The sequence below is a fragment of the Choloepus didactylus genome, chromosome 3, assembly GCF_015220235.1.
Source record: "Choloepus didactylus isolate mChoDid1 chromosome 3, mChoDid1.pri, whole genome shotgun sequence".
NCBI classification, from domain to species: Eukaryota; Metazoa; Chordata; class Mammalia; order Pilosa; family Megalonychidae; genus Choloepus; species Choloepus didactylus.
This window is the reverse complement of record NC_051309.1, coordinates 143,615,156-143,687,244: the sequence shown is the minus strand read 5'-3', so window position 1 is coordinate 143,687,244 and position 72,089 is coordinate 143,615,156. Positions and strand designations below refer to the sequence as shown.

Genomic DNA, 72,089 nt, shown 5'->3' with positions numbered 1-72,089 from the left:
CCTTTCTCCAAAATCTTCAGTTCCACATCAATGTAATAATCTCTACTGAACCCTCATAACTTCGCCATCATATCTTGTCTGAATTTCTCCACTTTGTATTATGGAGTTCAGACATACACTTGTACATATAAAACATATATAAACTCCTTTTTAAAGCTATAACCTGTTTGAGAAAAAAACCCATGTTTTAATTTTTTGTGTGTGTTGTTCCAAGCACCAACCACAGAGGATCTAACATAATATTAAATATGACAAACCTTTACTGAGTGTATATATTGAGTCAGGCACTACTCTAAGCACTTTGTATATATTGATTCATATAATCATTCTAAGGGTATGTGTTATTACTGTTTTATTATTATTATTAGAGAACACATTAAATTTAACAGGCAGGGAGTATGTTTTTGAATTAATTTATTGAAAATGGTAACACTCATAGGGACAAAATATTTGCTTGCACCTCCTTCTTCTAAGACATGTCCTAGTATTTCCCTGCACCATGACCATCTTTAATAATGGTTTGCTACCATGTGATAGTTCCCAAATGACTTAGGCCTCAGGTTAAGCAAGATCTCTAGGGCCCCTGGACTCTATCCCTTTCACTATCTTTGATTCATAAACATGTTATCTCATCTTGAACTATTTATTTGAACACCTACATTTCAACCAAATGTAATAATCTGAGAATTAAACTGTTTTTGTTTTACTTCAGAAACATTTACTTAGTTTCTTAATTCCCTACCCATATTTTTAGTACTACTAGGCTCCATTTTCCTCAGAGTTCAACATTGTTTTTCTTATATTCCGCCCCCCCCCCTCTTTTTTTTTATAAATCCAGGCTTTAACTACATTGTCTTGATTGCTTTCCTGCAGTACCCACCTTTTGTTCCTATTTCAGGCCTTATTACTAAAACCTCAGGTCAAGTTATCGGTGGCCACTCTCTATGTTCTAAGCATTAGATGATTGAGGCTGTGATTGCTTATTACAGTAAATGGTTGGAAACAGGTCTTCTGGGACAAGAAGAGCTATTAGTCACATAATGAAGCAAGACTTGGGAATGTTTTTTCCTTTTCTGGCTTTTGCAGTTTGTTGAAAATTGTTGCCAAACTCTGGCTTGCAGGCTCTCCTGGGCATACCTACTTCCTTTCTCTCACTAATCCACTGTATTTGTTGTATTATTATTGCCTAACATAATCATTTTCCTATTTATCATGGAAAAATTATTTTGACACATAATTCTTTGGCCTTCTCCTGTTTTTGTTCTGAAACTGCAACCACAGCTGTTCCTTGAGAGCTTTAAAAACATCAATCAGTTTCACAGCTAGCGGTAGATTGTTGAAGACCCAGCGTTTACTTTTTTTCTCATTTTAACCATGTTCTTCTATGAGACCTATTTCTTTTGCATAAAGTGGAACATGCCAGAGGATATAAAAAGGGAAATTTTAAGAGCAGCTGGATCTTTGTCTCTGCCTGTAATTGGAGACAGGGAAGGTAAGGGAATAATTCCTTTCTCTCAGCCCTGACCACCGCAGTTTCTCATCCTTGCAGCCTCTGTTTTTCTACCACTTTCCTTGAGCCATCACTGAAACTTATTTAAAACTCCAATACCTCTCCGCCTTTTCAGGAAACACAACATTTTTCAAGTGCCACTACTTTAGTTTCCTGGTCCTTCTGAATTTGGTCAAACCCTGATATTTCTAAGTAAAGCACTTACTTAGTTGCTTGTATCATTCTTTTTGTTTGTTTGTTTTTTTGTTTGTTTTTTTGTTTTTGTTTTTGTTTTTCTTTTCCTGTACTTAGTGATTGTAAGAAAGAAGTTGCATCTTTTGTTTTGTTTTGTTTAGGGAACCAGCTCTTTCTTATTTTACATATCCTAAATATAAAAGCAAAATAATTCTGAAGAAACAGAGGCTAGTGTCATACCATAGAGCTTCCTGGAAGCTGTGCTGAGGCGTTCTTACCACATTCAATTGGTAACGGAGAGACAAGGTTTTTTGGTCACTAAGTTCCCCTCATAACTAAGATATCAAGTCTTTGAACCTATGAGAGAGTATCTTTTATTATCTATTAAAATACATCTTTTGATCTTCAATTATTCTTCAAAGGAAGTATATTAGGATTTATCATTTTAAGACTAATATGATAAATTCTTAATTGAGGGAGGATGCAGTAAAATTTTAATTTGCTTTTGTTTAGGAAAGAATTTGACAGAATACTTTAAATAGAGCTCACTTTTATAAAAGTGAATCTGCCATATGTGTAACAGGGCTTGGGATTGAGAGTGAGCAAAAATATATAACTAAGGAATCATTTAGAAAGTTTTTTTTTTTTTAATAGACTTTGTACAAGTGAGATTTTTAATAAGGCTAGGGATGACTGAGGTGGGAATAGTGAAAAAAAGGAGGAATTGAGTACATAAGGCCTTGTATTGATAGAATCCATATGACAAGTTATTTCCTTTCTTTGGAGAGAAACAAATAGGATGAAAATATTTTTAGTCTTGGTGGGCAGGGTAAGTACAAAAAAGAAAAAAAAAAGAGTTGTAAGATGTAACAGAGTGGTGGAGAAGGAATGTGTTGGTGGAAGAAAGGAAACTGAATTTTGTATGAAAATCTAGGCATTACTTGAAACTCAGCCACAACGTCCTTAACTAGCAAAATGATTTTGGACAAATCTCTTTCCTTTTAGGATCACTAGTTTTCATCAATATAATTAGAAAGGTTAAAGAGAAGTCTTTTCAAAAATCCCTCTGACTCTAAATATCAAAATACTTTCACACCATTATACCATGTATTTTGATAGGAAAACATGAGCTAAAAGGAAGTGAGAGAAATTGTCTTCAGATTCAGAGGAAGAAAGTGGTTTATTAGTTTGTTTTTTAACAAATAAAGTGAGAGAAAAAAGAATAAATGCACTAGGAAAGAGAGCGTAATTTTAACACATGGCCCTGCAGGAAGTGTGTAAGGAAAGTATTAACAGACTAGGTATGGACTTTAGGTTTGGGCAAGAAAAAGGAATACAATGTTTGTTTGAGTGTGTGTGTGTGTGTGTGTGTCTGTGTGTGTGTGTGTGAAAGAAGGAATAGAGAAGTTATAAGCAAAGGAAACAGGAATTTTATTTCAGTTTTTTCAGAAAGATAGAAAATGAGGTTTATTATTGAGATAAAAGATGAGAAACAAGGTTAAGGACATGAAAATAACAATGTTTAGAAACAGTTTGAGAAAAAGGATTCAACAAGCCAATTAAATGATTAACAAGGAATAGAGATTGCATTTGAACATACAAAACTTTAAATTTACTGTTACAAATAGTACACTTTCTCTAAAAATTGCTCAGAACCCACTCTTAAATATATTTTTTTTTTTTTCAAGACAATAGAGGACGCATTCTTAAACTGACTGACCACAGTATCTGGGCTGGATAGAAAATTGCACAAAGTTTTGATGGGTGATGTTCTATATCCGAGAACTGAGATGAGTCAAGGAAATTGAAGGAAATTTCCATTCACTCTAAAGTGCAGATTCAAAGGGACTGAAGTTGTATTCCTATTTCAGGTTTCAAAATTAAGTAGATGGAATAATTTGGAGTAATGTCAAGGTATAAGGTATAGTCAGTCTTGGGAACATGAGGTAGAGGTCACTTCAGTCAAGCAGATAGAAGATGTCAAGGTCAGGTTTTTTTTTTGTTTTTTTTTTTTATTTTTTTTTTTTTAGGGACATAGTATACAATTCCAATAAAAATATAGGGAAGAAAATGAACAGGATAAAGTATAGAATATAAGCAAACTTCCCCAGCAACTTAGAAATCCCCTTAATTTCCTCTTCCAATCATTCCCCCCAACTTCTTCCATAAAGACCTCAAACCCCATAGTTTTGTCATTTTTTTTTCACCTTATGTTTTCTTTTATGATGAAATGCACATATTATTTTGCATCTGGCTTCTTTTAGAAAATATTGTGTTTAAGGAAATCGTCTATATTCTTACATGTTGCCATTCAGTATTTTTACTGTTCTAAATACCATTGAATAAAAGTGGAAAGGGTAAGTGTTATTTTCTTGTACTAAAATTCGGAGAGAAAATGTTTACTATTTAGTGTAATGTAAGCTTCAGGTTTATTGGAGATATTTTTCAATTAAGTAAGTTTTCTTCTGTTTGTACTTTGTTGAGGGGTTTTATAAATGGACGTTGAGTTTTATGCTTTCTCTTTATCTTTTGCTGACTTTATTCTCATTTATCTTCTAATTTTGGAGTATTTTAATTCTAATTGATTTTTGACTGTTAAATCAACTTTTCAGTCTTCAAATAGTATTGTATAAAAATTACTACTATTTTGTTTAAAATAATTCTGTGCATGTTTATGTGACATACTGGTTTTTCATTTTATTTTCTTGTTATATTCTTGCCCCTAGATTTTATTACCAGAGTTTTGTAGGCCGCATTTAAAAAGCTGAGAAATCTACCCTACTTTCTGAAGGAAGTTGTAAAAGATTGGTATGATTTCTTCCTTAAAAGTTAGGAGAAATCCAACACTGAACCCATTTGAGATAGTATTTTATTTTTGCTATATATAGAATTATACAGATTTATAATTAATTAGATTATTTATATATTATAATTAATTAGATTTATAATTAATATAGAATTATAAAGATTTTCTGTTTCATCTTTGTCAGTTTTGGTAAGTTGTACTTTTCAAGCATTTTGCCCATTTTATTTATAGGTTTTGAAATGTTTTTGCCATAAACTTTTTCATAATATGCTCTTAATATCATACTAATGTCAATAGACTCTCTAGTGATGCTCCTTCTTAATGAATATGTGGGAATTTGTGTTATCCAGCTTTATTTCTTGATCTGTTATGGTTGGAACTTATGAATTTTTTAATCTTTTCAAAGAAGCAACTTTTGCTCTGTTTTTTTCTATTGGGTGTCTGCTGTTAATTTTTCTTCTTATCTATATTATTTTATGTCTTCTTTTTAATTTTATTTGCCCTTATTTTCCTAGATTTGGGAGATGGAAACCTAGATGATTTTTAATTTTTCTTCTTTCTAATATATATGCATTTAAGGGTATACATTCTCAGTTAAATAGTGTTAGCTGTGTATTAGTTTCCAGGCTGCTAAAACAAATACCATACAATGTGTTTGCTTAAACAATGGGAATTTGTTGGCTCTTGGTTATGAGACTAGAAGAAGTCCAAAAAATGAGGTGCCAGCAAGGCAACATTTCCATGCACTGTTGGCCATCTGGAGCTTGCTGCCAAAGAACCTCAGCTCCTTGGCTTTTCCATCAAATGACAATGCACACTTCAGCATCTTCTTTCTTTTTCAGATTCCTTTGACTTCCAGCTTCTCTTCCATGTGATTTTCTCTCGCTTATGTTTAAATTTTCTTCTGCTTATAATCTGGATTAAAGCCCAAGATGATTGCACTGGCCACACCTTAACTCAAATTATCTTCCAAAGGTACTATTTGCAATGGGTTCACACCTATGGAGTGGATTAAGATTATTAACATGTCTTTCCAGGGCATAATTCAATCTGCCCCAAACTGCAGGCAAAATTTTTGATATGGCCTAATTTTATAATATTCAAATTATTTTCTATTTTCCACTTTTGGAAGCAAAATTATTTGATATGTTTTCTACAAGTGCAAATCATTTGAAGTAAAAAACAGTCTTCCTGATTTTGACTCCTAAATTAAGTCCATGGAGTGCAATAATACACTCTTTGTTACTTCATTTGTTTTAAAAAATTTGAGACTTGCTTTAGGGTTCATCATACTGCTATTTTGGTAAATGTCATATACAAGTGCAAAGAATGAATTTATACACTGCTAGGCCAAATTTTTATAAACGCCATTTAGGTTCAAGATAACAAATTATGTTCATCATTAAGATTTGTCAAAATCATATGATTGTGTTTTATCTCCTGGGTGTATCTGTTATTGATATTGCAAAAATGCTTGTAGATTTGTTTATTATTTAAGTAAATATCACTTTACATATATATTGAAGTTATGTGAGTAGAATCACGCATATTAGGATTACTTCCAATAGATTTCCCACTTTTTAATTATGACATATCCTTCTTTGTCTCTAAAAGTATTTCTTCCCTTAATGTTAACCATGTATGATATTAACATAGCTATACCAGTTTCCTTTATATTAAAGTTTGTGTGATAAATGATTTTTGCATAGCTTTACTTTGAAATTAAAGTCTTATTTATTTATTAAATATGATTTTAGTAAACAGAATACTCTTGCGTCATTTTTGTTTTTCATTATGCCTTTAGCTCTTTGAGTATTTAATCTAATTGCATTTAAGGTAAGTAGATTTAAGTTACATTACATTTAACTTGCAATCGTTCTATTTTATGTCTTATTTCTTCTTTGTTTCTTTATTTCTGCTCTTCTGCTTTCTTTGGATTGATCAAATAATTTTTATTCATTTATTCTCTATTATTTTTTGTTGTTTTATTGAGGTATAATTACCACACAACACACTGCACAAATTACAGATAGATGGATAGATAGATAGATAGATAGATAGATATAGATAGATAAATATAAAAGGCCTCATAAAAGCATAAACCCATGAAATCATTACCACAATCAAGATTGTGAACATATCAATCATACCTCAAAGTTTCCTGGTGCCTCTTGGTAATCACTACCATCTCCCTCCTGCTCCTAATGCCCCCGTTCCCAGGAAAGCACTGCTCCAGTTTCTGTAATTATAGATCAGTTTGTGTTTAAAGAATTTTATTCAAAGATATCACACAAGACTATTTTTTACTTCAAATGATTTGCACTTGTAGAAAACATATCAAATAATTTGGCTTCCAAAACTGGAAATTTTTTTGCCTGGCTTCTCTAAAGTAGCATAACTTTTTGAGATTCACTCACATTTTTGGTTTATTAATAATTAATTCCATTTTGTCACTATTTTTATTGTATGGATGTGGATGTAGCATAATTTCTTTATCCATTCACATTTTAATGGGCATTTAGGTTGTTTGTATTTTGAAGCCATTAAAAGTAGAACTTCTAAGAGAATTGTGTAAGACTTTGTATGGAAATCTGCTTTCATCTATCTTGGGTACATGCTTAGGGTAGAATTACTGGGCTATATGATAGATTTATGATTAGCATTTTATGAAAATGACAAACTATTTTCCAAAATGCTTGATCCATTTTACATTCTCACTAAAAGTATATGAGAGTTCCAGTTCCTTCACATCGTTATCAACACACGGTATGATTAGTCTTTTCAATTTTAATCATTCTAATAAGCATGTACTAGTATCCCTTTGTGATTATAATTTACATCTTTCTAATGGTTAATTAGATCCATCAATTTTTCATGTATTTATTTGCCATCCACATATCTTTGTTGAAGTGTCTGTCAAATAGTCTTTTCCTATTTAAATTTGGAAGCTTACTTTTTATTCATTTTTGAGTGTTTTACATGTCCTTTATCAAACAGATTGTTTGCAAATATTTTCTTCTTGTCTGTGATTTGTCTTCTTATACTCTTTTTTTATGGATTGTGCCTTTGGTTTTGTAACAGAAATCTTTGCTTAACCCAAGGTTCCAAAGATTTTCTCCTGTGTTTTCTTCCATAAGCATAATAGTTCGAGATATATTTAGGTCTGTGCTCAATTTTGAGTTAAGTGTAAGTAGTATGTGAATTATGAATTAAAGTTAATTACTTTGAATGTAGATATCTAGTTATTCTAAACATAATTTGTTGAAATTCAGTTGAAAGGTCATGCATTTTTTTTTTGCATTTTAGAGAAAGAAGATATAGGTGCCAATAAAAATTTGCAATGATAATCAACACAGGTGAGTTGTAATCTCTAGGAAAACAACAATTTTAAACAAATACAAATGTGTTGAAATCATTCATTACATTTGATGTAATTCAAGTAAAGTTAATCTAGAAACCAAAAATAGAAATGTAATTAACTAGAATATCCCTGTATATTTGAAATAAGGAAATATGCAAATAGTCTGTCAGGCAAATAATAACCTATGTGTCAAATAAGTAACTTGAATGGATTTTAAATATTTTGAAGAACATGGTAGTGTAAATGCAAAATGTCATAACTTATGGGATAATGCTATACCATGTTTAGATGAAAATTGTATTGATATAAGATAAATCTCAGCTAATCTGGTGATTTTCTCTAGGAATGCCTTGAGTTATAGTGACAAAACTTGGCCAAAAATCTATGTAAAGTACTAGTGAGTCATTAATTATATTCTGTGCTAGGGTCTATAATATACTAAAGGGTCAGCCTCTAGCAGATTTTCAACTTTGTTTTTAATGCTCAGATTTATGTTTATAGTGTCTTGATTTTTGTTAAGATGCTGGTCAAACAGTCCCGATTCAACTACATAACCAGAGAGATATAAAAGACCCATCCATAAATGAGACTGAGCTTCCTGAGACCAAGATATTTTGTACATATCTTAGTGGTTCATGATTTGGAGACAAAGCGTATCTTATGACACTGTGATGTTATCCTGAAGTCTTCCTAAAGATGTCCTAGGCTTTCTTGTTCTTCCTGCCAGGTATACTCTGCCTATTTTAAACTGTTTTGTGAATATAAAGATGAACTGATTTGGTCTTGTGAGAACTTTCAATTATATGGACTAGTATGCTTGATGAGGTGGGCATCATTGGCAGAATAATAGAATAATCAAAATGATGCCTGACACCATTTAGTAATGTATAAAGTTTTATTTAGAAGAAAGAAGAGAAGAAACAAGAAGAAAAAGAAACTCTGGTTGGTTTGAGGTTGAACAATTGTTATGATTATTGGCAGAAAAACTCATCAATGGGATTTAGAGGTAAGCGCTCAAAATTTGGGGTCATTGCTAGTTGAACAAAAGTGGTAGTTTAGACAGAAGAGAAGTCAATTAAGAATTTGTAGAGCTATTGCTGAGGTAGATATTATGCACTGGGAAACAGGGAATTATGTCCTTCATTCAAGGCACTGCTGATACAAGTGTGTTTGGTCTTACTTAGAATCCCCAGACCATAGCAGCCTTTGTAGTAATTTAGATGAATGGATGTCCAATCTGATGAGTTGGATTAAGGTGAGGGCTATGGAAAGATTGCCTAGAGAAGTGGAATTGCCGAAACCTGTGCTTATTTATCAAAAGGAGAACTGATTTTTTTAAATGTTCATAATGTATGAGACTTCAGATATGTCATAAAATGATTCTAAAGTGTCCCCTAAAATATGCCTTTAACTGAAGTCATTTTCCGTGTCATCATAAATGGAGCTCTGCCTCTTTGAGCATGGTATTTTATACTGTGAGTGGGAAGAAAAGATCAAGTGAGAGAAGCTATCAAAAATCTAGCTCAGCTCCACAGAATGAGGCTGCATGACAGAAAGAATATAAAAATTATGCAGAGAAATTCAGAATGATATTTGAAAGATGAATGGTAAAAAGTCAGGGTGATTAAACCAAATGGAAGTGTTTAGGCAGTTACTTAAACATGGCATGAAAAAGGAGAAGATAATTGAAATGACAACTAAAGTGATTATGGATCATTATAAGAGATTAGGTGGTCAGGCTGCTGTAACAAATTTTCAGGTGAAAAGATAGCAAGAAATTTGCTCATTTGCCCTAGCCATGATGAATTTCAGAAACCTGATGACATGAAAGTGGAAACTGTATTCTCTTCAGAGACTGTATTGATCAACATAGTATGAGATGAAAAAGAGAATTATGATTCTGAGTGACAGGGTAGCTGAGGTCTCTTAGTACAAACTTCAGAGGGAATCTGAGGGCTTTTGCATTGGGATGGGTAAAATGTCCTGGTAGTGGTGAAGAAATATTATTAGGATTATTGGATGTGGATGTTTAATGCACATTTACACCTAAATTGGCAAAGAAAATCTGAGGGGCAATGTGTTCAATTTGAAGGATATGGTGATGCTATTGTGGAAGGTTAAAAAGTGAATGGTGCAAATTTACAAAGGTATATTATGTGTGAAGTCATGTCAACCATACAAATATCAATTACTGGAATGGACTTGATATCTGAGAGGGAAACTCTTGCCTTATCCACATAATTAGGGAAAGAAAATCTTGTTCAAATCTGTCCTTTTATTCATCTATTGTTCGCCTCTGTTTCAGTTTTTCAAAGATTTATTTAAGTACAATTGACATACAATACACTGTATTTATTTAAATTGTGTAATTCAAATAGGAAAACTTCCTATCACTTTACATATATAAAAATGCATTATACCATGATCACAATCAATATAGTGAATAAGCCCATCACCTCCAATGTTTCTTCTTGCCCCTTTGTAATTCTATCTTCTTGTCCCCACCTTTCACCCCCATCCCCAAGTAAGCATTTTCCTAATTCTGTCACTGTAGATTAGTTTGCTTTTCTAGAATTTTATATGAATGGGATCATTCAGCATTTTAGTTTTTTTTTTTTTTTTGTCTGTTTGTTTGTTCTATTTCCTTTCTCCCAGCATAGTTCTTTGAGATTGATCAATATCATTGCATGTATTAACAGTAGCATGACTTTTTATGCACATATGCCAGTGTTATGTTTTCAATATAATATTGAGTTCAACATTTACCTGCTGGTAGACATTCTGGTTGTTTCCCATTTGAGGCTGTTAGCAAAGAGAAGCAAAAGAATTTGCATGGAAGTATATTCTCATTCCCCTTGGGCAAACACTTATGAGTGGAATGATTGGTAGCTTTATGGTCAATATTTTAAGAAACTGCAAAACTGTTTTCTCAAATAATAATATTTTATATTCTTACCAGTAGTGTACGAGAGTTCCATTTGCTCCATATCCTTGCGAATACACTGTGTGGTCAATCTTTGTCATTTTAATCATTCTAATATATGTGCAGGATTTTCTCATAGTGGTTTTAATTTGCATTTCTCTAAAGATTCATGGTGTTGAGCAACTTTTCATGGGCTTATTTGCCATGTATATATTTGAGATGACTTTTCTGCTGAAATATTTTGCTCAATTTTCTTGGATTGTTTGATTTCTGATTGATTTCTTATTTTGAGAATTCTTTTTTAGAAATAAGACTTGAACATATTTTGTCTATGGCTTGTCTTTTCATTCTCTTGGCAGTGTGTTTTGAAGAGTACACATTTGTGTATTCTTTTTAAATTTTATTAAGTCCAATTTATAAAATTTTTCCATTGCTTAAATTCAAGGTTTTATAAAACCGTATTTCAAATCTCCTTAGGCCTCCCATTAGGTTCAGTTTAATTAAGCATAATTAACAATAGGTACTTGAAGGGAAAAGTAGCCTACATACCTGATATAAAGACATATTGGAAAACATGGATTTTGCTCTCATCACTGAGTCTCCCACTGCCCATTTTGGTTGTGTGTTCCTTCCAAAAATAGTTATAGAAGTAGACCTTGGTTTCAGACTGACAACCTGACTGAATTCACACAATACCATCTTCAGCAACAGTCTTTTTTTTTTCTTCAAAAATCTGTCTTTATAAAATCAGGTCTCAATGGTGTCTGCCTTTTCAAATTATGTTTTACAGAAGGAGCCATCATATTGTTCTCTGTCCTATGTTACCTATGTCCAAGTAAGAGCTATGAGGGCCTGATTATCATTAGTGTACCCAATTTATAGCTAGAAAAGCAAATATAATAAACATTCAATATTGACAGTACATTAAAATGAAACACTACTCAGAAATTAAAGACATAATTAAAAGAAGAGCAGTTATCATCTATCTAATGATAAATACATTCTAGGCATTACATTAATCATGTTATATGCTGTGCACACAGGACTTCCCCAGAATGTAAGACTAACCCAAGAATGACAATTTGGGGCACAAAATTCATGGCCATCCATCTCACAGAACCCAGAACCAACCTTCCATATAGACCATTTATTTCACTGCAGGGGCTGCCTGATGTCTTTTCTAGTTCCTTACCTTGATTTTTTCTTGGAGAATACATACTCTTCTGAGACACCTGGCTTTTGGTAAGGATACTCAATATACCAATATTTTAATAAATGGGAGTTTTGGAACAAATGGTTGTGATAGAGACAATCTCTAGGCTCCTTATACAAATATTCCTCTCCTCTTTTCAGTAACCTTTGATAGTTTAATATCAGTGGAATCTCTCTCACACATATAAAAGATGATTATGAATCATCAATGTACACATATAGACCTTATTTCATTTATTTATTTTTATTTGTCACTAACTGCAAAGCCAGCTTTATACATTATGTATTTTTCCACTTGCAGTACAGTCGTGCAAAAATAATACAATAAATTATCATCTTACAGCAAATGATAATGAAGTGTGTTCAGAATGTCTGGGTTTGACTTTTGACAGTTTCCTTAACTTTCTATGTTTAACCATAAAATGAGGAAAACAGTAAATCACTCATAGGCTAAACATGGAGAGTTTTGCCAGAAGTGCAGATAAATCTCTGCTGGCTTTGAAATTGTTCATAAAATACATTTTGAAATCATGCATTTGAATGTTTGATAAGTCTTAATATCTATATGTATTTAAATTATGAAGGCAAACACAAGGTTTTGGATCAAACACAGATAGTTATTACTCATAGCAATAATTGCACCATTTCTCCATGCTCCATTTTTCCTCATTTAGGGTGATATATTGAGAACCAGATGGGCCCTGTACATGCAAAAGAGGTTTTCTGCCTCACAGCAGAGGGGATGCAAAATTATGACTCTCAGAGTTTATATAAAACTCACTCCCTCCTCCCCTTCTGAAAGAGCGAGAGAAATGTTTGCTCAATAATATTCTGTAATCCTTTGGAACATAAAGATCAGCTCAATGGCCCCAGGATCACTCCCCTTTGAAATGCAAACCAATTTTGAGATAAATATTTAAATCTCTGGAGGTCTGTCACTATTCAGTCATCTTTTAAGTTACAAGATTGTCCTTTAACCCAGGTTCCAGTTTCTTTACTCAGAGAGCACAAACTGCAAAATCATGAATATGTTCACTTCCTGACAATGTTAGATTTACATCAAAACTATGTATATATTTATATATATGAAGACTAGAAGCCCAAATCACAAAAATAAAATCTGAAATTTTCATGTATATATTTTTTCAAACCTGAAAAGAGATAGCCAAGTTTTTATATTTGTGCCAATAATGCAATTAGCCTGTATCACTTGAAGAGACTCTCATGTATAACTCCAAAATAGCAAACATTTTTTAAATTAAAATTAAATACAACAAGTTGTTTTTCACCTACCTAATATTCCCTAGCATAGGATAAGTGAAAATATTGCATGTCAAATAAATGTACATCATGCTGTTTCTTTGGAGACTTAATCTACATGCAACACTCTTGCAATGCTTTAATAAGGGAAAGTCAATAAACTTCATGTACCTTTTATAAAACATGACATAAGGCAATGTAATTAAAACTAAACTTATTTCCTGTGGTGAAATTAACTTACAGAAATGAAGGTGTTTATTTATTAAATGGGATCTCTGGATCTCTAGCCTTATTCTTTCCCCTCCTGGGAAGGTTTTGATTGTTTGCCTCCTTTCTCTTGCCTGCTTGCTGTGTAATTTAAAACTGATGCCTTCCTTTGGGAAACAAAATTTGGTCGGAGAACAGCCTGCATCACCAGCTAAACAAATTATCAATGTTTTACTCACTTTTCTTCCTGTAATCTTTTTTTAAAAAGAATCAAAAGAATTGTGTGCAGAGGTTTACAAGTGCTGCTGTATAGTTCAGATTTAATTTGCAATAACAAGGAGGACATATTGGTCCCTTTAGTGACATACAACTGCTTGATCGGAGTAAGCTTCGAAGCCAAAAGGTTATTATTCTTTTTTTTCCCCATTACCTAAAGCTTATCCTTCTCTGACAAGGTTTTGGTTTCTTAGGAACCGGATATTGATGAAAATACAAAGGCAAAGATTAATTAACATAGAAACAATTTTAAAATTATTCCTCATATGAGCAAAGACAAAGATTTTTTTATGCAGAAATAATTTCAACTAGTGTCATGTACTTCATATCACCACCCAATCATTCATTCATTAAACTAAAAAATATTTATTGAGCACAAACTCTGTCCCAAGTACTGTGAAAAGGATTGCTGATTCAAAATAAATACTAATATTATACAGTTTATGCTGGAGGCAGTTTATGTAGCAGTCTATTTACTCATACTGAGAAAGACATTCATGGGAATATATTTAACCAACACGCCCCCAAATACCACTAAGCTAAATGTCATGATTTCCACTTGATCACTACAGGTAAGACAGAAATATATTTTGAGCATCTGTAAATTTATTCAGTAAATTACACGCATTGAGACATTATTTTTCACATACATCCACGTTTTTGAAAATTATGCTGTAGAACAAAGTGACTTGCCAATACAAATCTAACTTTAATGCACAGAATATTATTTCTAATTTCTTAACTTCCTTGTAATTGACAAATATTTTCTGACATCAAAATTAGGGTGAACATTGAAACACTACTGTTTTGTAAAAAAAAGTCTTTTAACACTCTTTATCAATTTTACTTTATGTCTACAGTTATTTTATAAAGGCACAGAATATGCTGCAAATGGAAGAGGTCTTAGAAATGTGAAAATGCTTTAATAATAATGAAAATATTTCCTTATAGCCTCATGGAGAGTTTTGGGCAGGGCCCAGTCAGGAACCAAGGCTCATTTACATTGAATCCAATGTTCCTGTCATAAAGAAACATACACAAATTAAGTATTTCATGCTTTTATTAATTCAATGAAAAATTATGTATTGCGCATGTACTCTGCACCTGAGGTTTCTAAGTGCTAAAGATGGAACATTGAAAAAGACCATTGTGAAGCTTACAGTCTAACAGGGGAGACAGCAACCACTCATTGCAAAATCTGAAAAAGAAATAATATCATATTTTAAGATATGGCATGAAGGAAACCAACAGGATTCTGAGATAGTGAATATCAGGGTACTGGGAATGTGTGTGGTTTTCCAGGAGTATTTGAATGCAATAACCAAAGTATCCTTCTCCACAGATGTGATATTATACCAGGAAGAGTAAATAGAAATAAATATGTGAAGACAACACAGAAAAGTGTTCTAAAGTGAGAGAAGACTCTGAGCAAAGGCTTTGTACTCTAGAGACTGAAAGAAGGCCAACAGTGTCTGGATTGTGTTGTATGAGGTTGACTGTGACTACATGTGTCCTCGTAGGCATATATGTTAAGCAATTTGGAACTTTTTCCAAGTATGGTGAAAGTGAAATGTTTTTAAACAATAAATTAACATAATTCATTCTCTCACCTGGCTGCCTTGTGGAGAATATATTGAATGGATATAAGAACCAAAATGTACATACAATTTAGGAAATTCTTATAATCATGAGTGGCAGAAGTCAGTAAATGGATTAGGATGTTGATTTGGAGAAGGAAATGAGCAGGTGGATTTGAGAAATAGGAGACAAGCACTATCATGATACGTTAGTAAAAAGATATCATTTGCAGGAATGTAAAGTAAAGGGAGGCAGCAGTGATTCCTATTAAGATAACAACCTGAGGAATTGAATGAATCAGTTGCCAAAAGTAGCAAATTTGGGGATGGGCAGTATTTGAGGAAATAAGGAAATTAAGAGTTCAGTTTTGGATGTGATGTTTAAGATGTCTGTGAGAGACACTCAAAAAGATATGTCAAATGTGTGGCTAGAGGTGTATGAAGGAGATTACAGAGGTCTGGAACAGAGACGTAAATTTGAAACATGATATTGAGCTGGTTTCTAAAGCCCTGGAAAGCAATAATTTAATTAATAAGATAATTCCCAGGAAGAAAAGGCATTAAAATGATCCCTGAGAATCATATACTTTTTTTTTTTGAGATAAATTAAAAGTTACATGAATAGTTGCAAAAACAATACTAGCCCCATACACAGAATTCCATCATACCCTGACCGCCCTCCCCCGATAGCTCAATCCACCAACTTTAACATGCTGTCACATCACTATTTCTTTCCCTCCCTCCCTTCCTCCTTCCCTATCTATCATCCATCATATATTTCTCTGTCGTCTGAACATATGAGAGTTAGCTGCACACATCCTTGAACATACACTATAATTCACATATGTACTTTCCATGAACAAGAACGTTCTTTTATGTAATTCCATTAAGCACAGCTAAGTATAAGAGATCCAACAATGACACAATGCTTACATTCTATATTTCCTTTTCCTTATGTCTCAACTGTGTCACTTCAAGCCACCTGTCCTCCACCCTCCAATCCCATCCAAGTTCATCCTTAGCATTCAATTGTCATCTAGTTAGACTGTCTTTTTTTTTTTTCCCCTTCTTTTTTCAATTGTGGAAACATATATACAGCCTAAATCTTCCCATTCCACCCCCTCCCTAGACTTCCATTAGTGGGATTAATCACATTTAGAATGATGTTATGCTCTTTCCCACCATCCATTACTAGAAATTTCCCTTCACCTCAAACAGCAACCCTACACTCCTTTCTTAACTCCCCATTGCCCCTTCCCCTATTTCTCTTAACCCAAACTCTACTTTTCATCTCTATGGTTATATTCCCTGATAATTTCTTTGTGTTTACTGTGGGGCTTAAAATTAACCTCTTAAATCCCTATCAATCTTGTTTTTCTTTGATACCACCTTCACTTCAATAGGGCATATAAACTATGTTCCTAAACTCCTTCATTCCCCCACCTTTATGTAGTTGTCTAAAATTACATATTTTACATTGAGTTCAAAACCACTGATTTGTCCTGAGAGTTTGTGTATTTTTTATCATGTAGGAAGTAAATAGTGGAGTTATAGTTCAAAAATTATTGACTTCTATTTGTATTCCATTGTGTTTGGAGAATGTTCTTTGAGTATATTCATTTTTTTTTTTTTTAATTTCTTGAGGCTTGTTTTATGTCCTAGTTTATGGTCACTTCTGGAGAAAGATCTGTGATCACTAGAGAAAAATGAGTGTCCTGGTGATTTGGGATGTAAGGTACTATATATGTCTGTTAAAATTCTCTATATCTCTTTCTCCTTTCTTTGTCTCTCTGTTGGTAGAGCTTCCTTTAGAATCTGAAGTAGGGCAGGTCTTCTATTGGCAAAGTCTCTCAGCATTTGTTTGTGAAAAATTTAAGCTCTCCCTCAAATTTGAAGGAGAGTTTTGCTGGATAAAGTATTCTTGGTTGGAAATTTTTCTCTCTCAGAATTTTAAATATGTCATGCCACTGCCTTCTCGCCTCCATAGTGGCCACTGAGTAGTCACTACTTAATCTTATACTGTTTCCTTTGAATGTGGTGAATTTGCTTTTCTCTTGCTGCTTTCAGAACTTGCTCCTTCTCTTCAGTATTTGAGAGTCTGATCAGAATATGTCTTTGGGTGGGTGTATTTGGATTTATTCTATTTGGAGTTCACTGGGCATTTATGCTTTGTGTGTTTATATTGTGTAGAAGGTTGGGGAAGTTTTCCCCAACAATTTCTTTGAATACTCTTTCTAGACCTTTACCCTTCTCTTCCCCTTCTGGGACACCAATGAGTCTTAAGTTTGGACGTTTTATTTTATCTATCGTATCCATGAGATCCATTGCAATTTTTTCTATTTTTTTCTCCATTCTTTCTTTTGTTCTTTCATTTTCTGTTCTGTGGATTTCTAGGACACTGATATGTTGTTCAGCTTCCTCTAGTCTTGTATTGTGAATATCCAGAATCTTTTTAATTTGGCCAACAGTTTCTTTTATTTCCATAGTACCTTGTATTTTTTAATTTACTCTTGCAATGTCTTCTTTATCCTCTTCTAGGGTCTTCTTTATGGCACTTATATCCTGGGCCATGGTCTTCTTGATGTCCTTTAAATCCTTTGCCATGTTTTCATTCTTTGATTATAGTTCTTTAATTAATTTTGCGAGGTATAGAGTTTCTTCAGGAATCTTGATTTGTGTGTTTGGAGCTGGATTCTCCATATTGTCTGGTTTTATCATATGTGTTAAGATTTTCTGTTGTTTTTGGCCTCTTGGCATTTGTTTTGCTTGACAGGGTTCTTTCAAGTTGTATCAAAAAAAAAGGGGGGGATATCGATCTAAATTTTTCAAAGACACAGTTTGGTGACGTACACTTTCTCTTACTAACCAGCAGATGGCATCTGTGAGTCTTTAATTTGTTAGAATTGCAGCTTGGTGACATACACTTTCCCTAACTAACCTGCAGATGGCATCCATGAGTCACTTATTCCCCTCAAGTCAGTTCTCCCCAACTTTGTGGTATGTGGGGATCTGATTCTATTCGGGGTGCACTTAATTTGGGTGTGTTGTTGGTGCTGTCTGCCCCCAATGAGGGGCGTGTGCCTGAGTGGTTAGGGAGGAAGGGCAGGTTTAACAATCAAATCTCCCAGGTGTTTCCGGAGATTTAAGGCTGTTCTCTGCCGCTGACACAAAAGTCCTTGGTATTGGCGTAGGTTCCTTGGGATTTCCGAGCAGTTTCCCCCTCCCTGCTGTGTTTTTCCAGGACCTCTGTTGGGGGGAGGTGCTGTGCCACGTCACAAGTGACAAGTGATCACCGGCCTCCAGGGAAGCCCTGGGCCGCCGGGCTGTGTAGGGGCGTTCCCAGCCCGCTTCAAAGATGGTTGAATGGGATATGTTAACTTCCCCCTTTCTGCACTGCTCCGCTCTCCCAGCTCCGGGACAATCAGTCGTGGGTGTATTCAAGGCCACTGTCCACGGCCGATATTGTGTTGTGTGAGTGATGCTGCAGGAAAGTCTCCCTGTCAGGCTGGGTTTCTCAGCTGGGCTCTGTGCTGTGTGTTCAACCAGGCAGGAGCAGCCCTGCCCACTGGGGTGACGGCTGGGAGGCTGGGCCTCTCGGCTGGGCTCTGCACCGTGTGCTCGCCTCGGGCAGGAGCAGCCCCACCCGCTGGGGAGACCGCTGCAAGCTGCGCGTCTTTGTTTCCCTAGACCTGAGACCATCAGCAGTGGGTGTGGGAAGGGGTATCCTCCACCCCAGACACTGAGGCGTTAGTCCAGAGCACTCCCGTCTTATCTGCAGCTGTTCCTGGGCTTCTTTTATATATATGTGTGTATATATATATACATATATATATATATATATATATATATATTTTTTTTTTTTTAAAGTCCAGCCCACCGTTTCCCCCCAATGCAGCATGGCTGAGGGATTCAGCCTACTCACTCACTCGTTTCAGAATGCAGACTCCTGGTTTCGCCAAAACCACTTTCCCTGTGGCTTTAGCAGAACTTGTCCAGCTGGTGCTACTTTGGAAGTGGTGTTCTGGGTCCTTTCTGGTTTTTTATCTAGTGTTTTCCACGGAGGTGTTTTTTTCTTTGTCTCCCCTAGTCGCCATCTTAGGTTCCTCCTCGAGAATCATATACTTTTAAGGATCATGCTGGGAAGAGGGGTGGGATGGTTTGAATCTGTTATTATACCCCAGAAAATTATGTTCTTAAATTTAATCCATTCCTGTGGGTGTGGACCCATTGTAGGTAGGATCTTTTGGTAAGTAGAATCTTAATTTAAGATGTGACACACCACATTCAGGGTGGGTTTTAATCCACTTACTAGAGTTCTTTAAGCTAAGGAGGAAGCCACAGAAGCCAGAAATTGGAAGCAACAAAACCTGGAAGAGAAGGGAGAGACCAGCAGACACCACCATCTGTCTTGCCACGTGACAGAGGAGTCCTGGATCACTGGCAGCCTGTCTTCAGGAAGGAGTTATCATCTTGGTGATTCCTTGATCTGGACATTTTCACGGCCTTTGAATTGTAAACTTGTAAACTAATAAATTCCCATGGTTAAAAGTCAACTCATTTCTGCTCTGGTATATTGCATTTCAGCAGTTTTAGAAAACTAAAATTGATCTTGGTACCAAGAACTGGGGTGCTGAGGTTGCAAATGCCAAAAATGCTGGAAGAGTCTGGAGGAATTGTGAGGTGCTTGATAGAAAAGACCTAAATTGCTTTGAAGAGACTGTTCGTGGGTATATGAACACTAAAGGTACTGCTGCTGAGAATTTAGACAGAAATGATGAATGTGTCATTGCCAACCAGAAGAAAGGTGATCTTTGTTTTAAAGTGGCAGAGAATTTGGCAAAATTGAGTACTGATATCAGATGGAAGGCAGAATTTGAAAATGCCAAACTTTGATGTTTAGCTGAGATTTCCAAACTAAATGTGGAAAGTGCAGCCTGCTTTCTCCTTGCAGTTTATAATAAAATGTGAGAGGAAATTGATAAGCCAAGAACTGAACTCCTAGGTACAAAGAAATCATAAATTGGTGGTGTGGGTTATTCTGAGCTTCTGGAAAGTGAATCCTCAGAGAATAGTGCTCCATGTGAGGGTTTAACTGAACATGGATCCAGCCAGCCATTTCAGTGCAAATCAGGATTGAAAATGCAGTTATCCAGATAGGATTTGTGGAAAGTCCTATTATCTGCCTTTTGGGACCCCTGTGTAATGCATGCAAAACTGACAATTTTTTTTTTTTGAAAGATCTGTATAAAATGAACCATTGCCAGCCTGGATTAAAGGGTATAGAAAAGGGACAAATTGAAGGAAAAATGACTTCAAAGGCAGATCCGTGGAAGCTGAGGTCTGGAGAGAAGACATCTCAGGACAAGAGTGGGGCCACCCAAGTATGACAGAAAAGTGAATTTGCCCCAGAGCTTGCAGAGAGCAAGCCTTCTATGCCATTGTTCAGAAGAGTGTTAACACAACAGGGTTCTCAGATGCCTTAGAGATTGTGGAGAGCCTGGGCACCCCATTGTTCAGGAACAGTGCTGTCACCCAAGTCTTCAGAGAGGGTGGAGCACTTTCCCCAAGGATTCTGGGGAGGCTGACCACCACCCTACCATTCTGAGGGGTTGAGCTTGTGTCCTGGAGATTGCTGCTGCTTGCAGAGAGTGGGGCCTAGAGCATGACCAGTGCTTATTGATGTTAGAGCCCTCACCCCAGTGTTTGGAGAGAGCAGGGCCACTGTGCAGATCCTCGGAAAGGGTGGGGCTGCTGCTCCATCAAGCCTTGAATGACCAGGCATTGACCACAGGTGACTCTCAGTCCTTGAAATCTAACAGACTATACCCTGCATTGTTTTGCAATGGCTTGGGACCCATGACCCCTGTTTTTCTTCTAATTTTTCCCTATGGCAATGGAAATGTGTATCTTATGACTACCCTTCCTTTGTATATTGGGAGCAGATAACTTGTTCTAAGCATAACAGGTCCCCAGCTGGAGGGGGATTGTACACCTATATTTTGATAATACTTTGTACTTAATATTGTTACTGAAATCATTTAAGGCTTTTTGGGATATTGTGATGGATGACCATGTTAGTATTTGGAAAGAACATGTATTTTTGTGTTCCAGAGGATAAACTGTGGTGGTTTGAAGCTGTTACTTATCCCCCAAAATCATATTCTTATGTTTCATCTATTCCTGTGGTGTAAACCCAGTATAATTAGGATCTTTTGGTAGGATCTTGAGTTAAGATGTGACCCACCTCATTCAGGTGAGTCTTAATCCTCTTACTAGAATCCTTTATAAAATAGAGAAAGACACAGAAGGTGATAAGGAAGCCACAGAAGCCAAAAGCTGGAAACAATGAATCCCAGAAGAGAAGGAAGAGACCAGCAGATGCCATCATGTTTCCTGCCATGTGACAGAGGAGTCCTGGATCATTGGAAGCCTGTCTTCAGGAAGGTGGTTTCATCTTGATGATGCCTTGATCTGGATGTTTTCATGGCTTTAGAACTGTAAGCTTGTAAACTCACAAATTCCCATTATTAAAAGCCAACCCATTTCAGGTATATTGCGTTTCAACAGCTTTAGCAAATTAAAACAAAAGGGATGAACAAAGGGAGCTAGAAATGAAATTTTAATGGAAGGGGGTAAAATTAACAATCTGAGTTAACATAAACCCCACCATTTGTGCAAGAATGGTAGGCTTATCTCTCTGAATGCTGCCAAAGGCTAAAAATGTGAAGATGGAAAGGTTGATCTTGGATTTCTGAATATGGAGGCTGCTGGTGATTGTGAATAAGAGCAGTTTCACTAGAATTCTGGAAATAAGAGCTGATTTTGTAAGTGAATGAAGTGTGAATTGAAGTGAAGACACCCTGTGTATATATGTCCCTTTAGAGTTATTTACCTGTGAAACAGAGAAGTGGATTTCATGGTTTCCATATTATAATATGGAGCAAGGTAATTATCAACTGGAGCATATTTTATGAAGAAAACAGTTCAATTGAAATGAAGAGAATGATGATGCAAGAGAGAAGGAGTTATGTAAAAGTGAAAACATATTAGGAAGTCAAGAAGGAAAGTTCCCCACAGTACAAGTAGAGAATTTTTTTCTTCTTAATACAAGAATAACTTAGAGGAATAAACACTTTTGGAGGAAAGAAGGAGACTGGAACAAAAGCAGATAGATATATAGATTTAAAGAGTTTGATGGGGAGTTTCTTAATTAGCTTTGTTTATTTTCAACAATGTATTGTTGTATTATAGCTGTTTTTTTTATTTTCAAAATGAAATGTAGAAATATCACAGCTAAAGAATAAGAGCAGATGAAGATAAATGAAATGTTTGAGAGGAAATCAAGGAATACAAAGGAAAAATATTGTGAAATAAGTAAGAGAAGCTCCTTTCAAAATACATAGGATTGAATAGTGGTTGTATTATTGATTAACTGTTCAATTATGAGTAAAGAAAAAAATAAAAAATAAATGCTGCTTAAATAAGATTGTGGTTTTATTTTTTTCATATACATGTGTATGTGTGTGTGTATGTGTGTGTGTGTGTGTGTGTGTATATATATATATATATATATATATATATATATATATATACATAACTAGAGAGAGAGAGAGAGAGAAAGATGAGAACAGAATTAGTATGAATATGCCATGATCATCAGGAAATCACGCTCCCATATTATTCTTCCACCAAACTTAATATGTGACTTCCTCCTCCTCATGGTGTAGGTTGCTGGCTTAAGCTCCTGAATGCACTATTTATATGCTGTCTAGGCAGAAAGAAGAAGAAATTAAGCAAAGCAAAGGTGAAGGGTGCAAGCTTTCCATTCAAGGATAATCACAGTTAGTTTCCTGCACCATTTTAAGATGTACATAGTTTGGTCAGACTTAGACTCATGGTCATACTTAACTTCAAGGAAAACTGAAATGCAGTTTTTATTCCAGAAAACCATGAACCTAAGAATAATTTAGGATCATTGCTATTGCAAAGGGGAGGCATCTATTAGGTGGCAAAAAGTAAATTCTGCTGCAGAAATTAAAAAAAAAAATTCATTTACCTATAAATTTCAAGTGAAATCAGCCAGTTCCACTTCATCTATAGCACATATTCGATCTAGCAGCCATTGGATATACATCAGATATACAGAGAAGTAAAGGGTTCATCCATGTTTTACGTTTTGTCAGATAATGAAGTAGAAGTTGAGGGAGAATATGAAAAAGAAGCAAAACAAACAAACAAAAAAAACCACACAGAATCAATTCAATTTTTTTTTTAGTATTCAAAGATAGTCAAGTAGAACAAAAATCCATAACTTTAAAGTAACATATTTCAGTTCAATGAAACTAAATACAGTAGCTAAAATAAAATCACATCATTTAATGAAGGAATACAACTTTGCAAATTATGTGCACTGGCAGGTTTAGAAGATCTTTTAAAAAGAGTGAGACTGAGGTACATCTTGCTCTGAAACACATGATTATTTATGCAGATAATTTTCCTTTTTTAAAGCAAAAATTGGTTTGTATTCCTATTTCTTATTCACTGAATTAAGAAAAATTTATATATATACTGAGACCATTTAATCATTCCCCTTCTTTAATATAATGTATGTTATCATTATACTTGTAATTTATGTCTCTGACAACTTATTCTCACCTCTTTTATTCTATGATTAAAATTCAAGTAGATTTGTCATAATAAAACAATTATGATTTTGGCTTCCAATATTCAATTCACCAATAAAAAGTTGCTCTTAAGGGTTTATGAAGGGACATGTGGTTGCAATCTGGTTGACAAAAACTTATGATTTTTATTGGCCTCATGTCATCATTCACGGAGAAAATTAGGCTAAGTCTTAGTCTATGACCAAGGGAGGAAATTTCATGAGCAGTTTGAAAAGTAAAAAGTAGAATCCCCATTTATTTTCTCAGTTCCTGTTCAATAGCATTTTCTAATATTTTATATTTCAATATGTTAAAAAAATAAGTTGTTTAATTAAAAGGTTGATGTTTACCAGAGATTACAACCCCCTTGGATAACTTAATTCAGGAATGGTGGAACAATTTAATACTTAATTGTGCCCTAGCAAAAATAAAGTCTCAGTGTAGTTGCTGGAATACTCAAACTATCTTTCTGTAGTGTCATGAAAGACAGGGACACCAAATAACTCTAATTTCTATATGACTTCAAATATTTTTTTTTAATCTAAGTCTATTTCATTACTAAATGTGCAATCAACATAGGGCATTGAAGAATTGTGTTCTACATGGGCGTTTAAGAACCCAAGCTAAATTTAATGTTCTGGGAATGCCCAGGAATGACTATGGTCTGTTAATTTCTCATGGGTATAGTAGGAACAAGCTCACAGAAATGTTGCTATATTAGGTTACTTTCTTGGGGGACAGTAGGAACATGTTGGAAGTAAAGTAGTTATCTTAGGTTAGTTATCTTTTTCTTACTCCCTTGTTATGGTCTCTTTGAAATGTTCTTTTATTGTATGTTTTTTTAAATTTTTTTTTAAATTTTTTTATTTTTCATACAGTTGATTTAAGAAAAAAAAGTTTTAAAAAAAGAAACAAGGAAAAAAATATGCAGAGCTCCCTTGAGGAGCTGGTGGAGAATGCAGGGGTATTGGCCTGCCCTACCTTGATGGTTGCTAACATGCCCACAGACATAGGGGACTGGTGGTTTGATGGATTGAGCCCTCTACCATGGGATTTGCCCTTGGGAAGACTGTTGCTGCAAAGGAGAGGCTAGGCCTCCCTATAATTGTGCCTAAGAGCCTTCTCCTGAATGCCTCCTTGTTGCTCAGATGTGGCTCTCTCTCTCCAGCAAAGCCAACTTGAAAGGTGAAATCACTACCCTTCCCGCTATGTGGGATCAGACACCCAGGGTAGTGAATCTCCCTGGCAATGTGGAATATGACTCCCAGGGAGGAATTTAGACCCGGCATCATGGGATAGAGAGCATCTTCTTGACCAAAAGGGGGAGGTGAAAGGAGATGAAATAAGCTTCAGTGGCTGAGAGATTCCAAAAGGAGCCGAGAGGTCACTCTGGTGGGCACTCTTATGCACAATATAGACAACCCTTTTTAGGTTCTGATGAATTGGGGTAGCTGGTGGTGGATACCTGAAACTATCAAACTGCAACCCAGAACCCATGAATCTTGAAGACAATTGTATAAAAATGTGGCTTATGAGGGGGGACAGTGGGATTGGGGGGACCATGGGGATCACACTCCCCTTTGTCTAGTTTGTGGATGGATGAGTGGAAAGGTGGGGGAAGGAAACAAACAAACAGACAGACAAGGGGGCCCAGTGTTCTTTTTTACTTTAGTTGCTCTTTTTCACTTTAATTATTATTCTGGTTATTTGTGTGTGTGTGGTGATGAGGGTGTCAGGGATTGATTTTGGTGATGAATGTACAACTATGTAATGGTACTGTGAACAGTCGAATGTATGATTTGTTTTGTATGACTGCGTGGTATGTGAATATACCTCAATAAAATGAATATTCAAAAAAAAAAAAAAAAAGAACCCAAGCTAAAAAAAGCTCCATCATTCTCTGTCTACACCAACTGAAACAGGAGGCTTTCTCAAACCATCAATGAAGTGGGGAGAGGGGAAGAAAAGACAAGCTAGTCACTGATGGCATTTTCACTACTTTGGCCCAGAAGAGCTACATGGCACCTTCTTTCATAGTCCTTTGGCCAGAGTCAGGCCCATGGCCTCATGTAGTGCAAGGTATCTGGGTAACACAGACAGACAGTGGCAAGTGGAACATTCAGTATACATTAGTACCTGCCTCAACCCGTTCTTCTGATTATCAAATTCACTCTTTCTTCTAACTCATAAAAAATATTTGGCCATGTCACAAGCTGAAAAATTCTTCCATTTTCCTTATCCTACTTGGCCACATGTGAAATAGGCCTAGAAGAATATGCCCTGTGCATCTTTCTCAATTCATTTACTACATGTAGGAATTACAAGGCCAAAGCACAGTTTTAATATTAAACACTAACAGGATCTTTTAGAACTGAGAACTGACTCTTGCCCTCTTTTATATAATATGTTTCTATAAAATTTAGTGAACCTATATATTTTGCAAGATATGCTTCTTACATATACTGAATTTTGTTGCTTTGGTTTGTATTTGTTTTTTACACTGTATCTCCTAAGCCCTGTAAATCTGTCTTCTCAGCTTAACATTGGATAATTTAAGTGTATTAACTTTGGTGGGAGTTCTACATCCTTAATCTGATCTTTGCCTGAGTAATTTGGATGTAAATAATTCACTGGAAGCGACAATTTATATTAATCTGTTTTTCTTGGTGCAATTTAATCATTTAAAGGATACTTGGGAATTATCACTCACATATTTTTCCAGTCTTATTTTTTGTTAGTTGTTGAGAAGCAGTTAGTTTTTTTAATATTGAAAGAGCAAAATTTTCTGGAAAAACTATATTAACTTTTTATTCTGCCTTGAAACTATCAATTTCTTTTCTGAGCTTCTCTCATTCTTTTAATATCCTGGTAAATATAGCCAATAGACACCAACATGTGTTAACAAGTTCTGTGTTCTAAACTTTTCTCCTAGAGCTCTAAGTTCATTAAGCTAGCTGTCTGCCATACCTGTAATTTTAATTGACAAATTGTCCAAATATTTTGCCACCACATTTCACGGTTTCCCATCTTTCCAGCTCCTAATATCAATTTCTTCACTGTATGCCACTTATATTCATTTTTTCATAGAGAATCTTCCTGCTTTTCAAGTAATATTTCTTTATCAGGTAATATTGGCTCAGTTATGCTACAGTAAAAAAAAATATTGTCAAAATGTCAGTGGCTTAACAAATCAAAAGTTACAATCTTGCTCAGATTCATGCCCACTGAAGTCCTGTGGAGGTGGTGGAGGAAATGTCTGCTGCACATAGTCAGGAATGTAGGATGCAGTACAGTCCATCATTCTGTAGTCAAAATATCCATCTGGGACAAATGCACTTACTTACTCCAGGCAAAGGAGATGAGACATTAGAAGGACCACCTGAGCATGGAAGTGGAACACATCACTTTCCATCCCAGTTTATTTTCCAGTACGAGTAACATGGTCTTGTCTAACTGCAAGGAAGGGTGAGATAGAATTTTGGGGGACTTGTACCATTTATACTACATCTACCTTAAAATAATTTATTCCTAAACTATTTATTAGACAAACTTAACATCTGGCTTTTGCAATGTGATTAATGAATTAAATATATCTTGAAAGTCCCTTTCACAAAATATTCTGTTGCCTTACCTGAAATAAAATATACAGTCCAAATTCAGCAGCTGAAATTCAAAGTAATTTACAATATAGTTCTAATCTCTGTTTTTCAACTATGCAGGCATGCCTCATTTTATTGTGCTTTATTGAGTTTCACAGATACTGCATTTTTTACAAATTGAAGGTGTGTGGCAACCCTGCATGGGACAAGTCTATCAGCACCATTTTTCACCAACATGTGTACACTTTGTGTCTGAGTCACATTTGGTAATTCTTGCAATATATCAAACTTTCTCAGTATTATTATATTGGTTACAGTTATCTGTGTTCTACTGTTGTTACTTTTGTTTTTACTATTGTAATTATTTGGGGCACCATGGACTGTGCCCATAGAAAATGGTGAACTTAATGGATAAATGTTGCATGTGTTTGGCTGCTCCACCAGTTGGCTGTTCCCCACCTCTCTCCTTCTCCTTGGGCTTCTCTATTCCCTGAGACATAACAATATATAAATTATACCAATTAATAACCCTACAATAGTCTATTAATGTTTAAGAGAAAGGAAATTTGCACCCCTCCCACTTTAAATCAAACAGTAGAAATGATTATACTTAGTGAAAAAGGCATGTCAAAAGTCAGAATAGACCAAAAGCTATGCCTCTCTCTTGTGCCAACAAGTGAGCCAAGATGTGAATGCAAAGGAAAAGTTCTTCAAGGAAATTGAGAGTGCTACTCCAGTGAATACACAAAAAAGAAAGTGAACAGTTTTATTGCTGATTTGAAAAATAAAGTTTTGGTGGTCTGGATAGAAGATCAGACCAGCCACAACATTTCTTCAAGCCAAACCTAATCCAGAGCAAGGACTTAACTCTCTTCAATTCTGAGAAGGCAGAGAGAGGTGAGGAAGCTGCAGAAGAAAAGTTTGAATCTAGTAGAGGTGGGTTCATGAGTTTCAACAAAAGAAGCTGTCTCAACAACATAAAAGTGCAAGGTGAAGCATCAAGTACTGGTGTAGAAGATGCAGTAGTTATCAAGAAAAACTAGCTAAGATCACAGATGAAGGTGGCTATACAAAGCAACAGATTTTTACTTTAGATAAAATAACCTCATATTGGAAGAAGATGCCATATAGGATTTTCATAGCAACAGAGGAGAAGTCAATGCCTGGCTTCAGAGATTCAAAGCACGGGATACTCTCTTGTTAGGGACTAATGCAGTTTGTGACTTTAAATTGAAGTCAATGCCCATTTATCATTCCAAAAATCCTAGGCCCTTAGGATTTAGGAATTATGCTAAATCTACTCTGCTTTGCTTTTAAAATGGAGTAACAAAGGCTGGAAGATAGCACAACTGTACATCATGAATTACTGAATATTTTAAGCCCACTGTTGAAAACTACCACTCTGAAAAAAAAGAATTCCTTTCAAAATATTACAGTCCATTGGCAATGCACCTGGTCACCCAAGAGCTCTGAAGGAGATGTAAAATGAGATTAATGCTGTTTTCATGCCTTCTAACACAACATCCATTCTGCAGCTCATGGTTAAAGGAATAATTTTGACTTTCAAGTTTTAGTATTTAAGTTTATTTTTTAAGGCTATCACTGCCATAGATTCCTTTGATGGATCTGGGCAAAGTCAATAGGGAACCTTCTGAAAAGAATTCAACATTCTAGATACCATTAAGAACAGTCACGATTCTTGGGAGGAGGTCAAAATATCAATTTTAACAGGAGTTTGGAAGACATTGATTCCAACCCTCATGGATGACTTTGAAGAGTTCAAGACTTCTGTGGAGGAAGTAACTGCAGATGTGATAGAAATAGCAGGAGAAGTAGAATTAGAAGTCGAGCCTGAAGATTTGATGAATTTCTGCAATCCCACGAGAAAACTAGCAGATGAGGAGTTGCTTCTTATGGATGAGCAAAGAAAGTGGCTTCTTGAGATGAAATCTACTCCTGGTGAAGAGGCTGTGAACATTGTTCAAATGACCACAAAGGATTTAGAATATTAGATAAACTAAATTGACAAAGCAGTGGCAGGCTTTGATAGGAATGACTCCAGTTTTGAAAGAAGTTCTACTATGGGTAAAATGCTATCAAAAATTAATCTTTTGTGAAGGAAGGTTTGATCAATGTGGCAGACTTCATTGTCTTACTGTAAGACATTGCCTCAGACACCCCAACTTTCAGCCACTTCCACCCTGATCCATCAGCAGCTATCAGCATTGAAGCAAGACCCTCCACCAGCAAAAAGATTGTGACCTACTGAAGGCTCAGATGATGACTAGTAATTTTTAGCAATAATGTAATTTTAATTAAGGTATGTACATTTTATTTTAGATATAAAACTATTGCACACTTAATAGACTATAGTATGTTATAAACATAACTTTTATATGCATTGGCAAACCAAAAAATTCATGTGACACACTTTATTGCAATATTTGCTTTATTGTGGTGATCTGGAACTAAGCCTGCACTATCTCCAAATTATACTTGTATTCTGTTGCTATCAATGCTTTGCCTCTTGCATTATCCTTATTCTCTAAATCTTCCATTCTCAACCCTTTAGCTTTATTTTATTTATTCATTCTTATTCTTTAAATATATCATAATCTTAGTATTTCTGTAGTGGAAAACATTGGGTCTTAAAAATGAAAAAGTGAGTGTCAGCATCTCTGGAATTCATTGTGACCAACTTTCAGAAATCTGAGCTTCATCCCATTTATGAATTTGCAGCTCTCCTGCAATGTTTAAAAATCATGCTTCCAAAAGACATACATGAAATAAGTCCTTAATAAATGTTAGTTTTCCTTTAATTTTTCACTGTCACCCAGTGCATTTCATCCAATGGGGAATAAAGAAATCCAGTTCCAGAAGAAATAAATTCCTTCCTGGCTTTATGGTCTCAAAGATATTATTTATTTCTCCTAATTCTTAATTTTCTCTTTTACATGAAGAATTTAATGGCATTTCACCTATTCTTTTCATAGAGTTAATAGGGGGAATATATCAAATTTCTGCACATGCTTTTAAAATTTTAGTGTACAATACAAATGCTATATATTATTTCAATTATATTACTATCATTATTGAAGGTTCATTTCCAGTCTAGTATTCTCCTTGAGGTTTGAGAGTAATCCTAAAATGAATTTAATTATTTCTTTTCTTAAGCATTTATTAGCTGAAATTATTTTGCAATTAAAAAATACAACTCTCTCATTTCTTTAGGTATTCTGTCTCTATTCCTGGACTTAGCCATGAGCAGGCGCTGGTGTTAAGCATCACTTCTATCAGGCACAGTACTTGGTATGTGTTCAACACCTGTCAAACAAAATTAACATATTTTCCCTTCTGGCTTGTTCACATTGTTCATTATGATTATGCAAAAATATTTGCTAAAAGAAGAATTTGCTAAACAAATTTAAGTCCAAATCAAGTGATGTTTTAGAAAGCATCAATAATTTAGAATTCTGGGGTCTAGAATAATGAGTTTTACCCTCTCCATGTACATACAGAAAAATTAAAGTTCAAATCATTTCAGTAAAAATCAAAGTATTATTCTGTTAATTTATCCATGTAACGTTCAGCGTCCTATTTTGATTTTTAACTTTAAGTCCCTTGTTTTAGGATGAACCTCATTTTTTGAGTCTCCAGAAAAGGGAGAAGGTTAGTTTCTTCTCATCTCAGCCCCTCCCACTAATATTTTCAATAACAAATCATAATAACAATGATTTTAAAGCTTGAATGCCTTGCCTATACTGCAAAGAAGCCTGAAAAATACGTTAAGTCAAAACTACCACTTCTGTTTCAGAATTATGAATGGGAATTTTAAATTTATAGAATGATAAGCCATTATTACTGAAATAACCAGCATAAGAAACATGACACCCATTTCAGTGAACTTTCTATGTCTATGTGGCTTGGCATTGTCAGAAATGGATCCAGAACTCCTGTTTCCTGACTCCTAGGGAAAATTTTCACTACTCTGCAGTAATTCCAAGTTGTTCATGGTTCATAAAAGATAAGAGTAAGAAATAATAGTGAAAAATAAAAATTAAAACATAATAAAGATCCAGATATGCCTTTTATTTGGAGGAGATAAAATATATATCTCATTAAATTCCTGTAAGTGAATTTAACGAGGCTAGCAAAATATTTTTCTGTACTTAAAGTATATGAAATATTTAGGGAATTTTATAAACTCATAATGGCTTAAGCATTCATAGAAAGTTAGGGAATGGGTAGGGTTATGGAGCATTTAACATCCAGGCTATTTTCTGATATACCAATAAATTAGAACTTGATTATGAAGGGGTCAGTCTCCATTCTGACCTTTATATATTCATACATATGGCCTCTTAAGGCTCAAAAACAGAAGTGCCTTCTTCCTCTGAGAACTGAAGACAGTATGACAGGAAGAGAGTGGCTGTAGTGTATAAACTAAGACAGAAGTTGAGAAATTTCATAAAACCTACATTCAATTTCATTTTGAAATCTGTAATGGGTGATGAATAGGGGGAAATCATCTTGATAAAAGTGTTTGGAATATCAACTCTGAAAAGGGATCACTCTGAATGTCTTTAAAACTACTGGATTTGGATGTGGTTAGAAGCAAGGAAAGTAGCAAGAAAACTATTGAAATAGTCCAATAGAGAGAGGATGAGGTAAAACATTAGGATAAAGTTGACAGGAGAGATAAAGAGGGGAAGGTGACAGCAAAACTATTTTGGAAGCGGAATAGATGAGTTATGGTGATTAATTGGAGGGGTAAACAGATGGGAAGATTAGGAATGATTACAGAGATTTGTGCTTAGGCAGCAGGATTGTGCATGGCACTAAAATTGGGAATGTAGGAGCAGAAGAAAATTCACATGGGTACAGGAAGATGAAGACTTCCTGGTTTGCCAGATTGGTTTAGAGATTTGAAAGGAGGTTCAAACACATTTTTTTAAAGGAAAATACTTATATTTGGATTTTGAGTGTTTTTTTTTTTTTTTTAATCTGCATTTTGGAAATGAATGTATGACAAATGATACATAGATTGTTAGTGAAACCAAAGGTATAGATAAAATGTTTAGGGATAGTATACAGAGAGAAGAAAATAAAACAAAGAAAAACTGCTGGTGAACCTAATGAAATATACAAGCTACACAGTGACTGAACAGAGGTCAGCCATGAAATAGACAAAATAAAACAAAAACAAAAAAAAAACAGGAAGAGTGAAATTAGAGAAACTGCATGAGGCAAGTGCTCAGAGTTCCTAATATTTCAGAAAAGCCAAAGATAAAGAATTTAGCCTAACAGGAGGTCCTTGGTCATCTGAACAACGTTAAGTGATGGCAGCTGACTGAGAAATATGATGGAGGAAACAATGACAAAAAGACTGGAAGAATTGGTCTCTTTTTTTCTGGACATCAGATATAAGAGTGAAGAAAAAAAGAGAAGAGGTGTTATGAAAATAAAGTAAGATTGACTTTATTCCATAATAAAGGCAATGCTGATGCCCATGCTTCTAATACTATAACTTAACATACAATGCCCCCCTTTCTCCTTTTGCCCTTCTCATCTCATTTATATTTAAGAAAAAAAAAATTGAAGTCATTTTCCTTAACTGGTAATTACAAACTTATCTGTGCTTTATCAACTTCTCCTAAAAACTTGTTAAAATTGAGGTGATGTGTCTGTCAATTGGAGGTATCTCTCCGTGTAATCAGAATTCCATATATATATTGTGGTCATTTCCATCTTAAAAACAAAACAAAACAAACAAACAAACATTTTCCCAGGGTTAACTTCTCTCTTAACACAGATTTAAATTTAATTTCTTTAAAGAGACTACTGAACACATTGATTTTATGTTTGTAATTGTATTCACTTTTTTATTTACTCTTGTCTGGTTTATTCCTCTACTGAAATTGCTCTTGCCGAGGACAAAACCAATCTCTCTATTACTGAATAAAATGTATTTTTGTGGGTCACCATCTTAACTGTAATAGTGAAGCACTTAAAAATAAATGGACTATTTCTTTCTTAAACTCTCCTCTAGGTTTCTGGACATAAATTTTAATTTTTTGTTGTTGTTATTGATCTACCTCTATGTCTGTTCTTTGGTTTCTTTTTTCCACCTCCTTCCCTGAATGCTGAAGTTCCACAGAACTTTGTCCCATGAACTCTTACCTTTTTACACTATATTCTACCCCCCATGTGCCACAAGACTGCATCCACTCCCCAGAGTTTGTATGCAACCTTTATACAAAGTGATTTGAAAGTATTTATACATTATCTGTTAAATCTACCAACTGCTTGTTCCTCGCATCCCTTGTCTTCCTGAATGGCAACTCTCACCTCTAATTATTCCAAAATCTTTTACAGCAGTTTTCTTTTTCTCCCTTCTTAAAAACCTATAATGAGTCCATTGCCCCATTCTACATGCAAAGTTTAGATGGTATTGAACCATTTATCTTGATTTTCACCACAACTTCTTCAAATAAGCCAATATCTCTCAATTTGGCTATCTTCTTCACTTCTGCATAAACCTTTGACTTTTCATCCTGTCCTCCCTGTCTAGCATTAAGTGACAAGTCAATGTTGTTGATTTTAGATATTTTTATTCATATATTCACAGTTCTGCACCATAGACACAATCAATTTTGGAACAATTCATTACTTTAGATTAGCATTATTCACCATTCCCTAACTCCACCCCCAGGCCCAGCTCCATGCAACCATTAATATACTTTCTGTCTCAATAAATTTGCCTATTCTGGACATTTCAAATAAATGTTGTTAAACAATACATGGCATTCTGTAACTGGCTTCTTTTATTGGCCATAATGTTTTCAAGGCTAATTTATATTGTACAATGTATCAGGGCTGCATTCTTGATAGTTGCATACAACATTCAATTTTATGGATTATTTTATTTTCCTTATTGATTCATTAGTTGATTTCCACTTTTCAGTTGTTTCCACTTTAGGCCATTATTAATAATGTTACTATGAACACTAATGTAAAAATTTTTGTATGAATGTATCTTCTCCTTTCTCATTGGTATATGCCTAGAAGGGGAACTGCTGGGTCAAATGGTAATTCTATATTTAACTTTTTGAGTAATGGTCAAACTATTTTCTAAAGTGGCTGCTGCCTTTTATAGTTCTACCAGCAGTGTTGGAGGATTCTAATTTTTCCACATCCTCCTCAACGCTTTTCATCATCTGCCTTTTTTAATTTTAGCAATTCTAGTTGGTGGGAAATGTGCCTTAGTTGAAAATCAGTTTAACATAAATAACAATTCATTTATGGTTTCTAAGTTCTGGTGTATTAATCTATATATCTATCCTAATGTCTCTACCATGCTGTCTTAATTATTATTGATTTATAGTAAGTTTTTAAATGGTTTTGTCCTCCAAATTTTCCTTAATCAATATTGTTTTGGATATTGTACGTTCCATGAAATTTCAAGTCAATTTTAGCCAGCTTTAAATTTCTGAAAAAAAAAAAGTCAGCTGAGCTGTTGAAACAGATTGTGGCATCTGAAGATCAATTTAGGCAGTATTGCCATTTGAACAATATTAAGTCTTCTGATTCATAAACATGGAATGTCTTTCTGTTTATTTAAAAGTTATTTAATTTCTTCTAATAAAGTTTTATAGTGTTCTGAGGACTAGTCTTGCACTTCTTTTGTTAAAATTTTTCCTACATATTTTATTCTTTGTGATGCTATTATGAGAGAAATTGTTTATCTAATTTCATTTTCAGATTGTTCATTTATAGTATATAAAATGAAATGATTTTTATATGCTCAGAAGCCTGGCTGAATTATTTTATTAGTTCTAGTAATTTTTTAGTGGTTTTCTTAAGATGTTCTATCTACAAGATTATATCATCTGCAAAAGAAATGACTTTACTTTTCTCTGTTGTCTCTGGATTTTTTAAAGTTTGCTTGACAGCTTATAATATACATCTTAACTTAGAACCTAATTCAGAGTTAGACTAGCAATACAAATTAGATATATAAACATTACTACTTATAGCTCTATTCCTTCTTTTTTTGTGCTATTGCTTTTACACATATTTCATTTACAGATGTTCCAAACACAATGATTTTTTTATAATAATTACTTTATATAATAATTTTGTCTTCTAAAGAAACAGAGAAGAAATGAGAGCAATCATATATTTAGAGCTTGACACGTTAGCCTTCTTGTCTATCTTTTCCTTCTGTCTTCATTGCTTCCTGTGGATTTGAGTTACCATCTGTTGTCATTTTTACTCCAATGTAGTTTGCCTCTACATTAAGTACTACAATTTTCTTTGTTATGGGCCAATAGCTGTTTTATGCTTGACTAAGAGAACAATAGAGAAGAAATATGCAAATATATTGTCTCCTTATTACCTACATATTTACCTTACCTGGTATTGCTGTGCATTCAAGTTGAAGAACTTCCTTTCTTCTTGTAAGGCATGTCTGCCAGCCCCAAATTCTTTCAGTTTTTCTTTACCTGTGAATTTCATTTTTGAAAGGTAGTTTTGCTAGATATAAGTTCCTTGGTTAGAGGTTGCTCCCACTTCTCTCAGCACTTCGAATATATCTTTCATGGCCTTCTGAACTCAATTATTCTGATGACAAGTCAACTGTTATTCTTATTGGAGTTTCTTTTTTACAAGACAGGGCAATTCTTTCTTCTTTCAAGATTTTCTCTTTGCTTTTTTGTTTTTCAACATTCTGATTCTGATGTGATTGCATGTGGAGATCTTTATGCTTATCCTGCTTGCACTGGTGAGCTTTCTGGATATGAGATATGCATTTTTTTCTTTAATTTTGGGTAATTATCAGTCATTCTTTCTTCAAATTTTTTCCTGTTCCTCTATTTCTCTTTCCAGAACTCACATTATGCATGCATTACTATGCTTTATGATACTCCACATGTCTCTGAGACAGTGTTCATTTTTCTTGATTCATTTTTTCTCTCTGTTCTCCAGATTTCATCTCCATTGGCCTTTCTTCATGTTCATTGATTCTTTCTTCTGTCATTTTAAGACTACCCTTAATAATTTTTCATTTTTATATTAATACTTTTCAACTCTAGAATGTCCACTTGGTTCCTTTTTTTTTCTTTTGTTTTCTTTGTTATTGAGATTGTTCACAAGCCATAGGATTATTCAAAGATCATACAGCTGTGCAACCATCACAAAAATAATTTTTTTTTCAATTTTTGGAACATTTTCATTACTCCAGAAAAGAAATAAAGGCAAAAAAATAAAGAAAAGAAACTCAAATCCTCCCATACCCTTAATCACCTCCTCCATTATTGATTCACAGTATTGGTATTGTACATTTGCTACTATTGTTGAAAGAATGTTAAAATATTACTAACTGTAGTATATATTTTGCAATAGGTATGTATTTTTCCTATATACCCCTTATTAATAACTTCTAGTTATAGTGCCATACATTTACTCTAGTTCGTGAGAGAGATTTGTAAAGTTAATCACAGACATTGTCCACCACAAGATTAACTGTTTCATACATTCCCATCTTTTAATCTCCAACTTTCCTTCTGGTGACATACATGACTCTAAGCTTCCACTTTTCACCACAGTCACACACCATTCAGCACTGTTGTTCTCACAACATGCTACCATCACATCTGTCCATTTCCAAACATTTAAGTTCACCCTAGTTGAACATTCTGCTTATAATAAGCAACTGCTCCCCATTCTTTAGCTTCATTCCATATCCTGGTAACTTATATTTCATGTCTATGAGTTTACATATTATAACTAGTTCATATCAGTGAGACCCTGCAATATTTGCTGTTATGCATCTTATTTCACTCAATATAGTGCTCTCAAGTTTTCTTCATCAACCCATTTTTTTTAAGATGGTTTTGTTCACACACCATACATTCCATCCTAAGTAAACAATTGATGGTTCCCTGAATAGTCACATATTTATGTATTCACTACCAGCACCACTATGTATATAATGAAACCTCCATTTTTTTTCCACAAAGAAGGAGGGAGAGTCAAAGAAGGCAGAGTGACAAAAGAAAAAGTATAAGAGAGAGAGAGAGAAAAAACAACAACAACAACAACGTGACAGCTAGGAAGTGACAAAAGGAAAGACAGCATTAAACTAAAGTAGAATAAAGAGTCAGACAACATCACCAATGCTGAGAGTCCCATATCCTTTCCCTATGTCCCCACCATATGCATTTAGCTTTGTTAAATTGTCTTTGTTACATTAAAGGAAGCATAATACAATGCTTCTGTTAATTATAATCTCTAGTTTGTATTGATTGTATTTTTCCCCCAAATCCCATCCTATTTTTTAACACCTTGCAATGTTGACCTTCATTTGTTCTACCTCAGTTAAAAACATATTTGTATCTTTTGTCACAATCATTGAAAACCCTAGGTTTCATGAGTTATACAGTCCAAGTCTTTGTCTTTCCTCTTTCCTTCTGCTGGCCCACATGCTCCTAACCTTCCTCTTTCAACCATACTCACAGTCATCTTTGTTCAGTGTACTTACATTGTTGTGCTACTATCTCTGAAAATTGTGTTCCAAACCTCTCACTCTTGTCTTTGCCTTTCTGTCTGTTGTGTTCCCTTTAGTGTTTCCTGTAGAGCAGGTATCTTGTTCACAGACTCTGTCATTGTTTGTCAGAGTATATTTTAAACTCTCCCTCATATTTGAAGGTCAGTTTTGCCAGATACAGAATTCTTGGTTAGTGGTTTTTCTCTCTCAATATCTTAAATATATCACCCCACTTCCTTCTTGCCTCCATGGTTTCTATTGAGAAATCTGCACATGGTCTTATCAAGCTTCCTTTGTATGTGATAAATCATTTTCTCTTGCTGCTTTCAGGATTCTCTCTTTATCTTTGAAATTTGATAATCTGATTATTAATTGTCTTGGTGTAGGGCTGTTGAGATCTCTTCTGTTTGGGGTACAATGTGCTTCTTGGATTTGTAATTTTATGTCTTTCATAAGGATGAGAAATTTTCATTGATTATTTCCTATATTATTGCTTCTGTCCCTTTCCCCTTCTCTTCTCCTTTGGGGCCACCCATAACACATACATTTCTGTGTTTCATGTTGTCATTCAATTCCCAAAGACATTGCTTATATTTTTCCATTCTTTCCTCTATCTGTTCTTTTGTATGTATGCTTTCAAGTGTCTTGTTCACCAGTTTCTGAGTGTTTTCTTCTGCCTCTTGATATCTGCTGCTGCATATCTCCACTGTGTCTTTCATCTCTTGTGTTGTGTCTTCCATTTCCATAGATTCTGCCAGTTGTTTTTTTGAATTTTTGATTTCTACCTCATGTATGCCCAATGTTTTCATTTTATGCTTCGTCTCTTTTGCCATATCTTTCCTAAACTTTTTTAATTGATTCAGCATTAGTTGTTTCAATTGCTGTATCTCAGTTAAAGTATAAGTTTTTTCCTTTGGCTGGGCCATAACTTCATTTTTCTTAGTGTAGGTTGTAGTTTTCTGCTGTCTAGGCTTCTGGTTTCCTTGATTACCCCAATCAGGTTTTCCCAGACCAGAACAGGCTCAAATTTCAGATGGAGGCAATAATATCAGTTCTCCCTGAGGGTGTGTCTTAGAAGATACACCCTGTGAGGCCTCAAGCCACTGTGCTTTTCTGCCAAGCAGGTGGCACCTGTCAGCCTGTCACTCCAGACTGGTGTAAGATGTGGCCCATGGCCGTTTCCCCTCAGGATCCAGGGTCTGGTTCTGAATTGAAGGTGGGTAGTAGAGCTTGGCACCACCACTTTCCTCTTAGGGAAGAGATACCCCCTGGGGAGATATCATTTGCATTTGAATAGTCTCTCTGACTCTGCTATCTCCACCCTTGTCTGGGTCAGAGTGCTGGGAACTGAAAATGCCTGAGGCTTTCTCCACTGAGTCAAAAAAGGACAGAAATCCCCCATTCAGGGTCAAGTCCACAGCCATCCTCAGTTTCACCCATTAGCCAGAGATAGCACCTGGTCCTCTGGGCTCCTCCTCCCTCTAGGAGAGGTCCTCTGCTCTCCAAGGTCAGTCATCACCAAGAGCCTCTGTCTGCTTTTTGAGGATTCATAACTTGTATTGACAGTCAACATTTGTTAATTAAAAGCTCAGTTGAAGCTGGGCTGAGGTATATTCACTTGTTCAGAGAGTGCTGCTCTCTAGTACAGTGAGGCTTTGTAGTTCAGCCTGCTGTTGCAGGGGGCTCTTGGTGCAGGTCCACAGTTTTTATTTACATATTTTATGCTATGATCTTGGGCATTCCTCCCAAACTAGGTTGGTATATGATGTGTGGACAGTCACACTTGTGCCCCAGCAGTTACTCTAGATTATTTACTAGTTGTTCCTGGTTGTTTATTAGTTGTTCCTGGGGGACTAGCTAGCTTCCACTCCTTTCTATGCTACCATCTTCTTCTGACTCCTGGTACTTTTTTATAATTTCTAGCTCTTTATTGATATTCTCTATTTGGTAAGACAATCATACCTTCCTTTACTATTTTAAGCATTCTTTCCTTTGTTCCTTGAATAGAACAAGGAAAACATAAGAAAATTTCCAGGAGAATTTAAGAATTTTTCATTAAATAATTTTCATGAGTTGTGTTTGCTTACCTGGGGAGAAGGTCTGTGGATTGCTTCATGCCACCATTCTGGAAACACTTCCTCTTTGATCACTTTAAACCTCACTGCCTTTAATAATTTATTCATATGTAGCCAGAGAAAGTTTTAATTAAAATATGATCATACGACTTCCATTTTGAAAACCTTCAATGGCTAAAGGTTGCCTAAAAATAGAACATTATTGACTTCTACTATGTTTCTGTGATCTTTGCTTCATATTTTGTCATACCTCATCTCTCTTTTTGAAATATCAAATGTAATTTTCCTCTGCTTGGAATGTTCTTGCATGTTTTCCTCTGGCTAATTTCTACTCATCTCTCAGTATTCTATTTATTTACATCCATATCTCTAGAACCTAGCCTAATATCTGAAGTACATTATCGTCTCAAAATGTATACATTAAATGAATGAATATGGTACAAACAAATGTAGGAAGTTCACTAGAAAAAAAATCATTGACACAGCAAATTACTGAGGATAAAGAAAGGGATAGTTTTCAAGTTACATCTGCTTTGAGTAGGGTCTCCTCTACCTCTGAAACAAGTGAGAAACATTTTTTCATAGAAGTTTCTGAGGAAGCTTACACTTCACAGGGACAAGAAGAAAATGTGCAGTCTTTTACCTGCTCTTTTCTGCACATAATTTTTAGTCTATGATCCCTTTCTTTTCTGCTTCTTGCAACAAAAGATATTCTGGCCTCAGCTTTATGAGATATATGTATTATGTTCAATAATGTATTTCCAAATCAAGCATTCTAAAATGTAGATGGGAGGTTGAGCTAAGAAAAGCAAAATGGGATGACAAAGAGAGAAATCTAGTTTTTTCCTAAGTCCTAGGAAAATATAGATGAATAAAAACCCAGGACATATTTTATCAGTTAAAGTGATGCAATTTAAAGTGATTTGCAGAGTAAATTTCTTACTTCAGAAAGCACTGCATACTAGAGTTAAAGTCAATATTTCAGTAGTATATAGCATTTCTCTTTAACAAAGCATTCCATTCCTTCCTTAATTCATTTATTCATAATGTATTCATTCACTAACTTAAAAAGGTTCTATTCATTATTTTGAATTGTTCAATTGATGTAAGTATGGTTTTCTAAACCTGGTACAAATTGTATGGGATATTCATTAAAAAGAAACAGATGGACAATAGTTCCTTGATAATGCAGTCAAGCCAAAGCAACTGGGACAGAGCAGCCTCTTCAATAAATGGTGTTTGGAGAACTGGGTATCCATTTCCAAAAGAATGAAAGAGGACTCCTATCATACACCTTATACAAAAGTTAACTTGAAATGGATCAAAGACCTAAAAATTAGTGCTAAAAAAATAGGTGGTTTCCTAGACCTCATACCCAGAGTGTGAGCAACCAAAAGAAAAAATAGACAAATGGGACCTCCTCAAAATTAAACACTTCTGTACATCAAAGGACTTTGTCAGAAAAGTAAAAAGGCAGCCTGCATATTGGGAGATTTGAAAACCTGTATCAGATAAGGGTTTAATATTCCAAATATATAAAGGGACCCTACAACTCAACAATAGAAAGGCAAGTAACCAATTTAAAAAATGGGCAAAAGAGATGGAGAGACACTTTCCTGAAGAGGAATGGCTCAAAAACATGTGAAAAAATGCTCAACTTCACTGGCTATTATGGAAATGCAAATCAAAATCACAATGAGATATCATCTCACACCTACCAGAATGGCATTATCCAAAAAACAGAAAATTACAAGTGCTGGAGAGGATGTGGAGAAAGAGGCACACTTATTCATTGTTGGTGGGAATGTAGAATGGTGCAACCACTCTGGAAGATAGTGTGGAGGTTCCTCAGGAAGCTAAGTATAGATTTGCCATATGATCCAGCAATTCCATTACTAGGTATATATTCAGAGGAACTGAAAGTTAAAACATGAACAGACATTTGTAAACCAATGTTTATTGCAGCATTATTCATGGTTGCCAAGAGATGGAAACAGCACATATGTCCATCAATGGATGAGTGGATAAACAAACTGTGGTACATATGCACAATGGACTATTATGCAGCTGTAAGACAGAACAAAGATATGGAGCATATAATAATGTGGGTGAACCATGAAGACATTATGCTGAGTAAAGTTAGCCAGAAACAAAAGGACAGATACTGTATGGTCTCACTAATATGAACTAACATAAATAAGCAAACTTTGAGACTTAAAAGCTTTCAGATGATAGAAAGAGGGTAGAGATCCGGCATTTGATGCTGGAGGACTACAGAATGTTCAGCATAATAGCAATATACTGTGTGATGATAGCACAATATTTTAAGTACACTGAGCAAAGATGTCTATGAGTAAAGCCAAATGAGGTGGGATAGGGGCATGTGTGACACCAGAGGTAAAGATAGATGGAAAAAACTGGGACTATGTAACTTAGCAAAAACTGGAGTGGTCAGTGACTGTTACTAAATGTACAAATATAAAAAATGTTTTTTTACATGTGGGAGAACAAATGGATGTAAACCATGCAGAGTGTTGAAGAAGGGATGGTATTGGGGAAAAATATAAAAAGTAAACTGGAGTCTATGGTCAACAGTGACATTGTAATATGCTTCCATTAAATGTAACAAAGGCAATATACCAAAGTTAAATGTGTATGAGTGGGAAATACAAGGGAGGGATGTGGGATTCTTGGTAGTGGTATTGTTTTCTGTCCTCACTATTTTATTGTATTGTATGACATTTTATTTTTATTTTTATTATCTTTTTTATTATTCACAAAAGAAAAGAAAACACTGTTTCATAGTAATCAATATGTTTAAGTACAGACTGTGGTGATAAATGCACAACTATATGAAGATACCATGAACAACTGATTGTACACTGTGGATAATTGTGTGCTATGTGCATATATCTTTATAAAATTGTAGGAAAAATATAAATAGGGGTAAAAGTGTTAGAGAAAACATGGAGAGAGGGATGTACCTATTTACTGTTGAGGATGCAGAATGATGTAGCCTTTCTGGAGGTCACTGTGGTGGTTCCAAAGGAAGCTAAGTATATGGGGGCCATAAGGTCCTGCAACCTCATTATGGGGTATGTACTTGGAAGATCTGAGAGCAGAAACATGAATGGACATTTGCACATTGGTGTTTATGTTGGCAGTACTCATGATTTGCAATGGGTGGAGGCGGCCTAAGGGTACACTGACTGAGGAACAGAATAGTGAACTGTGGTGTATGCATACAATGGAATATTGAGCAACTACCAGAAGGAGTGAAGCTGTGAGACATGCAAGAGATGAATGGATCCTGTAGACAGCATTTTGAGTTAAGTGTGCCAGAAACAAAGGCAATAATATAATGTCTCACCAATATGGACTAACTACAGTGTGTAAACTCAGAATTGAATCTTAGAACACGGGAACATTTATTGTAATGATCCCTAGATTGTAAGCTCTTACAGCAGTCAAACCTACTCCTGAATTGTAATGGCTAAACTCTGAGATGCTGATCCCTTTGTATGTAAACTGTTTGGTCTCTGGAACATTGGGTATCTGTGTGACACCTAAAACTCAGAGCTAGAGCTCAGCAGATATGAATGTCAGTATTAGTGCATACAGAAAATATTAAAAACAAAAAAAAAAAAAGCTGGAAAAGAACCCAGGCTTCAGTTAGAGATATGCTTGAAGCAGATATGGTTAAGACCAGTGCAAATTGGGCCAAAGGGTAACAGTCAATACTGACTGTGTTTTAAAACTCCAACTTCCATGTGAGACCAAGGGAAGAGATGTTTATGTGATGCAGCCTACAGTAAAATACAGCAATACAGAGTTAAGCTGAGAAATGAAATCTTGGGATCAAAGAAGCCAGAAACTTTTAGTTTGGAAAATTCTGGGCTTCCAGAAAGTGAGATCCCAGAAGCTATAGCCCCAGGTGAGGATTTAACCAAACATAGAACCCAGCTGCCACTTCAGTACAAGCCAGGATTGGAGATGGAGTTATCCAGAAAGGATTTGTGGAAAGTCCTATTGTTTGAGGGTTTTGACCCCTGTAAACTTCATGCCAAGCCAATGAGATTTTTGCAAAATCTGTGTAAACAGAGCCACTGCTGATCTGGACTGGAGGGGCTAGAAAAGGAACAAATTGAAGGAAAAAATTCTTCAAAGACAGAGCCATGGAAATTGAGGTCTGGAGTCAAGAGATCTTGGGCTGGGAGAGTGGAGCAGCCCATGCATTTGGAAAGGGTGAGTTAGCCCCGGAGGCAGAGTGAGGGCCTTCCACCTTGATGCTCAGGAAGATTACTGCCATTCCAGGCCCAAGAGAAGTTGGAGCGCATTCCCCATAGCTTGGGGAGAGCCTGGCCACCACCCCACTGTTTGGAGAGGGGAGTACCTTTGTCCTGGAGAGGCAGAGTCTGAATGGCACCCCAATGTTTGAGGAGGGTGGGTCCAAGAAGAAGGTGGTCTACCTAGTTTGTAGATATGTTGGAAGACTCACCCCAGCATTTGGAACGAAAAGAGCTGCCACATAAGCCTTTGGAAAGGGTTGTACTCCTGCACTCTCAAGCCTCAAGGACTTGTAATTCTCTAAATGACTCTCAGATTTGAAATCTAATGGAGTTTGCCTTGTGGGATTTAGGAACTGTTTTGGTTCATGAACCTTGTTTTCCTTTCAGTTTCTCCCTATGGCAATGGGAATGTTTATCCTATGAATATCCCTCCTTTGTATATTGGAAGTAGATAACTTGTTTTAAGTTTCACAGGTCTACAGCCAGAGGGGAATTTTCCTTTAGGACAGACCATGCCTGTAACTGATTTTGATGGGATCTTATACTTACCTATTGTTTCTGAAATGATTTACATTTTTGTGATATTGTGATATAATAAATTTATTCTGTATATGGAAAGCTCATGTCATTTTGGGGTCCAGGGCGTGGAATGTGCCAGTTTGTATGTATTATATCTCCCAAAACACCATGTTTTTTAGTGCAATCTTGTGGAGGCCAATATGTTAATGTTGATTATATTGGAATCCTTTGATTGTTTCCATGGAGATGTGACTCAATCAACTGTGGGTGAAATATTTGATTGGATAATTTCCATGGAGGTGTTACCCCACCCTGAATGGGTGGGTGTCAATTGGATCACTGGAGTCATATAAAGTTGTTCACAGACAGAAGGAACTCAGAGCAACTGGGAGTAACATTTTGAAAAGAAGCTGCAGGTAAGAGAGGACAAAACACCCCAAGAGCAGCATTTTGGAGAATGCCATTTTGAAATGCAACCTAAGGGCAAGCAGATGCCAGCCATGTGCCTTCCAAACTAACAGAGTTTTTCCAGACATCATTGGCCATCCTTCAGTGAGGGCACCCTATTGTAGATACCTTATCTTGGACACTTTATGGCCTTAAGACTGTAACTGTGTAACCAAATAAACCCCCTTTATAAAACCCAATCCATTTCTGGTATTTTGCATTCTGGTAACATGAGCAAACTGAAACAGGGGCTGAACAGTGAAAAATCAAGCTGGAAAATTAAAGATGTGCCAGACTGTAGAGGCCTTCAGTGCTAGCCAAGAGATTAACATGTACACAATACACATTGTAGACATAAATTTTTTTCATAATTATATATTTAGAAAAAATATATTTTAGCCTTACATATAATAGATAACTATAAGGAATTATGAAGGTCAAAAGACCTGGGAGGAGACCATTCCATGGTCAATCATGAGAAAATGAGACTTTAAGTAAGGCTTTTAATGAGAAATGACTGGCACAAACAGAACAGAAAAGTTATGTCATGGCAAAGTCTACATCACAAAGCAGAAACAGAGTAAAAAGTAATCTATTAATACTTTCAGAAAAAAATGTAAATCCTCACTCTAATACTGAAAACTAATGGAAGAGAAATATAGACTATAGGATTTTTTGTAGTGCAGCATTCCTCAAGGAGATAAAACAATTATTACACATTATTTTCTCCCCTGTTTCAAATTCCACATTGATTTCTACATTATTTCTTTCAGGCTTTGTAATGGAACTGAATGCCTACTGAGCACTGGAAAATGAGGATTGCTTATTTAAGGGCTCCATGACTTTCAATGTTTCAGACTTATTTCAATCACCATCATTTCAACTCTTATATACAATACTAAACCTCAGCTGAAAACTTCAGAAAGCAAGACTCTTTCACCAGAAAGCTAGTTACTCTTACATTTAAAAAAATTCAAAAGTGTATGACTATTTGGCTTTTGTTTTATATTGTAATACAGAAGTACAGATTCAGTTAATCATGTAACATAATACATTCTCCATAGAGGGCATTCAAATATCCATTAGATATCAAATAATTTCTTCCTCTGGTCATCTATAGATCTTTTATCCTTTTTTTTTTTTTTTTTTTTTTACACAAATGTTGTTTGTGCTCATTTATAGCTCTGTTCTACTATCATGATTTTCTAGCTTTATAGTGTAGTCACAACTGTAGCAGCATTCTTTATTTCTTTATTACTGATTAAGAAAAGGAAGGATCAGAGTAGGAGTAGGGAATGGGATAAAGTTAAGTAAGAATTTTCTGTATATAGTCACTGAAATGAAACATATCCTTACAGGATGCTGCTATTTTTAATATGATGTATTTATACCCAACACAGAGGCAGGGGAATGGAGAGGGCATCAATTTTGCCGACTTGGTCTGCTTGGGATAAGTCTAAAGTATATAATTCAATTTTCCAAAGACCTTTCAGTTATGTTATTTCAACTGAATCTCTCAACACTATGAAATGGCATTTGTAGGTTTAATTGTTTCTATTTTGCAAAGAGGAGACAGTGAGGCTAACAAAAGTTGTCTAGAGGCAGAACACACACAAAAAAATGACCAATTCAGAGCTCAATTGTAGATTTTCCCTCCATTCCTCTTTCCTCCCTCACTTCTTTACTTTATCTATCATTCTTGTCCCTCTCCGTTCCTGCTCTTTCTTCCATTCTCTATTTTTCTTCAGTTCATTCATCAAACATTTACTTATCTGCTACTATATTCCAGTCATATTGTTTTAAGTAAAGATTAGAAGTTAAGAAAACACAATCTGTGACCTCAAACTATGAATAATCTAGTTTTTAAAAATGTGAATGATGTATAAGCCAGTTGCTGGAAGTTTTGCTGGACAACCTCTGATTTCAACCCATGCCAATATTTAAAAAAAAAAAAAAAAGACAGGAATTGTTACATTCTCCAAAAAGAAATTTCTCAATAATATAGACTTTTTTAACTGTTTTCTAGAAGAGGCTTAGGAGAGCATTTAAATTGTGCAGTATTCATTATTCAAATCCAAAACTGCCCATTGGCTGCATTGCCTTATGTATAACCCTTGACACTTCCTTTAAAGAACATCTAAAACTTCCTTCTCATTATACTAGGCTCAATACTTGTTTTTTTCTTAAGCTCTCCATTTTTCACTCTCATAGGCACATTAACTTAATCTGTTCTGTTTATAAAACAAGCATAAAAAGTAAAAACCCTCCAGGTGTCCAGAAGGAAATAAAAATAGGGTCATTTATCTTTTCTCTCACAATTTCCCTATCGGAGTGTCATACATGATACTAGGCAATGGCTAAAGACATAGCAAAAGAGAAGACTTCACAGGAAAGACAGAATTTGACCATTGTAACTTGCCTTCGTTCTGTTCATTGATGCCTAATACAGAAATATTGTATTGCACAAATAAATATGTTAGGTATTAGAATTAAAACCCATGTAGAAAGTTGTATTCAAGATTTAGTTTTGGTAGAGAGAAAACACATGTGAAATGATTCATTTTGTATCATTTTTTAAATTGAATTAACTTTGTTGTGACTGTTTGTGTTAAATAGCTCAGTTGCATGAAACAAATAGTTAAAACATCTAATGGTGATGGATTGTATTTCCAATCTGAGTATGTTATTAAACAGTGGTAAAATCACTAATTGGGTTGACAGAAGTTTAGAATAATTTGGATCCTCCACCTATGCACTGTATGATTATATTACTTACAGTGCAAAGTCTTAGTTTCATATCTTAAATACAAATAATATAATGACAAGTTTGTGGTATGTTTTACATGAAATAATGTATGTCAAAATATGTTGTACAAATATCAGGTTTTATTATATATTATGTTCACAGAAAAATAAATGCCCCATATTTATTTAAAATGTTCTTTTTGACTTAGAAAATGTGTTATTTGAGTAACTGGTCAAGAGGATAAGGTTACAATATTGCAATATAGTCAGGCCCTTCAGATCTATGAATAAACAAGTCAACTGCATAGTTTATGGCTGTTAATTTATCCTTGCTTCCACATACTCAGAGAAATTATGATGTTACAAATTGAAAATTTTAGATGTTTTATTAACTTTATTCTGTTTCATTCATATACTGGCTAAGTTATAAACAAGTGTTCAAATGCTTCATTCTTAAAAAAAAAAAGGGAAAAAAGAAAAAGTCCATTTGACTTGATATTCTGCTCCATTCAACCAGAAAGATGTGGCTTATGTGTTTGATGCTGTAGATTAAGTGTATCAAGTGATCTGGAACTGCTGCAGCATTTACTGATGATAAGGCATGCAACTGAAACTTCTTTGCAAGAGTCAACCATGAGCATTTAGATTGTATTAAATCAATTCATTAAACAGCAATAAAAAATAATACCTATCATATAGTTGGGTAATTTTTCTTGCACTAGTAATAGTTATCTATAGATTTGCCCCTTCAAATATTTAGTAACTAATAACTAAATAGATGAAATATGCCATGTGCTAATTTTTGGGATGCTGCTTTTGCCTAAATTTTGTATTGTGAAGTTAGGCAATATTTTGATCAAAGGTCTCTGTATTCTTTGTTATCTTGATCAAATCCTCCATCATTATTAAAGATTATTGCAAAGTATTCCAAATATGCATAAAATTATTAACAGAGTATTATGTGGTCCATGGTAGCTATATGGTAAAACCAAAAATGTGATAATAAAGAGAATTAGAGTTTAGGGGAAACTTGGAAGAGATAGACAGGCATAGTTTTCTGGAAGTGCTGGGAACATGTATTAAGAATGGTCTCGAGAGGATTATGGAAATATGGCAGAGTAGGAAGCTCTGGAATTAGTCCCTCCACCAAGACAATTATTTAACTGGCAGTAAATATCTAAACCATTGACTTTGAAACTCTGGAGTCTAGGGAATACTGTGCATGATCCAAGGAGGAGTCAAAGGAAAAGACTGGTAAATTGTATAAAAACTCGTGAGTTTCACCCTCCCTGCAGTAGCCGCCATACCCCTTCCCCCAGCCTCATGGCCTGCAGCAATGAGGACTGGTGCTCCAGCTCCTGGCTCAGTTTGCTGGGGCCAAGTTGAAACAGAGAGCACTGAGTCCTCCACCTTCAGGGATTTGTGTTCTGATCCCAGATTAACACCTTTGATCAACTATTTCAGAGTTCTCGGGCCAGCACTGAGGGAGGCCACTGTTCCAAGCCTCTTGAAGTGAAGGCAGAACCTTCCTTGAAATTACTGAAAATAGTTAAAAGACTGCATTAACCAGAGAAGTGCTGAATTTTAAAAATGCCATAGAAGAACTTCCTGGCACACTGGCAAGCCCCCACCCCTCAAAATACAGAGTGGAGCCAGCTTGCACTCTCATTGCAGGTTCTTGGTCCTGTTTCAGAGTGAGAAAACTGCATACTGGGGTACATGTATGTTACTGTCAGTCTTATCAGGTATAAGTCTGAGAGACTAAGCCAGAAAATGTGTCTTTGACTTGCCCTTTCAGAGTTTGTCCTGAGGGCACAGAAGCCACTTGAAAACAGCTGGGAATGTATGAGAACAATTCAGTAGAAATTTTCTGGTGCAAACAGCTACTGACATTTGGATACTCAAAAGAGCACACAGTGCAGGTAGGAGTTCTGCACCACAGTAAATAGAGAAAGCATTCACTCAAGCTCCTGTGGATTGAAATGGGGAATTCTAGTGCTTATAGTGAGCACAGCCCAGGAGAAAAAGTAGGTTCTTGGGATGCAGCTCCTCATAGACTCAAATAAGAGAGCATCCTTTACCTTCTATTTGCCTTAGGCTGATCTGCTTGATAGGAGGGCTAAACTCTGAAAGAAACTAACAGCCACAGAAGGACCAATTTGGAAAGAAAAGGAAAGGTGCTTTTTGCCTTTGTTTGGATTAGCTCCCAATATTCAAGAAAACCTCTGTCATATCACTATCTGAACACAAATTTAAGGGACAGCCCAGTGATTAAATCTCAGAATTAATACTTTAAAATATTAAAATGTACAGTGAAAAAAAAACAGAATGTAATACAAACAAATAAACAGAAAATTGTGGTCCTCCAAGGGGACAAGATAAAAGTCTAGAATCTGTCCAAGGAGAGGAACAGACTTTGGACTTACCTAACAGAGATGTTGACATAATCATCCTCAGTAGTCTCACAGAGATAAAGGAAAACATGGAGAAAGAGCTAAAGGATATAAGGAAAACAATGAATAAATGATATAGGAATCTCTCCAGAGAAATACTGGAGTTGAAGAAAATAACTGTAATGAATAATTCCCTTGACAGCTTAAAAAGCAGATTGGAGGTGGCAGAAGAAATAACCAATGAACCTGCAAACAAGAAAGCTGAAATGATACATACTGAGGAGCAGAAAGAAAAAAAAAAAAAAAAGAATACACAAGAACAGTAAACCTAAGGGAACTGTGGGACATGATCATGTATACCAATATATGCATTCTGGGAAGAAGGAGAGAAATGGCAGGGGGATTATTCAAAGAAATCATTGCAGAAAACTTCCAAAAAGTTTAATTAAAGACCTGAATATGCATGTTTAAGAAGCCCAACAAAGCTTAAACAGGATAAATTTAAAAAGACCCATGCCTAGACACAGAGTAGTCAGATTTTTTTCAATGCCAAGAAAAAGAAGGGAGTTTTGATGGCTGTAAGAAAAAAGCCACAAGTTATGTACAAGAGAATACCAATAAGATTAAGTTCCAAATTCTGATCAGAAATCATGGAGACAAGAAGGTAGTGGTATGAAATATTTAAAGTGATGAAAGAAAACAATTGTCAACCAAGAATTTTATATCTGGCAAGACATTTTCTAAAATGATGGACAGATTAAGACATTCTCAGATTTTAAAAAAAGCTGAGGCAATTTATCACCACTAGACCTGCTCTACAAGGAGTGCTAAAGAAGTTCTTTAGACTGAAGGAAAGGACACTATTCAGTGGATCAAAGCAATATAAAGAAATAGATTTCTGGTAAAGGTAAAAATATGGTAAATATAAATGCGTGTAGTATTTTATTGTATTGTTGGTTATGTAACTCCACTTCTTGCTTCATACCAGTGCTGAAATGCAAATGCATAAAACATAGGATGAATTGATGGTGTGGGACATAAAATGTACAAAAATATAATCTGTAACAAGTACCAAAAGTGGCATGACAGAGGAGTCATAGGAACAGTGTATGCATATACCGTTGAAGAAAAGTTTTTATCAAGGCAAATATGATTGTTATAGATTTAGATTTTAAATTTTAAACCCATGGTAACCACAAAGAAAACACATAAATAATTCATGCAGGAAAAAATGAAAAGAGCCTCATAAAGATACAATGCAAAAGACCAAATATATTGAAGTAGGCATTTATGGAAGAATTGAGGATCTCAAAAAAAGGTATAAGGCTTACACAAAATAGCCAAATGTCAACAGAAATCCTGCAGTATCACTAGTTAATTACAATGTAAATGGATTAAACACCCCAATCAAAAGATAGAGATTAGCAGAAGGGATTTAAAAGCATGATCCAACTATATGCACTTTACAAAGACTCACCCTAATTTCAGAGACATAAGTAGGTTGAAAGTGAAAAAATGGGAAAAATATACATCATGCAAGTAGTAAACAAAAGATCTATGGTGGCTATACTAATATCAGATAAAATAGGGGCTCCTTATATTCCGAATAAGGGGTCAAGTCAACAAGAAGACATAACAATTATAAATGTATGTGCACATAACAGCAAAGGCCCAAAATACATAAAATATTGACAGATTAAATGGGATAAATTGACTGTTCTACATTAGTAATAGGAAATTTCAATATACCACCTTCAATAATGGATAGAACATCTAAAAAGAAGGTTAATAAAGAAATAGAAGACTTGAATAATACTCTAAACCAGCTAGACCTAACAGACATATACAGTACACGTCACAAAACAGCAGCAGAATATACATTTTTTCCTGAGTGCACATGGATCATTCTCTAGGTTAGACCATATGGTTGGTGACAAAACAAATCTCAATAAATTCAAATATATTAAAATCATACCATGAATCTTCTTGGACCATAATGGAATGAAACTACAAATCAATAACAGAAGGAGAAATAGAAAACTTGCAAATATGTGGAAATTAAACACTGCATTCTTAAAGAAATTATGGGTCAAAGAAGAAATCACAAGGAAAATTTGGATATATTTTGAGGTGAATGGAAATTGAAACACAGCATACCAAAACCTATGGGATGCAGCAAAGTCAGTATTGAGAGGGACAATTATAGCTCTAATTTCTTACATTAAAAAACAATGATCTCAAATCAGACAGCTTACCTCAAAACTAGAGTATATAGAGAAAGAAGAACAAAAATTTGGCCCAGAATGAGAAGAAGGAAGAAAATAATAAAGATTAGAGCACAGGTAAATGGGAGAGAATTTTTAAAAATAGAGACTAAGGTGGTTTGAAGCTGTATGTACCCCAGGAAAACATGTTCTTAAGCCTAATCCATTCCTGTGGGTGTGAACCTATTGGAAGTAGGGTATGTTGAAGTTAATTCAGTAAAGATGTGGCCCACCTAAATCAGGATATCTTAATCCTATTACTGGAGTCCTTTATAAGAGAATGATATTCAGACACAGAAAGCCACAGAGGAACAGCTAGAAGCTGTACATCAATGGAACCTGGAAGATAGAGAGACTAACAGATGCCACCATATATCATACCATGTGACAAACTACAGACCAAAGATGGCTGGCAGCTAGCCCCAGAATGCCACAGTCTTCAGTAAGAAAACATCATCTTGAGACCTTGATTTGGAATTTTTTTTAGTCTCAGAAACATAAGCTAATAAATTTCCCTTGTTTAATTCAACCCATTTCATGATAATTGCTTGAGCAGCCATTAACATAAATAAAAGAGAATCAATAAAAACAAAACTGGTTCCTTGAAATGATCAATAAAATTTAAAAACCTGTAGCTAGAATGACAAAGAAAAAAAGAGAAAGGAACCAAATAACTAAAATCAGGAATTAAAAGGGGAACATTACTACAGACCCCAAGAAATAAAAAGGAGTATGAGGATATTATGAACAACTGTATGACAATAAGTTGGATAACTTAGATGAAATGGACAAATTCCTAGAAACCCACAAGCTATCTACACTGACTCAAGAAGACATAGACTATCACAGTAAACCAATAACTAGTAAAAAGATTGAATCAGTAGACAACCTCCCAATAAATAAAAGAACTACATTATGATGAAGTGGGGTTCATCTCAGGTATGCAAAAGTGGTTCAACACTATGGTACTGTAACACATAACAGCTTTGGAAATTTCTTATATAAACACTTGTTAAATCATACTTGGAAAGATGTTACCTTTTTGTATATATGCTGTAATTCACAATGGGGAAAATGACTGCAACTGTGGAACTGTGACCTAAAATAGTCTTTGAAATTTGCTCTCTAACTGCTTGTTAAATTGCACTTGGAGAGTTATCACTTGTATGTTATATTCTACAATAAAAAAGTATGAAAAAAAGAATATGTTGCTTAACTTCCAAAAAAAAAAAGAGTGGTTCAACATAAGAAAATCAAGAATTGTAATACACTACATCACCAGAAATTTTTTTTTTTAAAGTTATCATTTCAAGTGACGCAGAGAAGGCATATAACAAAATTCAGCCTCCTTCTTGATAAAAACACTTAGAAAAATAGGAATAGAAGTAAACTACCTCAACATAAGGGACATCTATTTAAAACCCACAGCCAACAGCAAACTCAATTGTGAAAGACTGACAGCTTTCCTTCTAAGCTCAGGAAAAAGACAAGGATGCCCATTGTCACCATTGCTATTCAACACTGTACTGGAAGTTCTAGGTAGAATGATTAGACAAAAGAAAAATAACAGCCATCAAAATTGGAAAGGAAGAAGTAAAATTTTCTCTATTTGTAGATAACATGATCCTATTACAGGTAATCCTGAACAATCTACACCAAAGCTATTGGAACTAATAAATTGTTTCAGCAAAGTGGCAGGGTTCAGGATCAGCATGCAAAATTCAGTAGTGTTTCTATACACTAGTAATGAATGATCTGAAGAAGAAATCAGGAAAAAGATTCCATTAACAATAGCAACTAAAAGAATGAAATATATAGGAAGAAATTTGAGGATGTAAAGTACTTGCTTACAGAAAAGAAAAAGATATTGCTGAAAGAAATAAAAATGACCTAAATAAATGGAAACACATTCCATGTTCATGGATTGGAAGGCTAAGTATTGTTAAATTGTCAATTCTACCTAAACAATTTACAGATTCAAAACAATCCCAATAAAAATTCCAACAAATTCTTTGCATAAATGAAAAAGCCAATCATAAAATTTGTACAGAAAGTAAAGGGCCCTTAATAACAAATCCATCTTGAAAAATAAGAATGAAGTCGAAGGCCTCCCACTTCCCCATCTTAAAATCCATCACAAAGCCACAGTAATCCAAACAGCAGAGTACCGACAAAAAGACATATAAACCAGTGTAATCAAACTGAGAGTTCAGAAATCATCCCTGATGTTTATGGCCAAAAGATTTTTGAAAATGGTGCCATGCTCACTGTATGAGGAAAGAAAATTCTCATCAACAAATGGTGCTGGGGAAACTGGATGTCCATGTGCAAAAGAATGAATGTACACCTGACCCTCACAGCATATAAAATATCAACTCAAAATAGATCATAGAACCAAAACTATGAAATTCCCAGAAGAAAACATAGGAAAGCATCTTCAGGACTTTGTATTAGTCAATGCTTTCCTAGACTTTACAAGCAAAGCACAAGTAACAAAAGAAAATTGTAGATGTATTGGGCCCTCATCAAAATTTAAAACTTTGTTTATCAATGGATATTATAATGAAAGTATACAGACAGAATACTCAATGGGAGAAAATATTTGGGAGCCACATATCTGATAAGGGTTTAACATCCAAAAAAATATACAAAGAAATTCTACAAATCAATAATAAAAACACAGACAACTATTTTTTTTTTAAACGGGCAAAAGGTCTGAATATACATTTCTCCAAAGAAGTTATTCAAAAGGCCAAAATGTTTACCAAAAGATGCAAAATGTCACTAGATATTAGGGAAATGCAAATCAAATCCACAATGTGATACCATCTCACACTATTAAAAAAAATGGAAAATTTTAAGTGTTTGGGAAGATGTGGAGAAATAGGAACACTCATACATTGCTGCTGCTGGGAATATAAAATGGAGAAGTCACTATGGAAGACAATTTTGTGGTTCCTTATAAAGCTAAATACAGAATTACAATATGATCTGGCAATTCTGCCTCTAGATATGTACTCAAAAGATCAGTATGTACCCACTGATATTCATAGCATAATTATTCACAATTGCCAGAAGATGGAAGCAACCCAAGTGTCCATCAACAGATGAATGGATAAATAAAATGTGGTATATACATGTAGTGGAATATTATTCAGCTGTTAAAAGGAGTGAAGTCCTGATACATGTAACAATGTGGATGAAACTTAAAGATATCATGTTAAGTGGTATAAATGAGACTTAAAAGAACAGATATTGTATGATTTCACTGATATGAAATAATTAGAATAAGTAAACTCATAGAGCCAGAATCTAGTATATAGTTTTCCAGGGAATGAGGAGTTAATGCTTAAATTGTACAGAGTTAATGTTTAAATGGTACAGAGTTTCTTTTTGGATTGATTGTAAAGTTTTGGGAATGAATGGTTGTGATGATAGCAGACCACGGTGAATGTAATTAGTAGCACTGAACTATATATGTGAACATGGTTAAAAGGAGAAATTTTAAGTTGTTTATATGTTACTAGAATAAAAATTTTAAAATAACTGGATTGTACAACACAGTGAATCCTATTTTAAATGATGTACTATAGTTAATAGCATAATTTTGACAATGTTCTGTCATGAATTGCAAGAAATGTAGCACAGTAAGATATGGTGTTAGTAATAGGGTAGAATATGGGAACTCTGTATTTTTTGCAGGGATTTTCTGTAAACCTACAACTTCTCTACTTAAAACCAACAAACCAAAAGAATGTCTCAACATTTCAGAAAAGAGCAACAATATTATTAATTTTAGAGAGCTGTGTATTAACATGGTAAATGTGGTCGATAGTGGGAATATTTTGAGTAAAAATGAGTAATACAACCCTTGATGAAAAATTCAGATTAAATAGAATGTAATAAGTCATAAAGTCTATGCATGTCAGTCTATATAGGACAGCTGTATAGCAAAAATGGTTCTCTTCTTTCAATAATGAAAATCATTAGATATTTGCATATTTATTTAGATTTATAATAGTCTTTAAAATAGCTAATCACATTTAGTCTTCACAGCCCACCAATAAGGAAATATCACTTAGTTTATTTTGCATATCAGAGTAATTTGTTTCATGTCACAACATTAGTAAATGGTGTAAACTGATGTACATATCATGTACAAGAATATCTGTCCAATGATGTAAAGTGCAGCCTAAAAACCATACATGAAGTGCTGGCTATGTCCTCTAACTTGGCTCAGTGCTGTGGCACCTGGGGGAAGAGAATGTAAGTTGGAAATCTCTTTTCTTCTCCAGACTCATTCTTCATGTCCATGCAGTTTTCTGTCCTGGGCATTTTTACCACCTGACACCTCACTGTGTTTGACTAACAGGAAGAAAAAGCAGGGAATTTTAGGGAAGTAGGCAAGTGATGTTAGGGTATTTATTTCTCAAGTGTCTCAAAAATGCATTGTTTGAGGCTTGCTGTGTTCCACCTCACAAGATGGCATTGCCACAGAACACTCTCCTCCATCTTTCCATGCCTTCTTCCTCCCTTACCTTTTCAGTCCAAGAGAAAGTTAAGGCCAGGAATACTACAGTTTCTTGTGGTTTCCGATCTTTGTATATAAGATTTTCTTTAATTACCCTAATTTTATTATGCTAATTTTTTCCCTTTTTGGGAACTTCATACATAACATACATCTGTTTCAGCCAGGAGGGGTAGTTTCCTCTTGTATTTGCCCTGAAGTCATATTTTTCTGACTTTTACACATGTACTGTAAATGCTAGTGTCCACTGAGAGTTAAACTTGTGTTTAAACCTGTGTTTTCCCATTCACAATCCAAATGGAACTTGAAAATTTAATTTCTAGTATCACCTCTCCACTGTTCAGCTAAATATATTTAGAATCCATTTGACATATTGGCATCACCCTCTTTCCCATTATGTTAAATCAGACAATATTTTTGGATTTTTAATGATTCTTATCATTCTATTTTTTTTGTTTTTCATTTTCTTTTTCTTTAGATTTTAAGATTCTATAGAATATAACTTTGAAAATTTGTCTCTGATGTTAAATAAGCACATTACCATAAGCCAGCTTAGGTCTACAGACAATGAACTTACATAGACAGGACTATAAGATTTTTAATGTAAAATGATCCTAAAATTTGTTTTAATTGATATGTCAAGTTATTGTTATAAATGCATGTCTACTCTCTAATCACTTAAATGCATTAAAATATAAGTAATATGAAGGCTGCTTTTAAGTCTTACAGCCACTTCCTGAATGTATACAAAGATGATGCTGGACAGTGCTGTGAATATTCTTGAGATATGTTTGTGTTCTTAATAATGAAAGAAACTTTGTGAAAATTGCTATGTTTACAGCTCCAGGTAGTTATGAGAATGGATTTACAATCATACATTTTAAACAAAATGCAAGAGCAGTCTAGTGGTTCCATTTTCTCAAAGTATAATTTATGCCTGTGAAAAAAATGGATCTGAACCATGAAAGCAATATTTCCCCTGTACATAATGTTTTCTTATCTACAGTATTTATATTTTGCAGAAAATGTGTAATAGGTATGATAAATGCACACAAATGAAACCAAAATATCATGCATGTTATTAATCTATGAACTCAAAGCCAAAAAATTGGGGATTATTTCCTTAATAAAAGAAAAAAAGAAGCATATCATTGATTTTTTTCCACTGGAAAATTAATTGTATTCTAATGCCAAAAGTGTCAGGTTTATCACAGTAAAACATAGCTTTTGTTTTTCATGGCCATCTAAATAAAATTCCTTATAAATTACCAAAATGCTTTCCCCTGCCCAAGAGCTATCACTTCCATCTTCTACTGATTGAATTTCAAATTGTTCACACTTAGCTTAGCCAGATGCTGAGCAACTCGAGCAACTCAACCATCTGGACCTGATGAAAAATTGACAAAAAGAGGTGATATGTTATAATTTAAATGAGAGCAACATGACTGTTAAGTTTTCCCATTTGGACATTTCTTCTCTAAAATATACTCCAACATACATTTTAAAATAAAAAAATGAAATTAAATTAAGGCAAAATATACTATAAAATGCATTGTTTAACTCTGAGAAGTATAAAAATGAAATATACATTTTATGGTTACTGGGAAGAAACAGAAAAGCATCTGCTCCTTTTACTAGAGTCTTAATTTTAAAAAGTTAGCTATAAAATAAGGTTGAAAACGGTGAGAATTCTTTGTCTAACAGTATGACATTATAAGAAATCTGGCCAAATATTCCACCTAAGACAGCAAAAAAATTCTATACAAGATATTAAAATACATATTTCAAAATGTATTTATGATCTGAATGTTTGATAAAATCAAATATTAATCAAAAGTGAGAACTCAGAGATGAAATGAGAAAGTTAAGCCATTTTTCACCTGATTATGTTGACTTTTCGATTAGGTTGCCATAAACCTGTGCTCTGAAAAGACTGCAGAAATATTTCCAAGAAATATGAGTCCACAGTCAAAAATGTAAGTGTGAGCTAGCATAAACAATAAGAAGGAAAACTAAAACTGCAAAGATAGTAGGTCTCAGAAACATTAGACACAAAATATTGAGTACATTTAATGAGAAATGAAATAAAAGACAATGAAATCAAAGCAAGAAACTAGTAAAGTTGCCTAAAAGTGTTTAGAAAAACTAGCCAAACCGAACATAAATAAATTAGAACTATATAGCAGAAATTAAAAACTCAATGATTCTATTAGTAGAGGTAAGACACACTGAATATATTGTTGAATATAAAGTGGAAGTAATTATCCAAAATGCAGCTCAGGGGGCAAAAAGATAAAAAAATATCAAAGTAATGTTAAAATACATGTTGTTTTAGAGTGAGAAAAGATTCAAACATTTAGTAAGAATTTCAAGAAAGAGGAAAGAGAACAGAGAAAGATATGAAGATAGTGACCCAGAATTTCTAAAACTCATAAAAGAGAACAAACCAAAGAAGCTCAAGCAATCCCAAATGAGATAAATAAAAGGTAACTACTCTTAGACATATCATAGTGAATCTGCATATATCAAGGCCAATAGAATCACTTAAAAGTGGCTTGATGAAAAGAAAAGATTGCCCTCAAAGCATTACAATTAAACTGACATCTAAATTCTCAATAGCAAAAATGGAAGCCAGAAAAATCTGGAATACTATCATGAATATTCTGAGAGAAAACAATTGTGAATCCTACTGAAAATAACTTTTATGAAAGAGAAAAATAGATACTGAGGCAAACAAAAGCTGAGAATTTGCTGCAAATTGACCCTCTTCATATGAAATTACATAGGGTGTACTTCTGGCAGAAGGAAAATGATCCTAGAGAGAGATCTATGATGCAATGAGGAATAGAAAGCAAAGAACATGATATAAAAGTTAGTAAATTAAAACAAGCATAAACTGTACAAGTCAACATTAAATATTTCTGTGGTAATTAAAAATGTAAAAGTGTAATAATGGATGATGATAGCATAAAATTTGTGACAAGTTTGGCCAAATATACACTATGTTAAGTATTATTTGTGAGAAGAGTAATGATAACAACTGATTTAAATGCATGAATATTAAAAATTTGGGGGAATTTAAATAGAAAAAATATATAATTTTAAATGGGTAGAAAGGATAATAGAATTATAACAATCACAAAGGGGAAAGAAAACAGGAAACAGAAATATTAGGAAAAATGTAAGAGCAGACTAAAATGTTAAAAAAATAAATACATGTAAATCAACAATCACAATAAATACAAATGGACAAAGTGATTTAGCTGAGAGTCATAAGGTTTATCAGAACAGGCTCTTCCAAAGATTACCTAACTATATGCTGCCCAAAAGTGACATATCTAAAACACAGCAAACAGAGGTGGAAAGTGCAATGATGAACAAAGAATTAGCTAAAACTGACCAAAACAAAGTTGACAGAGGGATATTATTATGAGTCAAATAGACTAAAAAGCAATGAAAATCACTGCCAAATTCAAATTTGGGGGACAAATTCAACAGGAAAATGAGTAATTTTTTCTTGTAATTATATAAAAAATAATTTTCAATATATTATCTATCTCTCCATCTATATATCATCTAAAATATATTTGTGTATATATTTATATATATATATAGTGCAAACATTGACAAATTAAAAGAATAAAGAGGCAAATTAGTAATTGAATAAAGAAGGCAAAATAAGGTGTAGATCATTTTTACAAACTGCAGTTAATAAACATATTTACAGTACTAAAATCAATGACTGAGAGCTCTGCATTTTTTAAAAAATAATGAATCATTACATTTTAAAAGATTGATATTAGAAAGAATATATTTCTTTTACCATAATTCAATTAAATAAAAAATAAAACAAGATAAAATTATATTTATATGTATTAATAATTAAGTATCACTTTAAATGAGTTATTTCTGAAGACAAATTTTAATGGAAATTATACATGTAAACATAAAATGATGAAAATATTAAATAGCAAATTAACTTGTAACTAAAGAATAAATTAGATGAGATTATAAAATATAAATGTCTATAATAAAATGAAAAGCCTGGAAAAGTGTTAGATACATACCCAAATTAAAAGGAATAACCTAATAGAGCGAGACAGTAACATAAATGAAAAACAAATTATAAAATAATGTATTAGTGAAATACTAAATACTAATATTTAGAAGATAATTTAGAAGGTGGTGTTTTGAGAGGACTTATATAAAACTGGCAAAGTACTACTATTGGGAAAAAAGAGACAATGGAAATATATACCATGTTAGGCATTCCCTTTGTTTGTAAAAATGAAAATTTTAATGTGAAATACACTTTGCCAATTTGAAAAGCTCAAACAAATAGAATTTCTAAATCAGTATTTATTTGTAAAACTCAAAAAGAAATGGAAAATCTGATTAATCTTATACTCTAGAAACAACAAGTACATGGTTAAAATGTTCCAAAATAAAACACCAAGCCCAGATATTTTTTAACAAAGTAAAAAGTAATTCTGTTTCCCATATTCCATTCCAGAATATAGAAAATAGGAAACACTCTCCAAAATTGCTATTGGATTAAAACATTCTATACACTAAAACCTAAAAGGAAAATATATTAAATGTTTTTAGGTAAACCTTACTTATCAATATAAATGCAAAAGATTCTAAACAATTTAACTAAATCCAGTGAAACTTAAGTAAAAGTCAGTATATCAGGATCAAATCATATTTACTCTTGGATTGTAATTTTGGTTTAGCATGAGAAAAAATAAGGCATGTCACCATATTAACAGTCATATCATTTCCATAGTTGAAGATGTATTTAAAAATTCAGCATTCCTCTATGCTTAAAAACTTTTAGAAATGAATGAAAACAACTGGGAACAATGGAGAACCTTCTTAATTTCAAAATGAAGTTTTCTATAAAAATCTACAAAATGTCATATGTAGGGGTGGAATAATGACAGCATTATTTTTAAGAATGTACACTATGTACCACTTTTAGGGTCCTCTCACTCATCATTTTTGTGCAGTGAAGAGTTGGTTAACATGATAGGATACAAGTAAACATTAAAATGAAAAGTTAACTATTCACTTGGTCACTTTGCTCCCCTATTGTATCTAGCTGATTTCACAATTTAATTATAATACTTATTTAGCCACTAAGTGCTGCTTCTGGCATCCACACAACAATGCTCCCTGACTAAAGACAAACCCCAAATCACATATTCCTGTTGAGCAACCCAAAGTGTGTGAATGGTCTCTGACAAAAATATGCAAAATTGCAAGAATTTGGGCTCATAAGTGATAAATTAAATGGGCATACATCCCACCATGGATTCAGATATCTACCTACATCTGAAGTCACTCTAGACTCACTCTCCCTAAGAACATTCATTCAATCCCATGGCTCTTTCACTACTCTCTTTACTCTTATCACTCACACAGTCCTAACTTTTATATTCAAACATCACCTACACAGTCTCTTGTGCTCCTCAAAATCACCTTTAAACTTTGCTTCATATCGTTTGTTTCCACATTTGAACTTTACCTTCTTGAATTAAATCACTATCTCTATTGTTTCTCCAAGTCACATACCTGATAATCATTATATATATTTCCCCAATTCCAATCATCCATAGGCATGCCAGTTATACCCAAGGCAGCCTTGGGCTGATTCAGTACTTTCCACCTCTTGAACTAGTCTCTCTGCTATTGCAATTAAGGTATTCCTGCAAAAATAGAAAATGGAATATTATTCCTTCTGGAAATTGTTCTTACTTTTCCAAAATAATAAAGAAAAGAAATTTATATTATTAACATATCATTCAAAGCCTTAGAGGAATTTATACAGGCATACCTTGGAGATACTGCAGGTTAGGTTCAAGACCACCACAATAAAGCAAATAACACAATAAAGTGAGCCATATGATTATTTTTTTGGTTTCCCAGTGCATATAAATTGATGTTTACACTATACTGCAGGTTAGGTTCAAGGTCACCACAATAAAGCACAATAAACTGAGTCATATGATTTTTTTTTTTTTTTGGTTTCCCAGTGCATGTAAAACTGATGTTTACACTCTACTGCAGTCTATTAATTGTGCAATAGCTTTGTGTTTAAAAAAATATGTACAGACTTCAATTAAAATACTTTATTGCTAAAAAAAATTGCACCTGAGCCTTCAGCAAGTCACAATCTTTTTGCTGGTGGATGATCTTGACTCGATGTTGATGCCTTTTGACTGATCAGGGTGGTAGTGGTAAAAATTGGGGAGGCTGTGACAATTTCTTAAAATAAGACAATGAAGTCTCCCACATTGATTAACCATTCCTTTCGTGAAAGCTTATTCTCTAGCATCCTAAGCTGGTTGATAGTATTTTACCCAGATCGTCTTTTAAAATTTGAGTCACCCTAAAAGCCTGCCACTGCTTTATCAATTTAGTTTATCTAATATTCTAAATACTTTGTTGTCATTTCAATAATGTTCACAGCCACTACACCAGGAGTAGATTCCATCTCAGGAAACCACTTTCTTTGCTCATCTATAAGAAGCAATCCTCATCTACTAAAGTTCTCTCATGAGATTGCAGAAATTCAATCACATCCTCAGGCTCCACTTCTAATTCTAGTTCTCTTGCTATTTCCACCAAATCTGCAGTTACTTCCTCCACCGAAGTCTTGAACTCTTCAAAGTCATCCATGAGGGTTGGAATCAATGTCTTCCAAACTGTTAATATTGATATTTTGACCTCCTCCCAAGAATCATGACTGTTCTTAATGACATCTAGAATGTTGAATCCTTTCCAGAAGGTTTCCTATTGACTTTGCCCAGATCCATCAAAGGAATCACTATCTCTGGCAGTGATAGCCTTATGAAATGCACTTCTTAAATAATAAAACTTGAAAGTCAAAATTACTCCTTGATACATGAGCTGCAGAATGGGTGCTGTGGTAGCAGGCATAAAACATTAATCTCATTGTAAATCTCCATCAGAGCTCTTGGATGACCAAGTGCATTGTCAATGAACAGTAATATTTTGAAAGGAATCTTTTTTTCTGAGTGGTAATTTTCAACAGTGGGATTAAAATTCAGTAAAACATGTTGTAAACAGACATGCCATCATCCATGCTTTGTTGTTCCATTTTTAGAGCACAAGCAGAGTAGATTTAGCATAATTCCTAAGGATCTTAGGCTTTTCAGAATGGCAAATGAGCATTGGCTTCAATTTAAAGTCACCAACAGCATTTGTCCCTAACAAAGGAGTCAGCCTGCACGTTGCTGCTTTGAAGTCCTGCACTGATCGCCCCTCTAGCTATGAAAGTCCTCAATAGCATCTTTTCCGAATATGAGGCTGTTCATCTACGTTGAAAATCTGTCTTTTTTGTAACCATCCTCATCAATTATCTTAGCTAGCTATTCTTAATATCTTAGTGTAGCTTATACATCAGTACTTAATTGCTTCACCTTGAACTTTAGTTATAGAGATGACTTCTTTCCTTAAATCTCAGGAACCCACCTCTACTTACTTCAATCATTTCTTCTGCTACTTCCTCACTTCTCTCAGCCTTCAGAGAATTGCAGAGTTGGGGACTTCCTCTGGATTAGGCTTTAGCTTAAGAGAATGTTGTGGCTGGTTTGATCTTCTATATAGACCACTGAAACTTTTTCCCTATCAGCAATCAGGCTGTTTTGTTTTCTTATTATTCGTGTTTCATTGGAGTCACACTTTTAATTTCTTTCAAGAACTTTTCCCTTGCATCCATAACTTGGGTATTCTGGCCCAGAGACCTAGACTTCAGCCTACCTTGGCTTTCAAAATGTCCTCCTCACTAAGTTCATTCATTTCTAGCTTTTAATTTAATGTGAGAGAGGTGTGGCCCTTCCATTCCTGTGAACAGTTAGAGGCCATTGTAGGGTTATTAAATTACCTAATATCAATATTGTTACATCTTAGGGAGGAGAGGCCTGAGGAGAGGGAGAGAGATGGGGGAATGGCTGATTAGTGGGGCAGTCAAAATGCACACATCATTTACTCATCAAGTTTGCCATCTTATATAAGCATGGTTTATGGTGCCCCAAAACAATTAGAATAGTAACAACAAAGATCACAGATCAGAGATAACCATAACAGATATAATAATGAAAATGCTTGAAATACAGTGAGAATTACCAAAACCTGGCACAGAGACAAGAAGTGTGTCTAATGCTGCTAGAAAAATGGTTTCATATATTGCCCAGTGTAGGGTTGCCAGAAACCTTTAAATCTGTAAACAATGCAATATCAACAAAGCACAATAAAGCAAAGTTCAATAAAATGACGTATGTCGGTACTTTATTTTGAGCTGTATTGCCCAATTGCATTCTGTTTGTCAGAAAATCCTTGATTATGCTGGACTTGCCTGTGCATTTACATTTTTTTCTCTCTACCTAAAATGGATCTTTTTAACTTTCATGTTCATTGATTTTCCAGTGCAAAACAAGATTTGCTTCTGTGAAACTTTGTTGTATTTTTCCAGACAAAAATGTGGTCTCCTTTCCTCATGTTCTCAGTGCAAACTGAACATAATTTTATTGTAACAATTATAACATTTTGCATCATTTAGTTATAGACATGCATTCCTTCTCTAATTTCCTTAAGATCATGTATCATACCTTTTTATTTTTGCATCCTGTTCTATAGATTATGACTATATTAAAATGATTAATCAATAATATATTAAATAAAGTAATAAAAATATATTTTGACACATTGTGTGCCAACTTTTACATTAGAAAGCTCCAAGATTATACTTTTTGGAGGGAATTTGCTATTCATATAAAATTTTGTTCTCCTTACAACTAATTTCCCTTTTTTCATTGTTTGTAAGAAATGTGTGCATTTTCTTATTTCTAGAATGGAAAAGTGTAAAATACAATGCTACCATATATATATAGCAAAGTGATTCATTTTTAAGGTTAATGGCTTCCTATATATTTTTATTTGAATATAAATTATTAGCTGTTTAAGCATTAAAGACTTCTTTCATCATTTCATATTTTAATGAAACCTAATAATTATGAACAAGATACTTGTTTTTTTCTTTGTATTCCTTCATTCTAACTTTATAAATCAAGAAATATTCAACTCAGAGCATACCTATCATAACTGATGGGCAGTTCAAATAGAACTACATAAAATGAATACTCTTGCAGTCATAAGTAGTCTTTATAATACAAATCAATTTGTTATTCAGTCAAAGCACCACAATAAAAGAGGCAAAAAGGAGGGAAAGTCTTCATTTATTTTAAACACTAAAAAAAAATTACTTTCTAAAGGTCACATCAATGGAGAGTGCTACATTAATTATGATATTTTTCTGATATGGCATTTATGCTCTAAAAACTTAGCTAATACTTCTGTAATTTGCTAGAAATGCTCTTTCACTTTCTTAGCCCTGCAGTAAATTATTAAAATGGATCTTTAAAACTCAGCTTTGCTTAGATATACATAGCTTCAAAATATAAATCAGAAATAAAAGTAGATATGCACATTATAAGGCTAACTCAGATTCAGAATACTGTGAACAAGACATAGTTCAAGGAACATTCATTATTTTGTTCACAAAAGTTCATTTTTGTTATTTTGGCCGCAAATTTAACAAACTAATTATCTTTCCTCTAAAACTGTACTAAATTAGCGTTTTATTTAACCCATTTTATATTAGGAGAGAGAAAGAAGATAAGTAAGAAGTCTTTTTCTTTTTTTGAAGTTTGAATGTGAAATCCACTAGCTACTGTTTTTTCTAATTTAATGGATTATATAAAAATTAATTGTTAAATAATAATTTAAACCAATAATCTATTATAATTATTTAGGTGTCTCTTATTTCTTAATAGCAATAAACTATTTTTTAAGTCTCCTTATATTAGGAAAAAGCTTAGAATAAATTATAGACAGATACATATTTATTACTAAATATTGCATAAAATGTAGACTACCTATATTAGTCCAGAAGAACCCCATTTACGCTCAGAGTTCTGCTTAACAATTTTCAACATTTTTTTTCTTGCTTGGTTTATCATTAATGCACAGCAGTAACATTAGGAACATTATCAAAAGTCAAAAACTCTTTTAGAGGGAGCTAACCTGAGCTGAAGAATTTCATTTTGCAGCATTTTGTAAAGCACACATGAAATTAATTGCTTTTCTGTGTGCACAGTACTAAGAGGAATCTAGTGTTGGCATTATAGTCTGTAATCTTAACACAACAATGAATTTTGCATGAAATTTGATGGCATTTCTGTCTCCCAAATGCTGTAACTATTAGTTTTGCTGCCAGTTGGATATGTTTGTTTCCTCATTTGGACTTTCATAGTAGTCTTGACTCTAGCTTTATATTCTTACTGTATCTCTTAATGTAATCATAATCTGCTACACAGAATGCAAAACTTTTGCAGTGATTACTAGTTAATTTAGATGTAAAAAGTAGTGGTGGCCAGAGTGGCTAATGTTTGACTATGGAGAATGAGGAGGTTAATTAGGAAGAGAGAGAGAAGGGGAGAGAGAGAGAGAGAGAGAGAGAGAGAGAGAGAGAGAGAGAGAGAGAGAGAGAATGAGAGATAAGGAAGTTTCAGTGAAAATCTCAAAAGGGAGATGTTTTAGCATCCTTGCCTGCTCAAGCATATACCATGCAATAGGTTGGCATAAACAATGGGAATTTCTTAGCTTACAGTTTTGAGGCTGTGAAAATATCCAAATCAAGACATCACCAAGGTGCTGCTTTCTTCCTGAAGCTGACATTCTGGGACTGGCTGCCAGAGATGCTTGTTCCTGGGATCCTTTGTCATATGGCAATGCATATGGTGGCCTCTCCTGGCCTCTCCTCTCTCTTCTGGGTTCCAATGATCTTAGCTCTTTCTTCCTGTGGCTTTATCTCTCTGTTTGGATTTCATGTTGCTTATAAAGGACTCAAGTAATAGGTTTGGGACCCATCATGATCAAATTGGGCCACACCTTAACTGAAGTAACCTCACCAAAATGTCCTACATAAAATGGATTCATGCTTATAGGAATAGATTAAGGTTAAGAACTTGTTTTTTGTTTATTTTATTTTGTTTTGTTTTTTTTTTGGGGGGGGGTACATGGCTACAACCACCACAGGAGGGAAAAATTGCCTCATTAAAACATAAAAAATATAACTAGCCACTATTTATTCAGGACTACCATTTCATGCTGGCATGTGTGTGCGTATGTGTGTACATGTGTGTAGGTTTTTATGCAAAGCAGTTTACTTTCATATTTTTCTCCATGCTTTTTGACAATGAGTATATATTTTTAGGCACTCATATATCTTACAAGGTTTCTAAAATTTATTTACAGTGGATATTTAGATAAGAATTAATATTGATATCACTGAAATATTTTCTTTCTAAAATCTTTCTAGGATTTCATATTACCCAAGCCAAAAACATTCAGATGGTAGCAACAGGTAATCAAACACCTTTAAAAAAGGAAACAGATTTGTGATTTTTATACTGACTTACTATATCTATTCATTCAGTCAGTTACGTTGGAAAATTGCTAAATTCTCTGCTAATGTCTTTGTTTTTAAGCAGGCTACATATTTTCAAAACAATTTCTTCAAATTTTTCAGGATGAACAAATAGTCATCTATGTACAGGAATAAATGTAAAGGAAATATGTGCTTGAGCCAGTGAAGGTTTTACTCTTCAGGGAGTTTATTGGCATTACACAGGTGCACATTTAGTAAAATTTTATTTAAGTTACATATTTTGAATTTTACCAAACTCTACATTTGAGCATAGCATTCTACTTTGTCATCACTTTTTTTTTTTCCTAAATTGATCCTTGGAAAGTTATTTTGAAAATATTTCCATATAAATTGAACTTTTAGGAAACCTTGATAAAAAGAATCAGAGAAACTCCAAAGGTGAAAAATGTAGTGTAATAGTATACATTATTTTTGTTTGTTTGTTTGTCTTTATGTTTTCATACAACAATGTACAGCAACTGTTTAAAATATGCTTGTTATTATTCTGAAACAAAACAGACAAATATGTTGTCCTGTCCCAATTGAGTTTGCATCCAATGCTGATTATTTCTTTATACACATAAATGACATTCAATAGAATGGTTTGGCAATTAATGTTCCTAATAGTCTATTAAAGTCTTAGTCATTCACAAAAATTACATGTAAAGTCATAATAATTTAAAGAGGAGAATTAACAAAAATTCTTTATTCTCCTATTATTTCTAGGTCTAAAATTTGTGCCAAAAACCTTAGATTTTAAAATAGAAGTAACAATAAAATAGAAGAGGTATTCCTTCACTGAAACTTGATCAAGAATCACTTTATCTTGGCATTTTTAAGAATTAACAAGAACAAACACTGGCATTTAGACCTGTCCCTGGGATGTAAAACAGCTTACAAAATACTGGGCTGGATTCTGTAGAACCTACTTTTTAAAAAAATTGCTTTTAGAATTCTTTACATATTGATGCTGGGAGTCAGGAACTCATGCTACAAATTATCTCTATTGAATTAAATTAAATTAAATTATTCTTCAGGCATGGTCTTTTTGATGATTAACTTTATGTGTCAACTTGGTTAGCTCATGGTGTCCAGTTGTTTGATCAAAGTGTTTTGTAGATGTGATTAGCATCTATAGTCAATTTGACTTTAAGTAAAGGAGATTACACTCAATAATGTAGGTGGATCTCAACCAATCAGTCAGGGGCCTTAAATAGAGACCACTGAGTATTCCAAGAAGTAGCAGAAGTCATGCCTTCAACTCTTAATTGAATTTCTAGCCTACTGGCTTCCATTTTGGATTTTAGCCTCTAGACTAAAACATCACTCTTACTAGAATTTCTATATTACCAACCTGTCCTGAAGTTCTCAAACTTGCCAGCCCCCACTATTGCATGAGTCAATTTCTTAAAACAAATTTCTTTGTACATAAATACACACAAATACACATACATACATGTATACATGTATTCTATTGGTTGTGTTTTTCTGGAACACTAAGTGACAGTAATCCACTACACAAACAGCAAATCCAGTCTTTGCTCTGATTGAGAAGTCTTTTAATATGCTTATTTTTCTCTAAAAATCCTTCAAAGTAAATTCTTATCTTTGTATTATTTCTATCCTCAAAATGTTTAAATATCTTTAGCATGTTGTATTTTGAATATTTTTCAAAGATATTCAGAATTATAATTTGCTTATAAATATAGAAATGATTTTTAAATATAGCATTTTGTGTCTTCTTTTGAGCTTGTTTTTAGAAGTTTTGAATTATTTTCTGGGAGAAACTTCCTTTGTTATAATATTTTCTCACATGAGCTTCTTCACTATGTCAAGTCCAAAATATCCTGTAATTATACTCTCCTAACCTTAACTCAGACTACAGAACCAGAAATTCTTTCATAGAAAATCTTTCTTTGAAATCTTATATTTAATATCTCATTGGTTAAAAATCACATATGTGGAAGAGTAACAAGTTGTTAGCCTTACTTTTCTTTACCTATTTTTAGAACCTTAATAATTTTAAGAACTCTTAACCTTTAAAATTTAGCCTTTTATGTTCTATCCCCAAATTTTAAGAGATAATAATTTGGGTGCCTGAAACATTTAATTAAAACGTTGGTATTCCATAAAGCTTCCAATTTGAGGATTGCATTTGCTTGATTTATTTTTTTATTTTAATTTTGTTCAATTATCCTCTATACATTGCTTGATTTAAAAACAAAAACAAAAACAGAAAACCTTTGAAATATTCCTTAGTATGTTTAGAAACATATTATTCATTCTATCTCAAATCTTTGGAGATCATTTCAGCTTTTCCTTCTTTTCTTCTATATCCAGTCAGTATCAAAACACTTATTAAATGTCATTCAGAAACCTTTATTTTCTCCTCCATTCTGTTACTATTGTCATCACCAACAAGTTTTGATTTGATCATGTCTAACTTTACATTAATCAAACAAGCAAAAAAAGACTACTAACTGGTTTCACAACTTATATATACCTCCCCAATCCTATTTTTTCACAATATAGTCATAATTTTTCTAAAACACAGATACATTTTTGTTATGTTCCAACCAAAATCATTACTAAAATGAAAATGTTTCTTTTCACTCACATGACTATGAAAAGACTGCATGACAGTTGATTGAGATTGAGCTTGGCTGGTGGCTCTGCTTTAAATTGCAGGCTAGGCTGGACATGTATTCACACTGCATGGGCTCAGATCTGATCCATAAGTTTTCATTCTGGCATTCAGACTAAACATCAGCAAATACTTGGAGAAAGTTATTTTCATAATGACAGGAGAGACATAATTGCATGCACATATCAAGCCTCTGGTTATGTCATGCCTGTGACAACTCATTGGCCAAAGCAAGTCACATGGGCTCAGTGACCTAAGATCAACTTCAAAGAATGGGGAAGTACATTTCTCATGTGAAGCTGGTATGGATTGGGGAAGAATAAATATTTCAAAATAATACTATATTCTGTAAAAGACTTTTCTTTTATCATAAATATATGCAACTTCTCTACATGAAAAAATAGTCTCATTCCTATCCCAGGATAGCCAAATATCTTATTTGATTTTGGAATCAATGTTCATGTCCAGAATTTGTAATCCTCTGCAGGTTCAAATGGAGCTCCTTTTGACTGAGAGTCCTATGAACTAAAATAAAATATAAAAAGAAAATAAAATT

At 34.2% G+C, this 72,089-nt stretch overlaps 2 pseudogenes; one reads left to right on the top strand and one right to left on the bottom strand.

The window, feature by feature from the left end:
* Positions 1-28,114: 28,114 nt before the first annotated feature.
* LOC119530464 lies at positions 28,115-29,856 on the top strand (annotated as a pseudogene).
* Positions 29,857-63,537: 33,681 nt separating this feature from the next.
* LOC119529021 lies at positions 63,538-65,267 on the bottom strand (annotated as a pseudogene).
* Between the last annotated feature and the right edge of the window lie 6,822 nt (positions 65,268-72,089).